At 36.7% G+C, this 69,283-nt stretch overlaps 9 protein-coding genes and 2 pseudogenes across 9 annotated transcripts in view; 9 read left to right on the forward strand and 2 right to left on the reverse strand.

Moving 5' to 3' along the window:
- Positions 1–6,875: 6,875 nt before the first annotated feature.
- Positions 6,876–10,440, forward strand: LOC126594277 (IQ domain-containing protein IQM6-like). Its single transcript, XM_050260517.1, has 9 exons — positions 6,876–7,189; positions 7,439–7,956; positions 8,075–8,189; positions 8,271–8,336; positions 8,411–8,499; positions 8,598–8,685; positions 8,834–9,070; positions 9,160–9,261; positions 9,387–10,440. The coding sequence occupies exons 2-9, from the start codon at positions 7,523–7,525 to the stop codon at positions 10,092–10,094; spliced, it is 1,839 nt and encodes a 612-aa protein (XP_050116474.1). The 5' UTR covers positions 6,876–7,189; positions 7,439–7,522; the 3' UTR covers positions 10,095–10,440.
- A 1,180-nt stretch (positions 10,441–11,620) lies between these two features.
- LOC126594287 (ubiquitin-NEDD8-like protein RUB2) lies at positions 11,621–14,004 on the reverse strand. The gene is made up of 3 exons (XM_050260533.1): positions 13,837–14,004; positions 12,783–13,042; positions 11,621–11,905 (listed from the first exon to the last, which is right to left on the reverse strand). Exons 1-3 carry the CDS (start codon positions 13,927–13,929, stop codon positions 11,794–11,796), a joined length of 465 nt encoding a protein of 154 aa, XP_050116490.1. The 5' UTR covers positions 13,930–14,004; the 3' UTR covers positions 11,621–11,793.
- A 2,814-nt stretch (positions 14,005–16,818) lies between these two features.
- LOC126594283 (uncharacterized) lies at positions 16,819–18,176 on the forward strand. The gene is made up of 2 exons (XM_050260526.1): positions 16,819–17,045; positions 17,423–18,176. The coding sequence occupies exons 1-2, from the start codon at positions 16,941–16,943 to the stop codon at positions 18,083–18,085; spliced, it is 768 nt and encodes a 255-aa protein (XP_050116483.1). The 5' UTR covers positions 16,819–16,940; the 3' UTR covers positions 18,086–18,176.
- Positions 18,177–20,958: 2,782 nt separating this feature from the next.
- Positions 20,959–24,705, forward strand: LOC126594276 (eukaryotic translation initiation factor 3 subunit C-like). Its single transcript, XM_050260516.1, has 4 exons — positions 20,959–21,005; positions 21,245–21,340; positions 21,464–23,245; positions 23,534–24,705. The coding sequence occupies exons 2-4, from the start codon at positions 21,317–21,319 to the stop codon at positions 24,509–24,511; spliced, it is 2,784 nt and encodes a 927-aa protein (XP_050116473.1). The 5' UTR covers positions 20,959–21,005; positions 21,245–21,316; the 3' UTR covers positions 24,512–24,705.
- Positions 24,706–30,993: 6,288 nt separating this feature from the next.
- LOC126594286 (mediator of RNA polymerase II transcription subunit 7b-like) lies at positions 30,994–34,344 on the forward strand. Its single transcript, XM_050260532.1, has 7 exons — positions 30,994–31,124; positions 31,244–31,310; positions 32,244–32,400; positions 32,578–32,647; positions 33,363–33,529; positions 33,624–33,697; positions 34,017–34,344. The coding sequence occupies exons 3-7, from the start codon at positions 32,266–32,268 to the stop codon at positions 34,096–34,098; spliced, it is 528 nt and encodes a 175-aa protein (XP_050116489.1). The 5' UTR covers positions 30,994–31,124; positions 31,244–31,310; positions 32,244–32,265; the 3' UTR covers positions 34,099–34,344.
- A 2,707-nt stretch (positions 34,345–37,051) lies between these two features.
- On the forward strand, positions 37,052–37,750 carry LOC126593650 (uncharacterized). Its single transcript, XM_050259741.1, has one exon. The coding sequence runs from the start codon at positions 37,052–37,054 to the stop codon at positions 37,748–37,750; it is 699 nt and encodes a 232-aa protein (XP_050115698.1).
- A 1,441-nt stretch (positions 37,751–39,191) lies between these two features.
- Positions 39,192–42,208, forward strand: LOC126594006 (probable apyrase 6). Its single transcript, XM_050260204.1, has 5 exons — positions 39,192–39,406; positions 39,575–39,659; positions 40,667–40,774; positions 40,893–40,947; positions 42,139–42,208. Exons 2-5 carry the CDS (start codon positions 39,615–39,617, stop codon positions 42,192–42,194), a joined length of 264 nt encoding a protein of 87 aa, XP_050116161.1. The 5' UTR covers positions 39,192–39,406; positions 39,575–39,614; the 3' UTR covers positions 42,195–42,208.
- A 43-nt stretch (positions 42,209–42,251) lies between these two features.
- On the forward strand, positions 42,252–45,841 carry LOC126593651 (uncharacterized). Its single transcript, XM_050259742.1, has 4 exons — positions 42,252–43,830; positions 43,939–44,488; positions 44,585–44,981; positions 45,086–45,841. The coding sequence occupies exons 1-4, from the start codon at positions 42,252–42,254 to the stop codon at positions 45,839–45,841; spliced, it is 3,282 nt and encodes a 1,093-aa protein (XP_050115699.1).
- Positions 45,842–49,904: 4,063 nt separating this feature from the next.
- Positions 49,905–53,987, forward strand: LOC126591741 (uncharacterized; annotated as a pseudogene).
- Positions 53,988–57,494: 3,507 nt separating this feature from the next.
- Positions 57,495–59,131, forward strand: LOC126593750 (strigolactone esterase D14-like; annotated as a pseudogene).
- A 1,350-nt stretch (positions 59,132–60,481) lies between these two features.
- LOC126593112 (rRNA biogenesis protein RRP5-like) overlaps positions 60,482–69,283 on the reverse strand; it is a 19,555-nt gene continuing 10,753 nt past the window's right edge. Inside the window, exons 19-40 of the mRNA XM_050258996.1 lie at positions 69,134–69,214; positions 68,967–69,041; positions 68,769–68,870; positions 68,365–68,533; positions 68,120–68,265; positions 67,844–67,927; positions 67,646–67,746; positions 67,349–67,499; positions 67,098–67,172; positions 66,809–66,956; positions 65,521–66,172; positions 64,835–64,895; positions 64,566–64,711; positions 64,286–64,469; positions 63,891–63,989; positions 63,202–63,569; positions 62,923–63,099; positions 61,834–61,936; positions 61,598–61,753; positions 61,257–61,487; positions 61,084–61,167; positions 60,482–60,992 (exon numbers count right to left, since the gene is read on the reverse strand). Of these exons, the coding sequence (XP_050114953.1) occupies positions 60,885–60,992; positions 61,084–61,167; positions 61,257–61,487; positions 61,598–61,753; positions 61,834–61,936; positions 62,923–63,099; positions 63,202–63,569; positions 63,891–63,989; positions 64,286–64,469; positions 64,566–64,711; positions 64,835–64,895; positions 65,521–66,172; positions 66,809–66,956; positions 67,098–67,172; positions 67,349–67,499; positions 67,646–67,746; positions 67,844–67,927; positions 68,120–68,265; positions 68,365–68,533; positions 68,769–68,870; positions 68,967–69,041; positions 69,134–69,214 (3,501 nt within the window). The 3' untranslated portion in view covers positions 60,482–60,884. The remainder of the gene's footprint in view (positions 60,993–61,083; positions 61,168–61,256; positions 61,488–61,597; positions 61,754–61,833; positions 61,937–62,922; positions 63,100–63,201; positions 63,570–63,890; positions 63,990–64,285; positions 64,470–64,565; positions 64,712–64,834; positions 64,896–65,520; positions 66,173–66,808; positions 66,957–67,097; positions 67,173–67,348; positions 67,500–67,645; positions 67,747–67,843; positions 67,928–68,119; positions 68,266–68,364; positions 68,534–68,768; positions 68,871–68,966; positions 69,042–69,133; positions 69,215–69,283) is intronic.

Below are 69,283 nucleotides of genomic sequence, written 5' to 3' on the forward strand. Positions count from 1 at the left end.
ATATTTTAATATTTGTAATCCCACAAATTATGTTTTTTATTTAAAATCTCATTACTATAAACAACTATAAATTTTAATTTTTAATTTAAAAAATATAGTAACGTACATAGAAATAAATTATCAATTAATTTTAGGGACTTGGATCAAAAATTGAAAACCAACAAAGTTTCAGTCAAAGATTATTCATAACTAGGGACCGCATCCAAAGTCTCCCTTAAAATAATTTCGTTAATTGGTTTATCAAATGCTACGCATATACGAGTGTGTGAGTTGTTACGTCGATGCTTTACAAAAGACAAGGATTGTCTGCCCTCCACTTCCGGTGCCCTCCTTGTGCCCTCTTGTTTGTGTGGTCACGGTTAAACCACGTCAACATTTTATATTACTATTTATTTTTGTCTTATTATATTTATAAAAAAATAATAGAAAATGTTGACGTGACTTAACCGTGACAACACAAAACAGGAGGGCACGGGAGGACACAGAAAGTGGAGGGCAGACAATCCTTGTCCCTTTACAAAAACAATCGCATTGGACAAAAAAAACACACGTTCGAGACACCTTGGTCATTCGCTTCGGTCAGAATAAAAAAAGTGCTTTTGCAGAAAGCTACAACTACAGCTAGTGTTGTTGGTCGTAGAGTCGAATCTAATCTTAATCCAAACAAGGACTTGGATTGTCTATCCCCCCATTTCATACTCTTCCCATGCTCTCCTATTTATGTAGTCACGATTAAGTCACGTTAACATATTATATTCTCATTCTTTTTTGTCTTATTATTTCTATACAAAAAAAATTAATATAAAATATTAACGTGACTTAACCGTGACCACAAATTATAGGAGGGCATGGGAAGGGTATGAGATGGGGAGGGTAGACAATCCAAGTCCCCATCTCATAGGACTTGGATTGTCTGCCATTCTCATTCCATACCCTCCTCATGCCCTCCTATTGTTGTGGTTACGGTTAAGTCACGTCAACATTTTATATTCCCATTACTTTTTGTCTTATTATTTCTATAAAAAATTAATATAAAATGTTGACGTGGCTTAACCGTGATCACAGAATATAAGAGGGCATGAGAACGGTATGAGACGGGGAGAGTAGACAATCCAAGTCCCCATCTCATATGACTTGGATTGTCTGCCCTCCCCATTCCATACCCTCCCCGTACCCTCCTATTTATGTGGTCACGTCAACATTTTATATTCCCATTACTTTTTGTCTTATTATTTCTATAAAAAAAAATTAATATAAAATATTGACGTGGCTTAACCGTGACCACAGAATATAGGAGGGCATGGGAAGGGTATGAGATGGGGAGGGTAGACAATCCAAGTCCCCATCTCATAGGACTTGGATTGTCTGCCTTCCCCATTCTATACCCTCTTCATGCCCTCCTATTTCTGTAGTCACGGTTAAGTCATGTCCACATTTTATATTCCTATTACTTTTCGTCTTATTATTTCTATAAAAAAATTAATATAAAATGTTGACGTGACTTAACCGTGACCACAGAATATAAGAGGGCATGAGAAAGGTATGAGACGGGGAGGGTAGACAATCCAAGTCTCCATCTCATATGACTTGGATTGTCTGCCCTCCCCATTTCATACCCTCCTATTTCTGTGGTCACGTCAACATTTTATATTCCTATTACTTTTTGTCTTATTATTTCTATAAAAAAATTAATATAAAATGTTGACGTGGTTTAACCGTAACCACAGAATATAGGAGGGCATGGGAAAGGTATGAGATGGGAAGGGTAGACAATCCAAGTCCTCATCTCATAAGACTTGGATTGTCTGTCTTCCCCATTCCATACCCTCCCCATGCCCTCCTATTTATGTGGTCATGGTTAAGTCATGTCAACATTTTATATTCCCATTACTTTTCGTCTTATTATTTCTATATAAAAAAAATTAATATAAAATGTTGACGTAGCTTAACCGTGATTACAAAATATAAGTGGGCATGGAAAAAGTATGAGATGGAGAGGTAGACAATCCAAGTCCCCATCTTATACCCTTCTCATGCCCTCCTATATTTTGTGGTCACGATTAAGCCACGTCAACATTTTATATTAATTTTTTTATAGAAATATTAAGACAAAAAGTAATGGGAATATAAAATGTTGACGTAACTTAACCGTGAGCACAAAAATAGGAGGGCATGGAGAGGGTATGGAATAGGGAGAGCAAAAAATCCAAGTCCATAAGATGGGGAGGGTAGACAATCCAAGTCCTCCAAACAAATCCTATTGGTCTGGTAGGCTGTACAGTGATGGTCCACAGCTGTACTCTTTGCTTGAAACCATGGTCTAAAATATCCATAATATCCTGATATTTCCATCGAAATTTCCGTGTTTTTGGACTACCGATATTTTTTTGGACTACCGATATTTCCAATATCATCGATATTTTAGACATTGCTAAGTCACTTATGTATCATGCAATGTATAAAGTGTAAAATATTGTACTAATTCATTATATATAAATGATTATGATGTGTTTAAACTTCTTTCATTAATTACTACATATTTTCTACACTCACAATGTTTGCCAGCTTGCTATATAATCAACTTAAATCAGTTATATCTATCATGCAATGCATTTCCTTCCAATTTTTTATGATAAACTAATAGATAATTGACTAAACAAACATCCTGCAAAGTTTCAATAAAAATTTCCAAGTTTTTCTTACAATTTCCGTGGTTTTTATTCAATTTTTATCAATATCAATAATATCCCGATATTTCCATCGAAATTTCCGTGTTTTTGATCTACCGATATTTCTTATATCATCGATATTTTATACCTTGCTTGAAACACATTCGAGAGTCTATTTCTTGTCGCAACGCAAACAAGCGAAAAATTATAAAACATTGACGGAAGAGATTAATTTATATGAAATATGTTTGCCGTCACGTTTCAGACTAGTAATACATTTATTAATGCAAGAAAATTAACACATAAAAATATATTATTAGTTAAAAATGTCACGTAACAGTAAACCTATTTTATATAAGTCTTTCTCTTAAAATAAAGTTTATATGGATTAGATTTAGATTATATTATATTTTTTTTTTAATTTTATAAATGTGAGATTAGATTATGTAGTTATAAGGGGCACAAAAGCAGTTAAGAGCCTAAATCATGGAAATAGTGGTGAGACTTCTCGGAGCTAGAATAGTGAACAAGAATAAACTTGCAAAGTGATGAGACAACTTAACTGACACAGCTACACACAAAAATTTAGCCATGTTTATTCGTATCATGTAAATCTTTTTCTACATTTAAGAAGTTAGGAAAAAAGAGTCGTATTTAATTGCTTAAACATAACTTTTGGTGGAAAATTCATTGCCTTGCACGTTAATGTGTTCTTCCGCAGCCCTCCTTTTAATGACAATGTGAGAAATATAAGAAAGTTTCACATGTTGGATCAACCACAACCAAATGTTGAATCAAATGACCTATATTTAGGTGCCCACGTTAAAGGAGTGAATGGTTTTTTTCTTTTGCCACTCTAATCATAATTATTAGCTAATGTCAATCATGTACGAATGAGTGGTATTCGCATGGTGGAAAATATTTCCTAAGTTATGATGACAGGAAATTGACTTTTTAACTCCTTCATTCTAACTTATTTTGTAATTGTATTCACTATGTACATAGATTTTCTCATATCACTATTTTACTGTGTTAGTTGTTCATACAACAACGCACTTTTGACACATGCAATAGGTGTCATTGTGCGCATAAGGACTCTAAAATATGATCTCATGTATACATATACAAGAACCTAATAAAACTAAAAATCTCAAAGCTGGCCCTAACAGAGTAGAGGTGATTTTTGTAGCTTATTATACTACCAAAGAAGTTTCCATGCAGCTTTACAAAAATAGAAAGAAGTTTCCATGCATGACGTACGTAGATAATAATTAAATTAATGAAATTCATTAATATGACAGAATATTTTCCCATGAACTATACCAAAAAAAAACAAAAAAAACAAAAAAAAAAACAAAAACAACAATGGTACATTTGAGAATTCAGAAATGGGCCACGTCAATAATCTCACCCACCCGAACTTTGTGAGAAGAGAAAAAGATGCGACAAAGGTTAACTTGGACGGCCAATATCAAACTCATCAATCCCAAACATCTATAAATTAACAACTCAAAAGGAATTGAATTTGCGTGATTGACAATATTTTTTAGATTACAGTGGTAGGGAATTGAATTCTTGATCTTTAATTCTAATTTATCTAATCATTCATACTTATTATTTGAAGAGATTATCTCATATCACTATTTCACTAAGTGTTAATTGTTCATAACAGCTCACTTTTATCACATATCAATCGTTTATAAGACAGCGCACATTTTAAACACTATTTATAATATCTATTATTTCTACAAAATTAAAGAAATTAAGTTAAAAAAGAATCTATTAGTCAATTCGACAGATCATTTTAGAAAGTGGGAGCTGCTTTGTATATCGATAGGATACTATTTGTTGAGTCAAACATCTCATATTCCAGGCTCAGATCCAGCAGAGACTTTTGTGGAATAACTAGGAAGTACCACAGAGAAGCTTCCCTCCAACAAAAAGTGACCCCCAATACTCAGACAAATAAACTTCGTTTTATATTTTTCAAAATCAAAAGTAGTTGTGACTAATGTTACGATTTATTGATATTTTTTTTAGCTTCAATCAAGATATAAAATCAAAGAAACCTAGATGAAAATCAAAGAAAAGATATGTGGAAAATTTTAACATCCACAACTAATAGTTAAAGTGAGATTAGTTAGCTTTTATGAAGCGTGTAGGTTTTGGTAAACGATAACTCATGTCATAACCGAATTTAGTTTGAATCATATGTTACAAACCCTAAACTCCAAGACAGGGTACTTAATAATTATCCTCTAAAAACTTGTGGTGTGTGCACCTTTTCGTTTTAGGAAAGAAACACAAGCTTATTTTCCGTCACAACAAAATAAAGTAAATTGTAGCTATGGTACATTAACTTTAACTCAATTGAAACAATGATCCCTTAACTAAAAATTCATTACCATTGGTCCCTCAACTCATCAAAACGTGCAGCTATGGTCCCTTAATTAAAAATCCTTTACCATTGGTCCCTCAACTTTAATTCAACTGGAGAAATAGTTCCTTAACTTTAATCTAATCGTAGCAATGGTCCTTCCAATATAACTCGTTTTGACAAAATTTTTGACGTGGTTAACAAAAATGACCATAATTACACACTTTGATGAGTTGAAGGACTCTAATTATATAATTGGTTATTCCAACATAACTTATTTTGACAAAATTGATGAAAATGACTATAGCTACACGTTTTGACAAGTTGAGGGATCAATGGTAATGGATTTTTAGTTGAGGGACCATTGCTCCAATTTCATTAAAGTTGAGAGACTATTGCTACAATTTACTCCAACAAAATAAGATATATTTGTTTGTGGTGTTTATATTAGAAAATTTTGAGTGGAAGGTCTTCCCGGAATATCTTTCATTTTACACAATATCCACATAGAAATCTATAATTAATAGTGGTGAAGTATATTCACTTAGCACTACGTCTAATAATATTTTCTCTATTTGTAAGATATCTTGAGCTCAACACCTGGGAATGGAGCATTTGACAGATAATTATTATGACTAACCAATTAGGTCGTCGAACCCAAGTCTCCGTGTTAGAACCCTACTCTACATCTTCCACAATTGCACAGAGAGAGAGTAACAGAAGAACAATACAAACAATACAATTTCATTAACTGCCTTTTTCTCTTACAAATCACTATCTTATAGCTAACTCCCAATCCCAAGTTCCCAACTAACTAATAACAGCCTCTTGTACACTTGTCACCACCATATTGTGCCATCTGGTATGGTATCCTAACACTCCGACCCTTTAGTGTAAATATATTGTTGTAATAAAAAAATATAGTCATTAAGGTGTATGAATCCCTTGTTGATAAATTGAAAATCAAATAATACTTATATTAAGCTATTCTACTTCTAGTTACAAGTTACAACAAGACCCGTACTGCCCGTCACTTGTGGGGACACTATTGATGTGAATAGTAACAGACCGTTGGTCGTCACTCTGAAATCTTGATACTAATCACATTAAAGTATGGAGAATAGGATTTGTACGTGCACCGAACCCATGGGGTGCACCACCTTGTTCAGTCCTTGCTATTAACGCTTCTTTTTTTTATATAGAATTTCATAATTGAAAATCATTCATTTTCTTAATCATCATTTAAAGGCCACTATAAAATTAATCAAATAAAAGATCGTTTAATCATCTATAAGCATTTAATAGATAGACAGTTCATCATGACTATGTTACTCGTATTAACATTGTCTATTTGTTTGACACATGTAAATGACTATGTTGGATTGCACTATTTTCCTCAAATATATTATAAGTAGGTGAACTTCCTTATGTGGTCAATACCACATGTGTGGAGAACATACTCCAATTATGACTGACTCCCTCTCTCTCTCTCTAACTCCAAGCTTTCTATATATAAATGTTGCATTGCAAGAATAGCATATAGCCAACGTATAGGTGCTGTGTTAAGCCAGAAACAGAAGGAAACGAAGGTATATTAAGCTCGAAGCTTAACAAAATAGAACCCCATTCAACTTTCAACTTTCAACTTCCCACATTTCCCGCTCTCTCTCTCATCATTACCTGCCATTTGCATGTCCATTTCTTCTCTCTCTCTCCCTCTCACTCTCCTCCATCTTTCTCTCTCTACCCTTCTTTTCTTCTCTCTCCTCAATCTTTGTCTTAAACCAGTGCCATCTCTCGTTTTGACTCTGTCTCTGATTAAGGTAAACGCTTATTGTTTACCCTTCATTATTGAGTACATAATTCTTAATTTGTTTTTTGAAAAATTGCAATGGGAGTTGCATAATATGGAATTGGTCGTTTGATGGATTTAAAGCCTCCTTTTGCTATTTGCACGGAGGTTGTAAAAATGGCTTTTGAGGTACCATGTTTGGATTTCTTGTAGAAAAGCAGGAATAAGGAGGAGATGGATGTCTCCATCAATGTATAGAACGGTAGAACTCCATTCCTGAATGTTTAAACACGGGCTCGTCTGGTGCTTAGGATTGGATGTTGAACGAAAAATAATTTATCCAACTTGAAGGTAGAGAATAAATTACTCAGTGAAGAAAACTTACGTCTTCTAATCGCTACAAAATAGCATGATCATAAGCGATATGTTTTGTTTATGTCTAATCCCCTCAAAATGGAAATCATTTGCCTCTGCCTTTACTATACCTTGAATTTTATGAGTTATCCAATCCAATCCTGGGAATGAAATGAGCCATAATATTACTACGTATGCCGTAACGTTTTCATAACTAATTCTGTACATTTAATTCATTTTTTGCAGGTATAGAGACCCCATAGATCTTGTTGATACAGGTCTTGGTTATTTGTAGCATAATTTATATATCTATAAACTCCTTGGTGGTCAATGGGGTTTCCAATATCCTGCCCACTTGCAGATTTTGATGATTTGGATAGTCATTGTGGAGCTGTTCATGTAAGTCCAGTTAGTCTTACGAAAGAAGAAAGGAAGCCGTTGCAGTCATTGAGCTCCAACACCTGCTGTGATTTGGAACCAACGACAACCATGAAATCACCTGGTTCAGTAAAGATGAACTTTGAAGAACCACTTAGCTTGAAAGATATGGAATTAGACACCATTTCAGCGAACTCACCTGCCGGGGATATGGAAAACAATGTGTCTGCTAGAGTAGAAAGCGGTATTGGAGAGAAACAGCAGACATCCGAGAACTCATTAAAGGAGCCCAAATACCAGGCTGCATTGAAGCTGCAGAAAGTTTATAAGAGTTTTCGCACCAGAAGACAGCTTGCGGATTGTGCAATTCTTGTGGAGCAGAGATGGTATGCTTTGATTCATGTCTACTTGCAACTTGAAGAGCTGTGACATCCATTTTTTCGGCATGAAAGGAAATGGAATTTTTTTATGCCTAGATTTATATTTTTGTGGTTCGATTTGTAGGTGGAAGGTGCTCGATTTTGCTGAACTAAGGCGGAGCTCTATATCATTTTTCGACATTCAGAAACCCGAGACAGCTGTTTCTCGCTGGTCTCGGGCAAGAACTAAAGCTGCCAAGGTAAGTATTAAAGCTATGTGACCTTGTATTGTGTACTGCTAAACTACGGTTCTAATTTTTGTTGCTGCAACTCTTTTGAAGGTGGGAAAAGGATTGTCGAAGGATAAAAGGGCGCGTAAACTTGCGTTGCAGCATTGGCTTGAGGCAGTAAGTTCCATAGCTTAGAATCACTACTAGATTTCATTACGGATATTCTCACTCCCATTCCTTCCTCCTAACAGATTGATCCAAGACATCGCTATGGCCATAATCTTCACTTTTACTACGCACGATGGCTCCATTGCGAAAGTAAACAGCCATTCTTCTATTGGTAAGTAAATAATCTGGGAAATCATATAATGATCACAACCAAGAACATTGTATAGCACCTATTTCGTAGTTATGAAAGTTTTTTTCTTAAAAATGCAGGCTTGATATAGGAGATGGAAGAGAATTAAACCATGAAACATGCCCTAGGTCGAAGCTTCAAGCGCAATGTATCAAGTATCTTGGCCCGGTGAGCATTATCATCAGTCAAGATTTTCCGTTTTAAGTTCTCTGTGTAGGAATTTGAAACAGTCCATACTTATTCACCAAGGTTTCAATCTAATAGTAAACCTTCAAAGAGAACCGAATTACTGACAAAGATTTCTTTCATTTTGCAGACCGAAAGGGAGGCTTATGAAGTTGTAGTGCAGGATGGGAAGTTCATGTACAAGCAGAGTGAAAACTTTCTTGATACATCAGAACCTAAGGATACAAAATGGATATTTGTGCTTAGCACATCCAAGACCTTGTATGTTGGACAGAAGAGCAAGGGGACGTTTCAACATTCGAGTTTCTTGGCAGGCGGAGCCACTCTTTCTGCCGGAAGATTAGTAGTGGAACAAGGAATCCTGAAGGTAACGATCGAATCCTTTATACTGCCAATGAGATTATGTTTAACACAATATTAATCATCTCGTTTTTCTTTCTCGGTTTATGTCAACAGTCAGTTTGGCCTCACAGTGGGCATTATCTCCCCACGGAAGAAAACTTCCAGGAATTTATAATGTTCCTTATGGAACACGACGTAGATCTCACAAATGTTAATGTATGTGTACACCCAGCAAACTTCGATTGTTTTAGTTCGAGAAATTATCTTCTACAATTTCAGAAGATGAGATTATGTAGTAGCATAGGGCATTCACTAAAGAAGTATTCTCCTTCAATTTGCAGAGAAGTCCAGCTGACGACGAAGAAGGAGGCTTTACAAAGAAGAGCAGCAACATCCGAAACAGCCCGCGAAAACCAAAAGAAACCACAACAACAAAAGACGAAGGCACAGAGCAAGATAACACTGACTCAAGAAATGAGGAGTCTAACTCAGCAGAAAATCCCAATCCTATTCTGTCAAGATTACCTGAAAGATTCTGCTCAAAGATAGCCAAACTCGAAATACCACAAAGGAACGATGCCTTCGACATTTTGAAGGACGGAATACCAATAACCTGTCGCGAATACTTTCCAGACTCTGCCTCGGATGATGGTTACGAAACAGCTAAAGAATCAGTCCTGACAGAGGAAGACTTCATGGTCCCTAAACTGAACTTGTTCGAAGAAGATCAATTCGAAGAAGATGAAAAGCCAGTGCCAAAGGAAACGATCATGCAGAGGATTGATTCACACAAGGGAATGAAGTCATACCAGTTGGCTCAGCATTTAACCAGCAGGTGGACAACGGGAGCTGGACCGCGAATAGGTTGCATGAGGGATTATCCTTCAGAGCTTCAGTTCCGGGTTCTAGAGCAAGCCAACTTGTCTCCGAGAAGGATAGGAAGAAGCCCCCGACTCTTGATTCCGTCTCCTTTGAGTAAAGAGGAAACCTCCGCAAAAAGTCTCCTTGGCCCCCGCTCGAGGAGCAAGCGACACAACACCATAGGCTGAAGTACGTACCTTGTAGATGAAAGGATCATCTTCAACGATTTACATGTTGAGATAGGGAAGATGCTAATATTATAGGAATTGTTTTGCATTCTTATTAGAACCTTTTTTTGTAGAGTTTGGACTCAACAGCTCTTCAGAAAGAGATCCTTCCCAACGCTAGAAGTGCTTCTACTTACACTGGTTGCTTTGCTTGGCTTACAGAACCCCCTACTAAATCTACGTACTTTTCAATACTAACTTGCTTCTTATAATTGTTAATACTTCCCACAATTCTGCAAATCTCAGCCTCTGATGTCCTGAAGGTAGAGTTGCTTGAGGTTTACTTTTCAAAGGTTTTAAAAGCTCCCTCATCCTAGCCACTGCGTATTACGGTCTAGTGGTATTTCTTTTTATTTATACTTGAGAGGTCTCAGGTTTGATTTTCGTTAAACGTAAATTTGAACCAAATTAATATGGTTAGCTCATTGTGAGGTTTAGCCTACTTCCCTAACATCAAATGTATTAAAAACTAAAGAATAAAACCCTCACCCTTCAAGCAACAAACAAAAGAATAAAGAAAAATGAAGAGTAATCAATAATACACATAGGGCGCTCTGTTATTGCCTCGTATTCTTGAGGGTGTGATCAGGGTTGTGGGGTGATACTTGCAATAAACTATTCGCGCTCTTTTGGGCGTCTTCTTTTTTTTTTTTGGGGGGGGGGGGGGGGGGGGGAAGTGGGGGAGGGGGGCTTCATACTCACGGGAGAAATATTGAGAGCACTGATCTAGTGTATGAGTTCAATACTCATGAAAAGCCAGGTTTGAAATGATCCTTGTTGCAAAACCAAGATAACTCATCTTACTAATTAAAGAAAAAAAAACGGTTAGGAGTCTCCAACCGTTAAGAATGAATCCCACCTTGATAAGAGAAGAGACATTGCATGTGCCTTCTTTCGCTCTTTCTTTGGCAAAAAGAACTTACTGGAGAGTATTGAAAGTAGCCGTTTTGCATTTCCTACATCAACATTATTCTCAACATTTTCTCGTGCGTTTATCATTTGGGCACAAGGTTCAAATCTGTGAATAAAATCTTAACCCTAAATCCTGAACTGAGAATCGTTAAGAATGGCCAGATAGTGCACCGTTGATTAAACCAATCTCTGAGACAGGCCAGATAGTGCACCGTTGATTAAACCAGCACCGTTGATTAAACCAATCTCTGAGACAGGCCAGATAGTGCACCATTGATTAAACCAATCTCTCGTCTCAGAAGCCACAATTTTACCAGTTCATTTCGCTTCCTAAAATTTTCCATGCAGACCCGCTTAAGAGCCTTTGAGAAGCCTCACATCACATCACATTCCTCACGAAATCTTTGGATATGTCTTTGTAGAACCATCAAACAGAAACAAGGACCCTTACAAACGAGCTGGCTTTCCATGGCACAGGTGCATCACCACCATGGCATCCCGTGCCAATGATACGATACCATGTGTGAGTTTTAGAGAGCGAGAGAGAGAGAGAGAGAGAGAGAGAGAGGCAAATGTATGCGAGTAACAGAAATACTTATGTCCACAATAACCAGCTTAGAACAGGCTTTCTGCCATGTATTTGAATTTATCAACAAATATTAAATAACATGCAACTCAAATTTTTAGTAAGGCATCAAGACTCGATAAGGCCTGAACAAAAGAGTTTGCCGGATCCAAAAACTACTATTTATTGACTACCACCTCGTAGTGCAAGCACAAGATGAAGGACAGAGCCCCCCTCAATGTTGTACTCTTTAGCTGTCTTGTCGTCCCCGAGCTGCTTGCCAGCATAGATAAGCCTACAAAAATTTATAAAATTAATTAGGTCTTTGAAGCAAATAAGTGGAACTACAACTGACAGACACTGGCCACTGAAAAAAATTGGCCAGTACTCAATGTGAAAGAAATTAAGAACTTGAAAATGACCAAAATATCAAAAAAACGTGTTAACATGAAAAACATTTCCTGAAATGTTTAGTAAGTACACCACTCAACCTGTGCTGAAACAATGTCAACGGGAGAGCAATGAACAGAACTGTTAACTAACTCAATAATGCGACGGATACTGCTTAAGAAGATTATTCCCATTAGCAAAGAGCGATACAAGACTTCATAATAGGAAAGCAATGCAATTTCAAATCCAAATTTTCTTTTGAAATTTTCAGACGTATATATACAGAATAATAATCATGGGGTATTATCTGTTGTCAAAACACAAATTGGCAGCAGCAGCAGCTAAAATATCCCAAACAGGAATAGAAACAAAAGTCAACTGTAACATGGGCATCCTGTCAATCTGAACAATCTCACCAGATGATCAAATGTAAGTGCTGTGGAACGCCAAAAACATGAATGAGAGCATTTCAAAGTAAACAGTGAACAAGCACAACTTCAAGCATTATTACAGGACAAAAAGGAGGCTCGCTGCCCAATATGAGAGCAAGAGCACATAGATAGAATAATTCAGTACATCAATTTTTTATCCATCATACAGTAGAAATTCGACAAGAATGAAAACCAAAATGTTATTATATTTATGAGAAACAAAGAATTCAAATGATTAACATATGATACTACTGAACTGATGCAGATATAAATAATCAATCAGAAGTGACTTGAATTAAAATAACATATTACTTTAATTACATTGAATTTTATAACAAAAATAAAATATACCTTTGTTGCACTGGAGGAATTCCCTCTTTCTCCTCAACCCTTTCCTTGATCCGGTCAATGGTATCAGTTGGTTCAATATCAATCTCAATTTCTTTCCCAGTAAGAGTCTTCACCTTAATCATGGTTCCTCCTCTCAGCCTCAAGACAAGGTGAAGCGTTGACTCCTTCTGGATGTTATAATCTGCAAGAGTTCGACCATCTTCCAATTGCTTACCGGCAAAAATCAATCTCTGTTGATCAGGAGGGATGCCTTCCTTATCCTGAAAACAAACATATACAAGTTACCATGCAATCCCATAACAACAAATGGAACTCTCTTTAATGCGCACAAAGGAAAAATATTAAGGACAGAAACATCATGACTCCAACATGTTATTCGCCTTCAAAATTGCCACTGATCTCTCTATGACACTAATGTTTTTTCCACAATTCCGTGAAAACAAATAATTAATAGTCTAAAAATTGCCAATGTTGTCATGATGAAAACTTGTTCTTTGGTAGATAAAAATATCGTCTTTTTCATAAACAAACTCACAAAGGCAACAATTCGGCTTAAATTTCTCTGAGAGACGAAATTAAAACAAAAGCAACAAAAAGAAGCCTCATGATGGAAAACTGAAAGGGGAAAGACGAAGCACAAATATATAAGAACTCCTCAACCCACTGGGTGGAATTGATTGCCAGTCTGCCGCACAAATTAGTTCACACAGTTATTTCTCAAAAGGGCCGGCATGGTGAAATTCGATTGTCCCTTTCCCTTCCAAGAAGGATAAAACTAGAAAAACAGAGGCAAGAGCAATAACTTTTAACCCCCAAAAACCGAGTGCATCAATAGCTGAAATCAGAAACACTAACCCTAGCTACAAATTGTTCCAACAGAGAATAACACACATATATATACGTATACAATCACAAATACTGATACAAAATACTAATTGAAGCAATTCACAAAATCGTAATAAATAAAAAACCCCAATCAACCAGAAATCGGAACCCTAAATTACGGAGCGAAAAAATAAACAAGAAGAAAACAGAAATTAGAGAGAGAAAGTACCTGGATCTTGGCCTTGACATTGTCGATGGTGTCGCTGCTCTCAACCTCGAGAGTGATGGTCTTCCCGGTTAGGGTTTTCACGAAAATCTGCATGTTTTCGATTTCGCTTCAGAGACAGAGAAGAGAGAGCTGACTTTTTATATCATAAACAGCAAAATAAGAGGTATTTATGTATTTTTATTCTTCTTTTTTGGTGGAAAATAAATCGGATCTATGAAAAGAAAAAGGAATATTAAAAGATTTCTCTTTTGGTGAATAATTCGGAAATTGATTTTTTTTTTTTTTTTTTTTTTTATTCTCCAGTTCCGAAATTTACTTTTCAACGGAAGAAGTGATTGGAAATATGAGAAAGTGTGGCCCCACGTTTGAGATTCCCCAACATGTATCGAATCTCTGTTAATTAATGAATTCCTTTTTGTTAATAAAAAAATAGTGAAAGTGTAACTTAATCTTCTATTATACAAAAGAAATAATAGGCAATAATATAATTTTACAGGTCTAAATTTTACTGTTTTTAATTGAAACTTCATCCACAGATGATATTAAAATATCTCTAATATTTAAAATTAAAACAAAAAAAAATAACAAAAAACAAAAGCCCCTCACTCTCCCCATGTTCTCTCTCTCTTTCTCATTTTCTAAAAAAATGTGTTCATACACACAAATGTATAGGCAAATGCTAGTATCAATTAAACAAAAAATATCACCATGGGATGGCCAGTGATCGAGGACGAATTTCAGGCCCGTTTCCACACAACATGTCTTAGATTCGATTCATGCTGCTAGTGAATTACACGATGGTGATCAGGAGGAGGCTGAAATGCTTCTGTGAGTCTTCTTGGTCCTCGAAAAGGTGGACTGCTATTGTGAAACCACTGGTTGATTCCTTTTTAAAAAAGAAAATAATTATAAATAAAAAAAGTTGGATATCAAATTCTTGTAAAAAAAAAAGTATTTTTACTGACCACCCTATTTATTACTTCTAAACCGATGAGTATTACCACCACTTGAAGATAGTGAGAAAAAAAAAACAACCCTAAAAAAGTTGGATATCAATACATTAGTTGCAATCCTAGGTTAGGCAAGTTGTTTGTGGATATTTCTAATTCACATTAACTACGAATCTCCAATGTTCTATTGTTCGGCGGATTGTCATGGACTAAGTATTATTAGATGGAGCTCATATATTATGTGTAAGTAAATATAAAAAAGAGTAATATCAGGGAGATCATCTATTTAAATTATAATTTGTAATCATATGATATGATTGTTAATGAAAAAGGGTAACGTTAAAAAGACTATCTATTTAAACTATATTTTATAAATCATATGATGTAGTTGTTAATGCTTGAATTATTACTTAATTGTTGATTAACGTGTTTATAAAAATTGATGACACATCGCATGAATACAAATTTAGTCTAAAAAGTTAGTTTACATAACATTACTTTGTAAAAAATCTAAAATGAAAAACTATAATATGAAAGAGAAGTTGGAGTAAAATGCGTGAGTAAAAACGTGGGGCTTTTTAGCTTTTGAAAATGAGGGACATACTTTGATGACATGCAAGCAAGGTTCTAAAAAACGCTAGGCGCTAGTCGGGCGGCAGGCTAACGCCTAGCGCCTAGGTGGCTAGGCAGGTTCTAGGCGGCCTAGGCGGATTTAGGTTAATTGCTTATATATTTTATGAATTAATTAAATTTACTATATCAAATGTAAATAATTATTGACTAATATGTTATTTCTTATAGAAGAACATACATATGTGAATGTTTTATGTACATATATGATATGCTTGCCTAGGAAAAAAAAAACAAAATATTATCTAAATAATTTATAATTTATATAAGATTTATATATATACACACACACACACAATATATATATCCCAAAATTTTAAAAATATAAAAAGCCCATAATGGGTGGCTTAAAACCATCAAACCGTCTGCCTTCTTTCACATCACCCGTCCACCTTCTTTCACATAGTAGGTGGTTTTCATGATTAAAACCATCACAGTCCATGGTTTTCAATTTTAAAACCATCAAAATGTCCACCTCACCTCTGTTCTTTCACGTTACCCAAGCTTTTGAGTCCTCAACTTGCACCACCACCACATATTGAAATGTTTAAGTCTCTTTCTCTTCGCACTCTCTCTTCTCTACTCTCATCTTCACACTTCAGAGCAAGTCCACCCATGGACATTGCTCGGGGGACAGGGGAGAGGAAAGGGCATGAGGCCCTGTGAACTTGCTCCAGCGTTGAAGGAGCTCGAGCGAAGGTGAGGCCCGAGCTTCGGGCCTGTGAAGAGCTGACAGCCCGAGAGCCTAAGTGGGTGTGACGCCAGCCCCGGCGTCTGACCCTTTTTTTTATTTTTTCTGTCAAGCGCGTGCACCCCACTCACATGTGGGGGCGCGTCACCCGACCATTTTTTAGAAAAGTCAGACGACTTTTCAGACAGAAAAGTTACCGTTGGACGCCACGTGGCTTCCCACGGTCCCTTCGATCTCAACGGCTCTTTAATTTGGACCGTTGGATCTCAACGGTAAAAAAAAATAAAAATAAATCTTATTTAATATCAACCGTTCGATCTGAGATCAACGGTCGATATTAATATACTTTATAAATAAAAAAATAGTTTTAAAATTAAGAAAAGTTACCGTTGTGACATGTGGCACAATCTGGAGTGTTGGAATTCAATTTTTTTAAAATCCAACGGCAGAGATTAATTATTTGAATAAAAAAAATTTAAAAATTGTAAAAAAATCCAAAAAAAATATCTGAAAATTTAAAAAAAAAAATGTTTCTACTTTTCTATAAATACCTTCTCATTATCATCTACTTTACTCCACAATTTCATATTTTCTCAACTACTTTCAATCACATTCCTATCTTTCTCTCAAAGTTTCAATCCAATTTTTTTTAACAAAATGACTATTGATGCAGGTACGAATTGAACGCTTCTTGAAGATGTTGCATTATGTACTAGCTGAGTTGAAGTTACTCATAGTTCGCGTACAGGTAATGAAATGCAGTTGCGAGAAATGTAGAGTCTTATTCATACCAATTATCTTGAAAAATGGGTGGGAGTAGAACCAAATAATCGATGTCTAATCGTTGGAAATTACTTAGCCAATCGTTTAGTATTTGGAGAGACGCCTTGGCACAAGCTAGTAGTAATCTTCGAAGTGGGGAAAATTACACGGATCAGGTAACAATATATTATTTATTTGTTTGTACTATACCCAAATTTACATTGTAATTATTTGTTTGTATTATTTATTTGTTACATACTTTAATTATAATTATTTGTTTGTATTATTTATTTGTTACATACTTTGATTATAATTTTTTGTTTGTATTATTTATTTGTTTCCTACTTTAATTATAATTATTTGTTTGTATTATTTATTTGTTACCTACTTTAATTATAATTATTTGTTTGTATTATTTATTTGTTACATGCTTTGATTATAATTTTTTGTTTGTATTATTTATTTGTTACCTACTTTAATTATATTTATTTGTTTGTATTATTTATTTGTTACCAACTTTGATTATAATTATTTCTTCTCCCCCATTGTGTAGCTAATTCAAGTACAAGCTTGGTATGGTGCCAAAACCAAAAGCAAAAATAAATCATTCAACCAGTGGGAATGTTGGAATATTGTCAAAGATTGTCCTAAATTCAGAGTTGTGCCTGTCGGTCCAGAAATTGTCATGAACAGCACCCCGCTATACTCTACACTTGATAATGGCTCGCATGAAGATGATGCAGAAGAAGTGCCTGAAACGCCCATCCCTGAACAAGCGTCGGGTTCGACCCGTTATCCAATTAGGCATCAAGGTAAGAAGGCTTCAAGGAGAAAAGGAAGTGCTTCCAAGCATGATTATGCAAAGTACATGGAAGAACTTACTCGCCATAGTGAATTGACTTTGGCGCGGGAAATGGCGAAATTTGAGGCTAATAAGGCTAGAGATGAGGTAAAAGTTGCAGGTGTGGAGAGAGAATTTCAAGCTAATCAGAGAGAAAGAGAGCTACTTAGGCATGAAAGGAAACTGGTTAGAGAAGAAAGAATGGCTCAACGAGATCGTGAGATTATGAACACCCCTTTAGAAAGGAAGTCTCCAAATTCTAAATATTTTTGGAAGTCAGAGAAAGAGGATGTGGTGCGTAGGAGGCGTGCAAGAGAAGCGAGAGCAAGAGGAGATGGTCCTAGCAGAACAAATTGGTTAAGTGATGATGAATAGAGTATTTTTTGTAATCGGAGCCCATTGTTTTCCAATCACCTTGGGTTGTAATTTATTATTTATTTAATTGAGTATTTTATGTTGTTTCCAATTTATTGAATTTAGTACTTTATTTAAAGTGAGAGTAAATTTATTTAATATGGTAATATATTTATACTATAAGAGAATCTTTATTCAAATGACATAAACACACCAAATAAAAAACTCACGAAATGAACACCAAATAAAACGTACCAAATAAAATTACATAAACACACCAAATAATAAAAACCTCACTAAATGAACTAAAATAAAACACACCAAATAAAATTACATAAACATACCAAATAATAAAAACCTCACTAAATGAACTAAAATAAAACACACCAAATAAAATTACATAAACATACCAAATAATAAAAACACACCAAATGAACTTAATTATCTTCAGCTTGTTTCAATGCCCACTGGTGCTCTATCAAGTCATTTTGCCTGGCATTGTGCATGTCTGGCCTTTGAAATGCAGTATATCGTTGAATGACCCTTTCATTGTAACGTTCATCCCTTTCTAATGGCTCATGTTGCATGGACTCATCGGTGGCGTCATGAGCACAATATATACGTGTTCTTGAATTGTTCATCGTGTCTGGCTCATATTCATCAATGGCTTCATAATCATACTCATCTTCCACAATCATGTTGTGAAGAATGATGCATGTCATTATGATGGATTGAAGCGACTCTACATCAAACAATCTGGCAGCACTCCTGATGATCACCCAGCAAGCTTGGAGGATACCGACACAACAATCCATATCCTTCCTGCACCCCTCTTGACATCTTGCAAAGTGTTTTTCCTTTGCACTTCGCGGATGTGGCACTGTTTTGACAAATGTTGACCACCTTGGATAAATGCCGTCAGCTAGGTAGTATGGCCCGTCGTATATACGTTCGTTGATTTCATACGTGACTTTTAGTGCCTTTCCTTGCAAGACATCATTGAACACTGGGGATTGGGCAAGGACGTTGAGGTCATTTTGAGCTCCCGGAACCCCGAAAAAGGCATGCCAAATCCATGTATCAAAAGATGCCACTGCCTCCAAAATGATACTTTTTGCTTATTTTCTGTCTCCATAAGCGCCTTGCCATGCACTTGGACAGTTTTCCACGTCTAATGCATACAATCAATGCTCCCAATCATCCCAGGAAAACCTCGCATCTCGGCCTTCTTCAAAAGCCTTTCCAAGTCCATGTGAGTAGGTTTCCGGAAGTACTCTGCAGTGTAGATAAATTCGATTGCTCTGCAAAACCTTATCAGGGACTCAAGAATGGTTGATTTTCCCATCCTCGCTATCTCATCCACTTGGTCTGCAGCTGCTCCATACGCAAGCATCCGCAACGCAGCAGTAATTTTTTGCTCGGGAAGGAGACCCATAGCACCACAAGCATCCTTCTTTTGCGCAAAGTAAGAATCATGGTTGCAAACAGCAATCATGATTTTGTTGAACAAATGTCGTTCCATTCTAAAACGATGTCTGAAGTACGTATCAGGAAATGCACTATTATGGACAAAATAATCGTCCAATAGCTCCTCACCTCGTTGTTGCCTGCTTCTATCAAGGTTTTTGGAACGGGTGGGCCTGCATATATGAGCCATAACTTGGATGACTCGACGAGAATGTGAGTCTCTAGCCATTCTTGCTTCGTCATCTCTCCTTCTTCGCTCCTCATCTTCTTCCTTCTCATTTTGGGCTATATGGAAATTGAACATTCCTTCAGATTGATTAAACAATTCTTCCTCTTCTTGATCGGAAATTAGTGAAAAATAGATAACAAAAAAAATTAAATAGAGAAAATTAAGAATGCTTTCGTGAGCACGACAAAGGCATATGAGAAGTCATAAATAAAAAGAGAACAAACTTGCAACCCAAGTAATAAACTTTCTTACCAATTCTTACCAAGGTGCAAAAAAAAAAGCTGTCAATTATTCGAAAAAAACAAAAGAAACAAAAAAAAAACACTCCGATCAAAGTGCGTTATATATAAAAAGCCAATTCAACCAAAAACTGCGAATCCTCTGCATCTTCCACATTCTACCGTTAATTTCAACCCTCCTCGCCACCATTTTCTCTCTCTAAGCGGTTAAAAAAATTAAAAAACAAAACCATTTCACTCTATCCAACTTGAGTATTTATCAAATATAGCCAAATATTAGCCCCTAATTTCAAAAATGTTAGTTTTTATAAAAACTTTCAAATATATCCAAAATATCACTTAAATAGACACAAATACCCTTAAACTTTAAAACCAAATAAATTAAAAAAACCAAAACCCTATTAGATTGATATTTTGGACGGCAAAACCTAAAAAATGGTGGAGATATAGTGAAGGCATCGGCTACTGTGGAGACTTTGTGCAACCCTAAACTACGAAGGTGAGTGTAGATGGTTAATTTTTTTCATTCTTCCTAGTCTATGTTTTCTCTTTGCTTTTGTAGTTTCTTCCTTCGGTTGAATTTTATTGAAGAACGAACTGTCAATTTTTGTAAAGTTTACGGAATAGAAATTCTTTAGCGCATATTAGAAAAATTAGGTTTCTTGTGTCAATGGAAGATTGACAAATCTAATAGCTTTTGCCAATCAATTAGAGGCAAAGCTAATAGCTTTTGCCAATCAATTTTTGCTCTTTGTTTGGAAAAGAAAAGAAAAAAAAAGGAGAAAGTTTTAGTTAGAGATTATAGCATAAGAAGTGTTAAGTCTAACAATTAGTTATTCATATAAATTAAGGGTAGTTATGTCTATTTAAGTGAGATTTTGAATATATATGAAAGTTTTTATAAAAAATGACATTTTTGAAATTAAGGATTAATTTTTTGTTATATTTGATAAATTCCCATCCAACTTCTCATCTGCTACCGAATCTCAATCTCTCTTCCTCCACTGTAAGACAGATTCCAATTCTCTCTCTCTGTTTATATGCATGTGATTTAATTTGTTCCTTGTTTTCGCGAATCATATATCGAAACCCTGCACTCTGTTTATTCTGTTCACGGGTTTTGTTAATGTTACGTATTTCGGATTCATGCATGCAACGTGTTATAAGGTTTCGAAAATTTTAGATTCATTACTCTTGTGATTCATTATTTTGGATTTTCATGAATTGGTTGCTTGTAATGAACAGGAGGGTGATTTTTCAACCCGTTTCGGCGTAAACCAAACAGATTCTTGTGTAGTGATCTTCTCCTGAGACAGAATGGCATCGAAATTCTGGAATCCGGTATTTTTTTTTGTTCATAATTCCTGGATTCTACATTTTGATGAAATCTTAGAAGCATATGATAATGTGCTAATTAGTTTCTTGTATTTTTTGTTTAAATTAATTTTTCATGTGTTGTTTTAGACTGGAAGCGATTCGGAGGATGATAGTGATTACGATTCGGAGGCTGAAGTTGCAGGCGGTGATCCTGCCACCAAGCAAACCGATAACAAATACCTTAAGGACATTAACGATAGTGATAGCGATGATTCTGATGGACATAAGCGTGTTGTTAGATCCGTGAGAGACAAACGCTTTGATGAGATGAATGCCACGGTTGACAAGATAAAGAATGCAAAGAACATAAATGATTGGGTGAGCTTGCAGGACTGTTTTGACAAGATCAATAAACAGCTTGAGAAGGTGATGCGCGTGACCGAGTCTGAAAAGGTGCCTTCTCCTTACATCAAAGCGCTTGTGTTGTTCGAGGATTTTTTGGCCCAAGCGCTGGCAAACAAGGATGCTAAGAAGAAGATGAGCAGTAGCAATGCCAAGGCGTTGAACGCGATGAAGCAGAGGCTGAAGAAGAACAATAAGCAGTACGAGGAGTCGATTAAAAAGTATAGGGAGAATCCCGAGCAGAGCGAGGAGGAAGGGGGAGAAGAATCGCCGGACGAAGAGGAGGAAGAAACAGATTCTGAAATTGATCCAACTGAAATTCCAATTTCGGGTAGTGAAGGGGAGGAAGATGGTAATAACGAGAATGGTTGGGAGAAGAAATTGAGCAAGAAGGATAAGCTCATGGACAAGCAATTCATGAGAGATCCTAGCGAAATCTCGTGGGATATGATCAACAAGAAATTCAAAGAGGTTGTGGCTGTGCGGGGAAGGAAGGGGACAGGGAGGTTTGAGCAGGTGGAGCAGCTGACGTTCTTGACAAAAGTTGCTAAGACGCCTGCGCAGAAGCTCGAGATTCTTTTCAGCCTTGTGTCCGCTCAGTTTGATGTCAACCCAGGACTCAGCGGGCACATGCCTATAAATGTGTGGAAGAAGTGTGTGCAAAACATGCTTGTTATACTTGATATTCTTGTGCAGTATCCAAACATTTCGGTGGATGACATGGTTGAGCCTGATGAGAATGAGTCCCAGAAAGGATCGGATTATGATGGCACGATCAGAGTGTGGGGAAACTTAGTGGCTTTCGTAGAAAGGATTGATACTGAGTTTTTCAAGAGCTTGCAATGCATTGACCCTCACACGCGTGAGTACATTGAAAGACTTAGAGACGAGCCTATGTTTTTTATTCTTGCTCAAAATGTTCAAGAGTACTTGGAAAAAGTTGGGAATTTTAAAGCTGCTGCAAAGGTAGCGCTAAGGCGGGTTGAACTTGTGTATTATAAACCGCAAGAAGTTTATGATGCCATGAGAAAATTGGCTGAGCAGACACAGGATGACGCTGATGCTGGCAGTGAAGGCCAGCAGGGGGCTAAAGCAGCAGAGGAAACTCACGGCCCACCTGCATTTGTTGAAACTCCTGAGCTCGTTCCTCGGAAACCAACTTTTACTGAGAGTAGTAGGGCCTTGATGGATCTTTTGGTTTCCTTGATATACAAGTATGGCGATGATCGGACTAAAGCCCGCGCAATGCTTTGTGACATTTACCATCATGCTCTCCTAGATGAGTTTTCTATTGCGCGGGACTTGCTGCTAATGAGTCACCTGCAAGAAAGTATTCAACAAATGGACATTTCAACACAGATTCTGTTTAATAGGGCCATGGCACAACTTGGTTTGTGTGCATTTCGGATTGGATTGATCCCCGAAGGACATAGCTGCCTTTCTGAACTGTATTCGGGTGGAAGAGTAAAAGAGTTGCTAGCCCAAGGTGTCTCCCAAAGTAGATATCATGAGAAAACTCCAGAGCAGGTACCAGTGCTTTTCTTTTTGTTATTGTTTATATAATCTATCATGTATCATATTACTTTGTGTATGATCTGAATCATTATGCGTGCTGATTGTTCGTATAGATGTGTAATCAAAACTCAACAAGCAGATTCTAAGCGGAATAGGCCACAACCAGATAATTTGGTTTTTGTAGAACTAACTGGAGATCATGTGTTGTCAAATTGCTTTTTTAACAACTGCATGAAATTTCCACGATATCTGACTTGTACCAAATAGAGGAATAACATGAATTATGTTACAAAATTTCAGGAAAGGCTGGAGAGGAGGAGGCAGATGCCTTACCATATGCACATAAACCCGGAGCTCCTGGAGGCGGTGCATTTGGTATGTGCCATGCTGCTGGAAGTGCCTAATATGGCAGCTAACGCCCATGATACAAAGCGCAGAGTGATAAGCAAGACATTCAGGAGGTTGCTCGAAATGAATGAGAAGCAAACGTTCACAGGACCCCCAGAAAATGTCAGGGATCATGTAGTGGCAGCTACAAGAGCCCTCAGCAAAGGCGACTTCCAAAAGGCCTTCAATGTTGTCAACTCCCTTCATGTCTGGAAGCTCCTCAGGAAACGTGAAAGCATTATCGAGATGCTCAAGGCTAAGATCAAGGAGGAGGCTCTGAGGACCTACCTTTTGACCTACTCGCGGTCATACAAGACTCTAAGCTTGGAACAGCTCGCGAAGATGTTCGATCTCTCAGAGGCACATGCGCATTGCATTGTCAGCAAGATGATGATCCATGATGATTTGCGCGCGAGTTGGGATCAGCCCACGCGCTGCATTGTGTTCAATGACATCGAGCACACTAGACTGCAAGCTCTGGCTTTCCAATTGACTGAGAAGTTGTCTATCCTTGCAGAAAGTAACGAAAGGGCAACAGAGTTGAAGATAGGCGGCGGTGCAGTAGACCTGCCTATGAGGCGTAGAGACAGCCAGGACTATGGTACCGGGACACCTGCTCTGAGTGGAAGGTGGCAAGAGAACTTTTCTTTCGCTCAAGGAAGGCAGGGTGGTGGCTCCTCCGGGCGTTCAGGATATAGAACATTGGGATATGGCCAAACTGGCGGAGGAAGTGGTTATTCCAGGGACCGAACGGGGACTGGGCAGTATCGAGGGACGGGTCAGAACACAAGGTATCAAGGATCAGGGAGGAGTTCATCTGCGAGGGGGTCTCAGATGGATACTTCGACTCGTTTGGTCAATCTAAACAGAGGACTTCGTGCTCAACACTGAAATTTTTTTGCTTACTAAGAAGCTATTGATTTTGATCGTTCGAATTTGTTTCTTGAGGCTTAAGTTTTGGACCTTTAGAAAATGTGGAAATTTGTGTTTTTTTATTGTGGCCATGTAAGTCTTGGATCTTAATAAGTGCTCATTTGCATACCTTCGTTAAGTTTGTTGGCTAGAATAATAAACTCGCTCTTTTTCCACCTAAGTTTGAATCTCATTCTCAATGGATGACATGAGAGTTTTATCTATCTTGCGAAAAAAAAGTTGCCTCTTTAGTTTTTTGACAGAGTTGCAACAATATTTGCCATATGAAGACGTATGGCAAATGTGGAGATGGCCACCACCGTTAAGCTGTCCGACAAGAACTTTAGGCTCGAGAGGATGGAAGTGGTGGCTATCGGAAAAAGTGGTAGCAAAACATTTCATTCAATTTAACTACTAACTATCTATCTGCTTTCTTAATTCTTCCACTCCCACTCCCACTTCACTTGGTATGTTCTAATTTTGTCTACGTACTCGATCGTTGCTTGTTTGTGTTGTGCTAGGATAGCACCAAACCTTATGGAACCAACTCAAGGTAACCCACAGGAAATTTATCAAATGAAAATGCAAGAACAAAATATAAAAGACACCAAGATTTAACGAGGTTCCTCAACAGTCAGTGTAACTGGAGTACATCCTCGGAGCAGTAGGAGCTCACCCAATAATCCACTATTAACCAAATGGGAGTTTACAAAGTGTTGGCAATCTCACAACCCAAATAACCCAATACACTCAATAGCTCTCACATACCAAAGAAACAAATAGAGTAGAAAATATAATGAATAATTTCCTCTCTATACATGTAGCTTAAAGCTATTACAACAACTACTTTGGTGGATAATTACTAACCAAAGAGATGAGCACTTTTTTTCTCTGAGGAGCTACGGCACCCTTTCTCTGTTGCTCTGCTGCTCTCTGCTCTCTTCTCTCTGCACTCAGAATGGGTTTTTCACTCTCTTTTCAAAACCGAACATCCATCCACACAAGAACCAACAACTATTCTTATCACCAAAGAATAATGCTCCATCCGAGGCTAGCCTTTTAAAATTCCACAAAACAATAAGAAACATAATTATAATGTCTCCCCACTTTTTATTTTTTTATTAGCCAAAAGATATATAATAATTTGGCCCTTTTTTCTTTTGCTTTGTTTAATAGCTAAAAGGTGATGTTGAGTTGGCCACTTGGCCACAATTCAACAATCTCCACCTTGGCCAAGTTCCGAAAACGCCATGATAAACCAACCAACACAATTGATTCAAAAAATCACTCCCAAACACTAGCAAGAGAACAACTCATGCCGAGTCAAATGCTCCAAAAAAAACTCCTACTGCTCAACGCCTTCTTTATATAAGCATAATGTGAGCCAAATTCAAACAGTGAACAAACTTGGCTACACCAACAACCTTAGTCAACATATCAGCGGGGTTGTCTTTAGTTGGAATCTTCTGGATAATGATTTCCCCTTCACCAACAATTTCATGAACAAAGTGATAACGCACATTTATGTGCTTGGTCTTCGCATGATGAACCTGATACTTAGCCAAATAAATGGCATTCTGACTATCACAATGTACCTCCACCTGCTTCTGATCAACCCCCAAATCTCTAATCAGCCCATGTATCCAAATGGCCTTCTTTATAGCTTCAGCAACTGCCATATATTCAACCTCTGTAGTAGACAAGGCAACAGACGACTGCAAAATGGACCTCCAACAAACTGATCCTTTAGCCATAGTAAACACATAGTCTGTAGTAGACTTCCTTCCATCCATATCACTTGCATAATCTGTATCAACATAACCAACTGCAAAATGACCAATACCAGAGTCATCCTTTTCAAAGCATAAACCAACATCTCGAGTACCATGGAGATATCTCAATATCCACTTAGCTACTTGCCAATGCTCTTTACCTGGATTATGCATATATCGACTCACCATGCCAACTGCATGAGCAATATCCGGTCTAGAGCATACCATTGCATACATCAAACTACCAACCAAATTTGCATATGGTATATTTTTCATTTGCAGCTTCTCTTTATCAGTTTTAGGACATTGTAGAGAACTCAATTTAAAATGAAGAGCCAAAGGGGTACTAACCGGTTTGGTTGAATCATGAACTCCAAACTTTTGGATCAACTTCTCAAGGTATTGTCTTTGATTCAAACTGACCAAACCCTTCTTTCTATCTCTAGTGATCTCCATGCCAAGGATCTTCTTCACTTCACCAAGATCCTTCATCTCGAACTCGTTCTTCATTTGTTTCTTCAATTTCTCAATCTCTTCAACATTCTTTGAGGCAATCAACATATCATCAACATATATCAACAAATAAATGAAAGACCCATTTGCAACTTCTTGAAGTACACACAATGATCATATTGACTTCTAGAATAATTTTGGCCTCTCATAAATTTATCAAACCTCAAATACCATTGCCTTGGAGATTGCTTCAAACCATAAAGTGATTTCTTCAATTTGCAAAACAAATTCTCCTTCCCTTTCACTATATACCCATCTGATTGACACATATAAATCTCTTCATTCAAAGCACCATGTAGGAAAGCTGTCTTCACATCAAGTTGCACAAGCTCAAGATCATACTGTTCAATAAGAGCTAACATAATGCGAATTGAGAAGTGCTTCACAACCGGAGAAAAGATTTCATTGTAGTCAATGCCCTCCTTTTGTGCATACCCTTTAGCAACTAATCTTGCTTTGAATCTCACATTACTTTTCTCATCAGCATCTTCCTTCTTGGCATACACCCATTTGCAACCGATAGCTTTCTTGCCCTTAGGCAATTTAGCTAACTCCCAAGTCTTGTTCTTCAAGAGAGAATTCATCTTTTCACCCATGGCATTGCACCACCTCTCATTTTCTTCACTCTCAATAGCTTCCTCAAAATTGGATGGAATCTCATCAGTGATAATAGGAAGAGCAAAAGAAACATAGTCACTATACCGAGCTGGCTTGGTAATTTGCCTCTTTCCTCTGTTCTTGGCAATAGACTCTTGATGTGAAACTTGTTCTTCAACTTGAATAGAATCTTCAAGTTCAAATTCTTCAACATCCTCATGGTCTCCAACTTCTTCACTTGTAGTGGCTTCGACATCAGCGGAAATAGGATTTGAAGTACCAGAGGCAACTTTCTCAAGCTCCACATGTTGGACATCTTTCACATTCTTCTCAGAGTCTTTGTACATACTTTCTTCATCAAATGTCACATCTCTGCTGATTACAAGTTTTTTCATCTCTGGGCACCACAATCTGTAACCTTTGACACCACTACTAAAACCAAGAAAGATAGGCTTTTTGGCTCTAGGATTAAGTTTATTTTCAGTCACATGAAAATAAACAGATGAACCAAAAATACGGATATAGTCATAATCAGAAGAAACTTTTCCAGTCCATACCTCCATTGGTGTCTTACCCTGAATAGCAGTTGAGGGTAATTAGTTAATGATGTGACATGCATAAGTAACTGCTTCTGCCCAAAACGACTTGCTCAAACCCGACTGAGACAACATGCATCTAACATTTTCAAGCAAGGTTCGATTCAATCTTTCTGCAACTCCATTTTGTTGTGGAGTTCCCTTGACACTGAAATGTCTTATAATCCCTTCTTCTTTGCAAACTTTTAAGAAAGGGTCGGATGTGTATTCACCACCATTATCCGATCTCAAAATCTTAATCTTTCTCCCAGTCTGGTTCTCAACCATTTTCTTCCAACCCAAGAAAATGCTTAATACCTCACTCTTGTGCTTCATAGTGTAGACCCAAGACCTTCTTGAATAATCATCAACAAAGATCACGAACCAATGTCTACCACTCAAAGAGGGAGTCTTTGTAGGACCCCAAACATCCGAATGCACATAATCAAGAATGCCATTCGTCTGATGTACAGCAGTACCAAACTTCACTCTAGTTTACTTCCCCAAGACACAATGCTCGTAGAAATCAAGCTTACAAGTCGTGGCACCTTTTAGAAGACCTTGTTTCACAAGCCCTTGTAAAGCTTTCTCACCGGCATGGCCTAATCTCATATGTCATAATCTAATAGTATCTGAATCAGATGTGCCCATATTTTCAGAGACTACAGATGCTTCACCTGTCACAGTGCTTCCCTGCAATAAATACAAATGGCCACATCGAGGAGCTTTCATCACAACAAGTGCACCATAAGTAACTTTCAATGTCTGCCCATCTGAATGAAACCTGAAACCCTTGGATTCTAAAGTGCCCAAAGAAATAAGATTTTTCTTCAAATTCGGTACATACCGAACACCTGTCAACTCTTTAACCATACCATCATGCAACTTCAAACAAACTGTACCAATCCCTTTTGTTGTGCAAGGATTGTCATCTCCCATGAACACAACGCCACCATCAAACTCTTTCAAGCTTGAAAACCAATCCTTGTGAGGAGTCATATGATGAGTACAACCCGTATCCAACACCCACTTAGTGGCACAATCAAATGATGAAGAAGTGGTTAAAGCAAAATCAGAAAAATCTGTTTCAACTTCAGCAAATTAGCTTCAGAACTTTCTTTGCCTTTGATCTTCAATTTAGGACAATCTTTCTTCCAATGGCCCTTATTACGACAAAAGGCACATTCATCCATTTCCAAAGGTTTTCTACCTTTAGAGTTTCCTCTAGGTCGAGACTGTGATTTTTTCTTACTAGAAGATGATCTTCTCTCCGATGATCTACCTCTAATAAATAAAGCTTCAGAGGTACTATCATGATTTTTATCTCTATGCCTCATTTCATAATTCATCAAGGCATTTGACACATCTTCAAATTTCACAGTTTCTTTACCATGCATAATAGTGGTAACAAAATGCTCATAAGAGTCCGGCAAGGAATTCAACAATATTAAGGCCTTATCTTCATCCTTAATATCATCATCTAAATTTAACAAGTCGGCAATCAACTTATTAAAAGCATCAAGGTGTCTAATCATTTTTGTACCTTCTTTGTATTGAAAACAGTAGAGCTTTTTCTTCAAATGTAGCATGTTCTCTGCACTCTTCGTCATATACTTGTCTTCCAATTTTTGCCACAACACACTTGCTACCGTCTCCCGCATCACAAAATACTTCTGAGTTTTTGCAAGGCACAACTGAATTGAAGAGCAAGCCCACAAATTTAATTTCTCCCATTCCGGCTTCGACATAGCTTACGGCTTCTCTCCCAAAGCGACAAGTAGATCTTGTTGAGCTAACACATCTTTGACCTTACATTGCCACATCCCGAAGTTGTTTGTACCATCAAACTTTTCCACTTCGAACTTTGCATTTTGCACCGTAGTTCTTGCAAACCCGGAGCTGCTTCCAAAAGGATTTTCATCTTGCTCGTCTGACATCTTTGGCAACTAGACAGTACCCAAGAGCAACCAGTGCTCTGATACCAATTGTTGTGCTAGGATAGCACCAAACCTTATGGAACCAACTCAAGCTAACCCACATGAAATTTATCAAATGAAAATGCAAGAACAAAATATAAAAGACGCCAAGATTTAACGAGGTTCCTCAACAGTCAGTGTAACTGGAGTACGTCCTCGGAGCAGTAGGAGCTCACCCAATAATCCACTATCAGCCAAATGGGAGTTTACAAAGTGTTGGCAATCTCACAACCCAAATAACCCAATACACTCAATAACTCTCACACACCAAAGAAACAAATAAAGTAGGAAATATAATGAATAATTTTCTCTCTATACATGTAGCTTAAAGCTATTACAACAACTACTTTGGTGGATAATTACTAACCAAAGAAATGAGCACTTTCTTTTCTCTGAGGAGCTACGGCACCCTTTCTCTGTTGCTCTGCTGCTCTCTGCTCTCTTCTCTCTGCACTCAGAATGGGTTTTTCACTCTCTTTTCAAAACCGAACATCCATCCACACAAGAACCAACAACTATTCTTATCACCAAAGAATAATACTCCATCCGAGGCTAGCCTTTTAAAATTCCACAAAACAATAAGAAACATAATTATAATGTCTCCCCACTTTTTATTTTTTTATTAGCCAAAAGATATATAATAATTTGGCCCTTTTTTCTTTTGCTTTGTTTAATAGCTAAAAGGTGATGTTGAGTTGGCCACTTGGCCACAATTCAACAGTTTGTTGTTCATTGTTTTAGTCATTGCTAACGTATTTGACATCGTGATCCATTCTGACCGAACAAACGTTCCAATTGAGTTTATCCCACAACAAATTTTTGACAACTTTTGTAATTGTCATCACTGTTGTTCTCATTTAACACCAATTTAAAGTTTAGAAACCAACTTCGTTTAGATCGGAATATGAATTCGAGGACCAAAGTGAAACAACCACTACAAGAGAGACCAACTTAGTTTAGATTGAAAAAGTTTGAGGACTAAAGTGGAACAATCACTACAAGTAAAGGGTCATTTTATAATTAACTTAAAAAAAAAGAAGAAGAACCAAACCCCGCCCCCCCCTTCCTCCCCTTCCTCCCTTTCTGCTTCGCACTCTCACCTCGTCGACTTCCACATTTCATCTTTCTCAGAGCTCCACTGCAAATCCACGAGTGAAGGGTAATCTCACTCCCCGACTGTTTGAGTTTTGTAGTTGTTTTCTCAGTTAAATGTTTATTTTCCAAATGTTACAATTATCTTCTTCTTCTTTTCTTTTTTTTTTTTTTTTTCTCTTTCAGCTCCTTCTTCTATCTATCAATTCCCAAATTCAATTCGGCTTGCCCAATTTAGGGTTTTTGAGTTCAGGTAATTTCAACGCTCTCTCACTTTACATTTGAATTGTTATGAATTTCTGATTTTATTTTTATGAATTTCTGATTTTATTTTGGGAACCGATTTACAATGGCTTATGTCAATGTCACTGTATATAATCAGAAGTTGCAAATTTTCACATTCAACCAACAAAATCTTTGAGGTGGGTTTTGATTTTTGGTTTGGTAGAGTGCATTTGATTGTGGTTTGGGATTTGTTTGAGTGGTGGGAATGCAGATGGTGTGGGAATTTGGGTTCTGTCAAAACGAAGCTGCGGGTTTGTGGTTCAGTGTTTGTTGTCATAAGAACGAATTGCGAGGCTGCGTGTTCGTTGTAGGTGTAGGTGTCGTGATGTGGGGGAGACTGGGTTTCTATGTGCATACTTGGGTGATTTATTAATGATTTGATTTAAGCCATTTGGGTTATTTGGGTTTGAATTTATGAGCTTCTCTTGAGGTTGTTGGTTTGGTTTTGTGTGTATTTTGTGTTCTTTGACATGGGGGTGGTCAGAGAGCGGACAAGGGAGACTGTGAGAGAGAAGAGGAGGAGGAGGAGAAGGAGGGGGTGGTTGCGGGCAGGGATCAGTGTAGGTTATGGAGTAAGACACAACAGGGAGGGAGGGAAAGAAAAGAGGAGTTCAACAGAGAATAAGTTTGTTTATCTCTCATTTCAGTCCTATTTCTTTTCATCCTTGTTCCTTTTTCATTTTATTTTCAATGGACGACAAGACGGTCTAACAGACGGGGAAAATTTTATATTGCCGAAACATTAGGTTGCAATGTGAAAAAAATTTAAATGAAATGGCCCATTTTTGAAAAACACCACAAATCTCAGGATAGTATTTAATTTAATTTTAATTTCCTATAAAAAGAAAATTCTTGTTTCCAACGTGAACTTATTGTTTTCTTTTCAACTTGGTTGACTTAGGTTTGGCCAGAAGGTTCTTGCTATGGCTACATCGACGTATCCACCACCACCCCCATATTATAGGCTCTACAAAGATTACTTGCAAGACCCCAAATCAGCCCCGGAGCCTCCCCCTCCAATTGAAGGGCCATTCCTTTGCTACGGTGCTAATCACACTGTGAGCTTTTCTCATCCCTTGGTTTCTTCCTGTCAAAATATATGTATGTATGTATGTATGTATGTATGTATGTATGCGAGAATCTTGGTGTAAGTTAAATCTTTTTGAATTTATTTTTGAAGAATGCAATCTCATGTTTATAGCAGTCGCTTAAGCCGGGAATGTAATATTATATAGATTGATGAGATACTTCCAAGCTTGGAAGAACAGGGAGTGCGTCAACTCTACCCAAAAGGCCCAAATATTGGTATGTCTAACTCAGTTCTAATTTTAGGATTTAGGAATTAATGTGAACATTTTCTTGCGCAAGCATTGTCCAATCATCAATTTCACAGTTTCTTCTTCGCATTGGTTGAATTAAGAATTTTGTTTTTCGTTAACTAGTTAATGATTTGGGAGCAGCCTCTCCATAAATGGGGGTAAGGCTAGCCGACATTCACCTCTCCCAGACCCTGCGTAAAGCGAGCCGACCCCACTTAGTGGGAAAAGGCTTTGTTGTTGTTGTTGTTAACTAGTTAATGATGATTTTCTTTGGTAAGTTAGAACACAGTTACGAGGCTGATAAATATTCTCTTGATTACAGTTGTCCACAACTTTCTTGTGCAAGAACTAATTTACGCAATGCATTCAGAAGCAAAAGAAGTAGCAAATGTTGAGAAATGTTACTCCACATTTCTGATTGATTGCATAGTTTTCTAGGCTTTGGCATATATCCTTACTGGGAAAAAATTGCATGCCCTATTTAGGGCAATACATATGTCCTCTCCAGATTGGAGAGGAATTTTACGTTCAAGCTTTTGTATGGTTTGGTTTGCAGAGTATTATTTGATATAATTCTCAACAAGACATATGTGCGAACTGCCTGTTCATGCTTCTTCTGCATGTGCACACATTTGTTTGTTTGTTTGTTTTCCTTGTAAAGTGTTTTATGCTTCTCTGACATAAACGTCGGTCCTTTTTAGACTTTAAAAAGGAATTAAGGTCACTTAACAGAGAATTGCAGCTGCACATTTTGGAGCTGGCTGATATTCTTGTAGAGAGACCATCACAATACGCAAGGAGAGTGGAAGAGATATCTCTCATCTTCAAGAACTTACATCATCTTCTCAACTCATTGCGGCCCCATCAGGTGAGTTTTTTTTTTTTTTTTGTGTGTTAGAATGTGATTTGTTGTTTTGTCTTTTGAAGAACTACTTTGTTTTGTAATGTCCTTTATCATACAGGCTAGAGCAACGCTAATTCACATTCTAGAACTTCAGATACAACGTCGTAAACAAGCTGTGGAGGATATAAAGAGGTATGCTTTGAACAATTACTGAAAAGCTACAGACATTTGATGCTTTCTTCTTGTTTTTCTTTTTTATTTTACTTGCTGTGGGTTTTGTGATCAACACCTTTCGTCATCGTTCTTTTTTATGCTTTCCGCTATCAATCCCCTACTCACCCTGACTTCCCTTGAGCCAAGTGTCGAAGATAAAGGAACGCTGATTTATTTTATTCCCAACCCTTAGTTTTATAATTTGCATGGTGTCATTAGTAGTGTGAATAACCAACTGCCCCACGGGATTGGATGCTACGTAATTGCTTGTGATAATTTGCTCAACTTTCTTGTTTAGGAGGAGAGAAGAAGCACAGGGACTTCTCAAGGAGTCTATTGGAACGTTGGAGGACAACGGTGCATCTTTTGCTCTAAAGTAAGGATTGTGCTGGTACTCGTTATTCTACCACCAATTAAAGCCTCTTCGACAGTTGCATCTAATCCCGTCATGCTTTTATTTATTAGAAAATTCACCTTGTACTATGCTTAATTCCGGTCTCGAGCGTGTTCTAGAACGAAGGCGTGATTCAGTTCTCTTCTCGTCAAAAGAAAATGAGAAAAGAACGATTCAGTTATCGTTGTAAACAGAGTAAAAACTATTGAATGGTGGTGGTGCATGAATAGTATTCTCGCTGGCTCTACTGCTCTGCAATCTATATCTGTATATTACCAAACATGGAAACATAATTTTGACAAATTCAAGAGCTCATCTACAAGAGCAAAGTCTGATTATTGCGTACGGATATGTTTAAGAAGTGGATATGTGGACTGGGTAGTAATCATGAAGACGAAAATGATGCACCGCCAGTCCGCCACCACTAACTTGTTCTCCGGCTATGGAACGCTGCCACTAGTTGTCCGGCTATGGAACAGAACTATCGACATGTGATCAATAGTAGAACGCTAGTTGTCCAATACAAAGAAAGAAAATTGGATAACACTTGTTTGGCATGAAATGTCACAATTTTTCCAAACACTACAAAATGGGTAGTGCGATCCATACAACTATTTTTACTTCTCACACAATTTTTTCAATTTCTCGCTGTCAGATCAAATGAATTGAAAATCAATGAATAAACATAATGGAATGGTTTCCATAGTTTTTCTTTTCTATTACCAAACACAATGACAGATAGAGACTTCCAAGAAAAATTATCAATTTCTTTTATTTTTAAGGCAAAAAACTACATTAAACAACAAAATCTTGAGAGCAACTGATACAAATAAAGCCTAAAAGAATGGCATCACGAGCATTAGTGATTTTAAAATTGTACCGCTAATAATAAGAAGTAGTGATTCGGGCACACATTTTTTACCTATCTAACTCTGCATTCAATACTGAATATTTTGTGAACTCTTATGCACTCATCATGCGAAGCACGCAATTACATATCAAGCGACAATAATTAGGTATCAAACTATATATTTACCTCTAGCTAACAAATGAATTATCTTCTAAAAACCAAATGAATTATAAAATCATTTGAAAAAGAATTAGTTGATTAATTAATTAATTAACTCTCTCCTTCAGTCTCCGGAGACACCCGGGGCGTTTGCATACCATGACATACTCCTGACTTCAAGTTGTGGGACAACCAGAGAGGGTTGAGTTTTCCCGAGAAGCAAACAGAAACCCTAGCTTTTGAAAATTCCTCATAGCCTTCGCCATCATTCATCAATGGCTGTCTCAGAGGAAGAGTGTTCCTTATGCCCTCTTTGAAATCACGGTTTTTACCAGTCCCTATTAATCAGCTTGTTCAACTCCTCGAGCGGGTTCATTATGCCCTAAATTGTTCATTTTCTTTTGATTGCGAGGTGGAAGTTGGCTTTCAAGCCTCCACCTGAGGAAGCTAACGGGCGGGTGGCGACCGTGCACATTCGAATGACCTTGTTGCAAGATCTCAATGCGCAACTGCTGATACCACAGAGCTAACGATATGAAGCGTAAAATCTTGGATTCACATTTTTTCAGGTAACTCAGTGAGCAGGGAAACAGCTGCCCTTGAAATGCAAGTGTGGAACATGGATGAAACTGCCTTTTGCCCTATGTAACAGATTCTGCAATTTTCTTTGTGCAGTACACGTATTTATACTACGTTATCATTTGGTATGCAGACGGGACGGGACGGGACAGGATGGGACGGAACGGAGAGGGAGCAAAGATGCCCTCGGATGGAAACAAGGAGGAAGAAGGAGACAGAGAGGTTATAATTTTGTGTTCTACGGATGTGGAACAAGTTGTTCCAGGGGGTGAGGCAAAACGAAAATTCACCTAAAATTCGTTCCGTGGAACAGCCCGTTCCACCTGTTTTAGGCACATCAAACGTGGGACGGAACGCCTCGTCCTACTCTGTTCCGTCCCGTCCCACATACCAAACGGTACCGTAGAGAACAAGAAGTGAGAATTCATTCTGTATATGGGTAGATGTGCCTGTTCGTTTGGGCTGCAGGGTAAATAAAATCTTGGGTAAATTTCATTCTTTTCCGGAAGCACTGCCTTATGAAATTCTTTGCTTTCCTTTGAAGGTACCAAAAGTTATTGAGCTTCATGCAATTTCTTTCTGTGCATTATGCATCGGCTTCAAAAAAGACGACGGCGTTAACTCACAGTCACAGGTTTGCTACAATGAACACAAAAATGACAAGGTTTGTTATAGTGACTTTCATGAGGTTTTAATATATAAGACAACCCTAATTAGGGTTTCACAAGTATTGTAATTAATTGTAAGTAATCCTAATCCTTGGACTTAAGAGTTTTGTTGGATGTATGAAGTTAACATATATCAACGAATTCAATTTAATTTAATTATTTGAATTTCCAAAGCCACCCTTTAAAATCCCTCTTTTAACCTTCTACAGATTTGCAGTAAGTAATCGCTACCAGCTTTCTCTTTGCATTCCATCGTCAAAATCTTGTATATCAGGTACGCTTTAATTGTTGGATATCTAATTAACTAGTTTTTTTTTTCAGTATGTTTAATCACAATATACCCGAAGAAATCTTGTTTGATATCCTTGCAAGATTGCCAGTGAGATCTCTTTTGCGGTTTAGATGCGTTTGTAAATCTTGGAAAAGTTTAATTAGCAGCTCTAGTTTCAAAAGTGCCCATCTCGAAAGGAACGTCGTGCAAAGTTCTTGTGATTTTCTCCTTATCCAAACAGATGACAAGAAAAATTGTTTGTCACTGTTTGATGCTGAAACATCGTCCAAGTGTTTGGATGTAGAGCCTCCTGCGGATAAATTAGTCTCAGATTCTTTGTTCATGGTTCGTCCAAAGGATTGGTTTGTATCTCTTTTTATAATTTCTTTAGTTTGAATAATCCTATATATCTATGGAATCCATCAATCAGAAAGCTCAAGAGGCTTCCTATAATGGCCTCGCTCAGCACACAAGCCATTTTGTTAATGGTTTCCGGTTTCATAGTGGGGAAAACGACTATAAGGTTGTGAGGCTTATTAGGGTTTTGCTTCCACACGAGAATGTCGTCCTTGAAGTTGAGGTTTACAGCCTTAGATCAGATGCTTGGAGAAGAATAACTGCGATGCCTTATTTTTCAAATACTGTCATTTCTTGGCAATCAAGATGTACCTTCTTTGATGGAGTTGTGTATTGGATTATAACGGAGCATTCTCACACTTCCATCCTTGCTTTCGATTTGGGCAGTGAGGTTTTTCGAAAGATTGTGCTACCACCCGAATTTATAGGTCATATTTTTATTCGAGTGTTTGAGAAATCACTCTCTTTGTTCCATACAAGACCTGGTCATGCATATGGGTTCTGGAAGCGGATGCTTAATTGGAAAGTTATCCGGACGATTTGTCTTCCTGATGGTACTAGATTTGTAGCCTGGCCATTGGGAATTAGAAAAAATCTTGGCAAAGTTCACATGATTCAGGATGGAAGAAAACCAAAGCTTGTTTTGTATGATCCCGAGTCACACCAAGTTAAAGATACTGGAATCAGAACGGAGTCCAGTTACTTTCACGATGTTGATGCTTATTGTCAGAGCCTATTTTTACTCGACTGGTAATCGATCGAAGTCTAAGTTCTGAGTCGTGTTTTGTGTGATAATCGATCGAATTCTAATTAAAGAATTTCATGTTGCTGATACACTGATATATGATTTTATGTTCAATCACTTCAAAAACAAGAGGCGTGCTGGTGTGGAAAGATGGAGTGCCAAAATGATCACCTCCCTTTCTTGTAAGAAAACTTAAAGATCACCTACCACGTTTTTTGTAAATTCTCAATTTTGTTTATCTGGAAGCGCTTTCGGCCAAACCAAATAAGTCCAATGGACCATGAACGTTCTCAAACTGATCATAACTTAAGCTTTACCACATCAGGATCTGAAACCCTAATGCATTGTTTTGGGGGCTGTTGATCCTAATTATGACCCATTTTAGAACTCCGAATGCTTAATTAACTTTGGGGCACGCAACATCATCATACGCCCTGAACTCTGTGTTGGCCTACCTGTTACCGTGCGCAACAAAGTTATTAGTGGGATGTGATTTTCAATTTTTTTAGCTTCTCACACACCATGGTTGTCGGATAAAATAAATCAACTGGAAACATAAGACAAGATCAAACAAGAGTGTGTGAGAAGCTAAAAAGACTGTTTATCATTTCCCTTAGGGAAATTTTATTTGAGCCCGTATAACATCTTTCTACACCCAACTTAAACTTTAATTTTAATTGTCTTTTTTACTTTATTGCATAATTACCTTCAAGTACAAAATGAAATTAACAATAAAACTAAAACTTATCAATAAACCCACTCTATAATTAAACTCTACCATCACCCCTTATTTCATCCAAATAATCCATGTAATGGTTTCGTCCAGCCTTCTAGTGCATGCATGGTTCTTTCGTTTGATTAAATCACTACAGTACCAAGGGTGAGACATGATTCATTCAAGCCATGAAACTAGCTACCACTGAAACTTCATGCACTTCTGGTATGGATAGATCAAGCCATTTCAGATGTGAAAGAGTAACAATATACCTAATTAACTAGTACAAAAACATGCTTGCGCGACGAAAACTTGCGCGACGCATAAAATTACGTCGCGCAAAATGGCTTTGCGCGACGTTAGTTTGCGCGACGAAGGACTACGTCGCTCAAAGCCGTTTTGAGCGACGTACGTACACCTACGTCGCGCAAAACGGCTTTGCGCGACGTAGTCCTTCGTCGCGCAAACTTTTGGCGCCAAACCCTAAGAAATTACCGCTTTTTCCCACCATTGCGCGACGTAGGTTTACGTACGTCGCGCAAAACGGCTTTGCGCGACGTAGTCGTTCGTCGCGCAAACTTTTGGCGCCAAACTCTAAGAATTTACCGCTTTTTCCCACCTTTACGCGACGTAGGTTTACGTACGTCGCGCAAAACCGTTTTGCGCGACGTAGGTGGGCATGCGTCGCGCAAAGTCACCAACTTTTTTTTATAAGATTGTTCCTACCAAGCTCTTCATTTTGCCCTTCACCCTCACTAGTTTTAAATGCAGGCACCCCGTCATTGCCAAAAGTGTCATCCCTTGAAGGATCAACCTGACTGGTCTGAAAGAATAAATCCAAGCTAATGCTTGGAAATTGATCAGTACCTCTCCAGAAAGATCTTTTGGGAGATAAATTTTCGTTCTGGGTGGCACAGAACATTGCAGCTAAACAACCTCATCACGAAAAGGTACTTTTTCCTGAAAATGATCTTTTTGCCTTCCGATTTAAATTATGTTTAATTTTACTCATGTTCGTGATTAAACTTAGTTAGTTTTATGTTAACTTCAAGTTCGTAGATTTTTACTTTCGGAGTTAGTCTTCAAATTCGTATTGCTGAAAATTCTTGTTGATGTAGGATCTGATGAAGGATTATATGCTTGGGTTGTTGCAAACCAATGCAGACAACTGGGATAATTGAACTTGGTGGAGCTTCTGCTCAGGTATGAGGCTATGAGCTGCAGAGTGCAGAGGTAGCACTATAGTTTTATTAACATGTTATTTTTACATGAATTTCATCTACTTTTTTTCATAAATTAACATTGTCATATCGTTTTCACATTAATTGAGTATCTAAAATTTGGGATTCGTTTTAGCGCTTGTAGTACTGTTGCTTCTATTTATGCTGCATGAGATATGAACTCAATAAAATCTTGAATTATATTAAATTAAAAACTAATTAAGATGATAAAAGCTAAGTATTAAATAAATGTAAACCAAAGTTTGCATATCTTAACATGCTGTAGTGCTGCAAATTTGATTAGAAACTAAGAACGTAACGTTCTAGAATAATAACAAACAAACACTCTGAAGTCTCTCTTAAGTAGTCTTAGATATAAGTAATTAAACAACTCATAAAGATTAACTTTGAACTTAAATTAAATGAAAGCAAAGTTCCCCACCAGCCCAACAGACCCCATATTAGTGTGGGGTGGCTCCCCCAGTAGCTGCAAAACGAGGCAATTTATGAATTAGAGATGAAATTTAAGTTATGAATATGTACCATTTTTGTACGTGCTCATTTTACCATCTACAACATCTGGTACATAGTCGATATGTGGTCAAATACAACCAAATAATGGAAATATGATTAGGTATCTCTTCATCCACAAGCACTAAAAAGTTTAGGTCTTTTCACTTAATAGTCCTTGATAATAGTACATTTTAGAGAAAAACGCTTCAAGTACAATGCTTTTAGAGGAAAATTCGGCTGACGAGAATGGGTGAATAACAACAAAGGAATTTTGCAAGTAAGAATTAGTTAGAAAATGAAAAGTGGCTAGCTGAGTTATTTTTTAACTCTAGTTAAACTCTTGAGGTGTTTTTTCTAACTTACTGAAAAAAATAACAGAGAAAAGAGTTGGGAGAGTTGTGCATGGTTCAAGCAGTTAGCAATTTGAAGTTTTTAATTTTTGGTTGTCTGATAATGTTCAGTGCAATTTTATTTTAGGTGACATTTGTTTCAAGTGAGCCGGTGCCTCCCGAGTTCTCTCGTGCTGTTAAATTTGGAAATGTCACTTACAATCTCTACAGTCACAGCTTTCTTCATTTCAGCCAGGTATTTATTTAGTTCTATTAACTCTGTTTAAAGTTGCCAGCCAAATGGAAGCTTGAAACTTTAATTTTCCTTAAGGCATTACTTTGGTTTGAAGTATAGAAGTAATTTGGTTTTGCAGAATGTTGCGCATGATTCATTGAAAGAGGGTATTGTTTCAGGAGACTTCGACTCAGGTAAAGATACAAGCTTTGCTTTCTTCACTGATTATATGATGCCTTGAACCTAGGAAACGATTTGATTAGGACTTTGTAATTTGTTCTGTTTGTTCTTATGGTATTAGTTTGTTTCTTTTCACTTGTTACTGCCTTTTGTAATCAACTTTTTCACTGTCATTATTTACTCTGATTGGTGATGACAGAGGCATGGCTATTGTATCTCATATAAGAGGAGAACTTATAAAGGAGAACTAAGGAGAACTAAGGAGAACTAAGGACTAAATTAAGAGATAGATGCGTAAAGTGAAATAAATGGTGCATAAATCACTTTATATTAAAATGAAGTCTAAGAGAAATTTAACTACATTTGAGATGTCACAGTGTACATAAATCACTTTATTTTCTTCGCTAAATTAATTTTTATTAATTTTATCTATTTTATTTAGTTTTAGTAATTATTGTGATTTAGTTTATTTGTATGCACATATTTTTGTACATCACCTACAAAATTGTTTTGTGTTGTACGAAGTTAATACTACTTAACTTCGTACCCTTTTCTCAGGAAAAGCTTAGTTTCCCGTTTGAGAATTAGTTGGATTTCGTGCATGGATGCGAAAGCATGACTACGGTCCAATTAATTCTTGAATTGTCCCATTTTTTGGACAGTTTGGGAATGCCCTAGTTATGTGTTGTAGTTTGCGGTCCACGGATTAGGTTTCGATAGTGGAAATTTTGGTAACATTTCCTAATGTTCTTTGAGTACACGGTGGATATTATGTATCTACGATGTGCACTTGAAGAACTGTAAGGAGATGCTGCCGAAATTAGCCCACGTTGAAATTTAATCCATTGGAATCGTAAATTACGGCACATAACTGTGCATTCTTGAATGGGATAGGGCCCTGACCGGAGGAATAAGGTGACAAGACGATAGTTTTCATGTCCTAATCTGTCTCATAATTTGCTTAAATTGTACTTAATTCCAATTTTTGAATAAAATGAATGAATGCCAGCAACGGTGTAGATTTTCAATGGCATCCAATTCCATATAGTTTAATTAGTTATATCTCCATTTACCTATATACCTATTCATTCCAATTTTATATGATCGCTGGATGCAAAACTTTTCTAGATATTATTAGTTGCAGCAGTTGCATCTTTTAAAGATCTATACAACTTTTTCTCACTGGTTCACAGTGGATTTTGCAGTTACTTCTCGAGCGTGGGGAAGCACGAAGGGTTATTCCTTGGTAACACATTTATAAGGATTCCGTTGTAGACGTTGGTGTAATTCTTGTACTTTTATTCGGATTGCAGACAAAATGGACAAACAATGGATACATAATCATAATAGATGTGCTGTTGAGTACTTGGATGGAATACATGCGTTCATTGAATTCGCAACTAGACACAACCTAGGTTCAACTCATATCCGATGTCCATGCAGGAGGTGTAACAACTCAACGTGGGAGACATTCGAGAATGTTCGATTTCATTTAGTAAGAAATGGGATGTTGGAGACCTATACTACTTGGTATCATCATGGAGAACGATTAGACCAAGCTTCGTCTTCATACGTGACACGAGTGGAAACTGTTGAATCTAATGTAGATCCTAATGAACAAGTTATGAATATTCTAAATGACGTTTATCCATACGCCTCGAGCAACACCAATCAGGAATGGGGAGAAGGGGGAGATGACGGCCGTCCAACCATGGACAGTGAGGCATTCAAAAACTACGAAAAACTATTGAAAAATGCCAAGCAAGAATTATATCCGGGTTGCGAGAACTTTTCAGTGCTCACATCAATTGTGGAGTTGATGCATGGCAAGATCAAGTTTCGTTTATCAAACAAGTGTTTTGATTACTTTTTGGGAGTTATCAAGAGGATGCTTCCAAAGGAGAATTGTTTACCTGAAGATCATAAAAGTGCCCAAAAAGTGTTGAAGGGTCTGGGATTGGGGTATGAAAAAATTCACGCATGTGTAAATAATTGTATATTGTTCTATAAGGAGAACAAAGCGTTGGATAAATGCCCTGTCTGCAATGAGCCGAGGTTTAAAATGACATCACAGAATAGAAACACCAAGATTCCACAAAAAGTAATGCGCTATCTTCCATTGAAGCCTAGATTGCAGCGATTGTACATGTCGATGCATACCGCAACCGACATGAGATGGCATAAAGAAGGACGGGTAAATGACGATGTTATGAGGCATCCTGCAGATGGAGAGGCATGGAAAGAATTCGATCGGATGTACCCTGATTTTGCAGCTGACCCGCGCAACGTCAGATTGGGACTTGCCACTGATGGATTTAATCCGTTCGGGGTGTTAAACCAAAAGCACAGCACTTGGCCGGTCGTCGTGTTTCCTTATAATTTGCCACCTTGGAAGTGCATGAAAAAAGAATACATGATGTTGACTCTATTAATTAACGAAGATCCAGGAAAGTCCATTGATGTTTATTTGCGGCCGTTGGTTGATGAGCTAAAAGATTTATGGGAAAACGGTGTTCGTACATACGATAAATATACTGGGCAGATGTTCACCATGCGAGCGGCAGTGATGTGGACAATAAACGATTTTCCTGCATATGCAATGGTTTCTGGGTGGATGACTAAGGGTTATTTGGCATGTCCAATATGCAAGGAGAACGTAACATCATCTTGGCATGCAAGAAAAGTTTGTTATCTTGGTCATCGTAGATGGCTCCCTTGGGACAACGAGTGGCGTCAGAACGATAAAGCCTTCGACGGCACAAAAGAGACTCGGCTAAGACCAAGAGAATGGTCCGGAGATGAGATTTTGGATCAGTTAAACCGTTTGGAATTTGGTCATTTCGGCAAAGGGGTCAGTAACCCCAGACCAACTACACATCTGAACTGGACGCACAAGAGTATGTTATTTGAGCTTCCATACTGGTCAAAGTTAAAATTGAGACACAACCTCGATGTTATGCATATTGAGAAAAATGTGTTTGACACTTTGGTCGGGATAATTCTAGACATTGAAAGAAAAACAAAAGACACGATCGAAGCTCGCCTCGATTTGGAACAAATGGGCGTTAGGTCATCTTTGTGGATGAAGAATGTCGGTGGTACGTTGAAGAAATGCCATCCTTTTTTTACAGTTAAGCCGAATGGGAAGAAAGAGTTTTTCAACTTTATTTCTTCTGTAAAGTTTCCAGATGGTTATGCTTCCAATATCTCGCGTTGTGTGAACGTGAATGGGTGTAAATTTCAAAACATGAAGAGTCATGACTGTCATGTGATACTCCAACGCCTTCTTCCAGTTGGTATTCGACACTTATTGCCTCTTGATGTGGTGAAACCAATCGTGTTGTTGTCGAGATTTTTTTCGCAGTTGACTGCAAGGTGTTTGCGGAAGTCAGATGTTAAACAATTGCAGGACGACATTGTGAACGTCTTATGCAAGTTCGAACAGATATTTCCCCCAGCTTTTTTTACAAGTATGATTCACGTGATGATTCACTTGCCAGATGAGGCATTGCTTGCCGGACCAGTGAACTGTCGATGGATGTATCCAATAGAAAGGTACTTAATTAAGCGTCTATATATATATATATATATAACATATTCATGATCAACGAATGCTTTGAATAATTTGTAGCATACCTTTTATTTGTGCAGATATCTTAGTGAGTTGAAAAAGTCTGTTCGAAACAAGGCAAAGCCCGAAGGATCACTTGTGGAGGCATGGGTCGCATATGAGTCACTTACTTTTTGTGCAATGTATCTTGAAGATGTTGAGACAGCTTTCAATCGTTCTCAACGCAATAATGACGGTGGTGTCAGAAAAGAGAAACTGTCTGTTTTTGCCCAAATTGCGCGACCATTCGGCGATCCTGTAAAAGACGAATCATTTACCAAAAAGGACATGGAGGTAGCGCATTGGTTCATACTCAACAATTGTGACGAGGCTTTGCCATACCTTGAAGAGCATGAACAATTGATGAAGCGGGAACATCCTTCACATTTATATGCCAAGAAGCACCGTGACTTGTTTCCTTCGTGGTTTCACGCACATGTAAGTTGTATGTGGTTTGAATTGAGCATATTTTCCAACTTGTTCATGCCCGTCTTTAAATTTGGTTATACTAACAAGTTAACTTTTTGTATATGTTATATTAGATGAACAAATTGAAGGAATTGAATTCACCCTCTTACGATGGAGAATTATATAACTTGGCGAGAGGACCGCTTCACGTTGAATTGTTCTCAGGTTGTCATGTCAACGGGATCAAGTTCTTGGGGGCAACACGTGATGACAAGTTGTCTACTCAAAATAGTGGTGTCCATGTCCCGGGTGCGGGTGACAGTGAAGACATTGATTTTTATGGCAAACTAACTTGTGTAGTACAATTGCTTTACAAAGACAGGTGTCAAGTGATACTGTTTAAGTGTCTTTGGTTTGATACAAACCCACATAACCGAACGAGTGTCAAGCGAGACCATGGTTTACTATCAGTAAACACTATGAGACATTGGTACGATGAAGACCCATACATTTTGGCAACAATGGTGAAACAAATATTCTATCTAGACGACCCTAAAGCTGGCAATGGTTGGAAAGTTGTTCAAAAGATTGATCGAAAAGGGCTATATGATATTCCAGAACAAGATCATGATGACAATTACGATAACGTCGCTGACCAACAGTTATCATCTTCGATAGAAATTGGTGAAGAAACACTCCGGGATACTAATATTGTCCAAGAACCATTTGACGTAGTTGGATTTCCTGAATTCGAAATATCAATTGACCTTGGTGATCTACCTCAATACAATGCACCAGAAGAGGCAAACGAAGATGAAGACGAATGGGAATCCGGAAATGATAGTAGTGAGGATAGCGAGAGTTATTATTGTAGTTCGGATGATGATTAATATAAACTTGTAAAGAAAAATCGTGCTTTTTCGTTTATAACCGTCAAAAAGTTTTGTCCCGTTACATAATCTCTGAATGTTTGTTTTTTGCAATTTTTGGCGTTTGCGATCTCGAAGCATATACAAACAAGTTTGACGGTTGGATAGTTGAAATTAGTTTCGTACAATGCGTTTCCCATCAAGTTCAATGGTATATATATTTACTAAGTTGATTTTAATTTATTTATTTTGTACTTATAACACTTAAGAAATTTAATGATATATATGTAAAAAAAAAATTATATATTTACTAAGTTGATTTTAATTTATTTATTTTGTACTTATAACACTTAAAAAATTATTGTGAGTTTTTGTTAGAAAAATATATTATTGTGGGGTTTATGTAAAATAAATTTGAATTTGAAAGAAGTAAAGTCACATTTTTAGTAATTTTTATAATATTAAAAAAAAAAAACCTTGCGCGACGTTTTAATGTACTCGACGCGCAAAACTACTTTGCGCGACCTCAATTTGTATACCTACGTCGTGCCTGATGTGATAATTTTGGCGCTCCAATAGTGAAAAATAGGCGTATCTCAATAAAACGTTTCGTACAATGCGTATCTCAATAAAACGTTAGATTCCCTAACACTTCGATTTTATTTATACTTTCATCAAGTATAACATAAGATTTTGTGGTATCCACTTGTGTAAATATTTTAAATTGACAATCGAATTAGTTCCTTGCATTCATATAGGATCCAGGAGTGTAGCTGTAAAAAATCATCAAAATCGGAGTTAAAATAACCGTTAAATTGTGATTTTTTCGTTTATAACCGTCGAAAAGTTTTGTCCCGTTACATGATCTCTGAAGGTTTGTTTTTTGCGATTTTTTGCGTATGCGATCTCGATGCATATACAAACAAGTTTGACGGTTGGATCGGTGAAACTAGTTTCGTACAATGCGTATCTCAATAAAACGTTAGATTCCCTAACACTTCGATTTTATTTATACTTTCATCAAGTATAACATAAGATTTTGTGGTATCCACTTGTGTAAATATTTTAAATTGACAATCGAATTAGTTCCTTGTATTCATATAGGATCCAGGAGTGTAGCTGTAAAAAATCATCAAAATCGGAGTTAAAATAACCATTAAATTGTGATTTTTTCGTTTATAACCGTCGAAAAGTTTTGTCCTGTTACATGATCTCTGAAGGTTTGTTTTTTGCGATTTTTTTCGTATGCGATCTCGATGCATATACAAACAAGTTTGACGGTTGGATCGGTGAAACTAGTTTCGTACAATGCGTATCTCAATAAAACGTTAGATTCCCTAACACTTCGATTTTATTTATACTTTCATCAAGTATAACATAAGATTTTGTGGTATCCACTTGTGTAAATATTTTAAATTGACAATCGAATTAGTTCCTTGTATTCATATAGGATCCAGGAGTGTAGCTGTAAAAAAATCATCAAAATCGGAGTTAAAATAACCGTTAAATTGTGATTTTTTCGTTTATAACCGTCGAAAAGTTTTGTCCCATTACATTATCTCTGAAGGTTTGTTTTTTGCGATTTTTTTGCGTATGCAATCTCGATGCATATACAAACAAGTTTGACGGTTGGATCGTTGAAACTAGTTTCGTACAATGCGTATCTCAATAAAACGTTAGATTCCATAACACTTCGATTTTATTTGTACTTTCATCAAGTATAACATAAGATTTTGTGGTATCCACTTGTGTAAATATTTTAAATTGACAATCGAATTAGTTCCTTGTATTCATATAGGATCCAGGAGTGTAGCTGTAAAAAATCATCAAAATCGGAGTTAAAATAACCGTTAAATTGTGATTTTTTCGTTTATAACCGTCGAAAAGTTTTGTCCCATTACATTATCTCTGAAGGTTTGTTTTTTGCGATTTTTTGCGTATGCGATCTCGATGCATATACAAACAAGATTGACGGTTGGATCGTTGAAACTAGTTTCGTACAATGCGTATCTCAATAAAACATTAGATTCCATAACACTTCGATTTTATTTATACTTTCATCAAGTATAACATAAGATTTTGTGGTATCCACTTGTGTAAATATTTTAAATTGACAATCGAATTAGTTCCTTGTATTCATATAGGATCCAGGAGTGTAGCTGTAAAAAATCATCAAAATCGGAGTTAAAATAACCGTTAAATTGTGATTTTTTCGTTTATAACCGTCGAAAAGTTTTGTCCTGTTACATGATCTCTGAAGGTTTATTTTTTGCGATTTTTTTCGTATGCGATCTCGATGCATATACAAACAAGTTTGACGGTTGGATCGGTGAAACTAGTTTCGTACAATGCGTATCTCAATAAAACGTTAGATTCCCTAACACTTCGATTTTATTTATACTTTCATCAAGTATAACATAAGATTTTGTGGTATCCACTTGTGTAAATATTTTAAATTGACAATCGAATTAGTTCCTTGTATTCATATAGGATCCAGGAGTGTAGCTGTAAAAAAATCATCAAAATCGGAGTTAAAATAACCGTTAAATTGTGATTTTTTAGTTTATAACCGTCGAAAAGTTTTGTCCCGTTACATGATCTCTGAAGGTTTGTTTTTTGCGATTTTTTGCGTATGCGATCTCGATGCATATACAAACAAGTTTGACGGTTGGATCGTTGAAACTAGTTTCGTACAATGTGTATCTCAATAAAACGTTAGATTCCCTAACACTTCGATTTTATTTATACTTTCATCAAGTATAACATAAGATTTTGTGGTATCCACTTGTGTAAATATTTTAAATTGACAATCGAATTAGTTCCTTGTATTCATATAGGACCCAGGAGTGTAGCTGTAAAAAATCATCAAAATCGGAGTTAAAATAACCGTTAAATTGTGATTTTTTCGTTTATAACCGTCGAAAAGTTTTGTCCCGTTACATGATCTCTAAAGGTTTGTTTTTTGCGATTTTTTGCGTATGCGATCTCGATGCATATACAAACAAGTTTGACGGTTGGATCGTTGATACTAGTTTCGTACAATGCGTATCTCAATAAAACGTTAGATTCCCTAACACTTCGATTTTATTTATACTTTCATCAAGTATAACATAAGATTTTGTGATATCCACTTGTGTAAAATATTTTAAATTGACGATCGAATCAATTCGTTGTATTCATGTAGGATCAAGGGGTGTAACTGTAAAAAATCATCAAAATCGGAGTTTAAACTACCGTTAAATCGTGATTTTTCGTTTATAACCGTCGAAAAGTTTTGTCCCATTACTTGATCTCTGAACCTTTTTTTTTCGATTTTTTGTATATGTGATCTCGAAGCATATACAAACAAGTTTGACGGTTGGATCGTTGAAATTAGTTTCGTACAATGTGTATCGCATCAAGTTAAATGGTATATATATTTATTAAGTAAATTTAAATTTAATTTTTTTTTACGTATAACACTTAAGAAATTAAATTATATGTATATTTATTAAGTAGCTACCAATTTATTAGTCAGGTTTTTATTAGAAAAATATATTATTGTGAGTTTTATGTAAAAAAAAATAAATTTAAAATGAGTAAAGCCACATTTTCAGTAATTTTTATAATTATTTTTTTAAATTAAAAATACCTTGCGCGACGTGAATTGTATACCTTCGTCGCGCAAGTTTTGATAATTTTGGCGCAAGTATTAAAAATAAGCGCCAGTTTTGATAAATTTGGACTAAATATTCCCACGCCCTCCTCTTCCCATACCCCTTCTCTCTCTCTCTCTCTCACTCGGTCTCTCTCTTCCGTAGCCTTCCTCCCCTTCCCAGACCCCTTTTCTCACTCTATAATTTCCCTCAAATCTGCTTTCTTTGCTGAAAAGGTAGCTAATCTGCTTTCTTTGCTGAAAGGGTAGCTATCGTATTGTTCTGCACTGAAAATTTTGCATAAAGGATTCAAAATTTTGTATCCGAAGTTTGTTTAGTTTTTGTTAGTCTTATTATTGCAGGCACTATTATGGTCTTGCCTAACTATTGAATTTTAGTATTCAAAGTGGAGCAGTTGGTTCATTATGCCTCTTCCATGTCATTCTTGGATCCTAAATCTTCCAATTTGTTGCAGCGTCCTTCTACCAGAATAGTTTTCCCGGTGTTCTCAATTACTGACCTTTTTTTTGGCTTTGCAGGATCATATCATATGGACGCCTGGCTTTTGGTTGGTCTTGATCCTAACTTTCTTTGGCAAGCTAGGAGTAACTTTTTCCTTTTTTTTTTCCTATTCCGTTTTCAATGACCCTAATTTTTGCCTACTTTGCTTAAAGAAGACTATACAATTGTTTGTCCTAAATCCTGAAAGGTCGCTAAAATTTAAATACCCGTCTACATTTCTTAAAACATGATTTAATGGATGGAAGGTTAGAGGTGGTAAAAGGTGCAAAATAGTAGTTTTAATTCATTCTTGTGTTTCCAGATTGCAGCAGTCTCCTAATCTATTGGCTTTCGGTTCGCTGGTAATGTGATGTTGTCTCTGTCTTGGCTTGAAGTATCTCACTCATATGTATTCAATCTGAAAAGGTAATCCTAACTCTTGTTATTGTTTTCAACAACCCAACTTTTGCCAATTTTTGCTTTAGAGTGCTGTTTCTGTATTGTATTGGTATTAAGCTGTTAAAGTTTATTTATTTGAACTGAGGTATTCTATTTTGTTCTTTGAACCTCCATTATTTACTGAAGGATTATGCATCTTTTTTTGCTTTCTTGTTTAGTACATACACTTGCTCATAAGTTGTTTTTTCTCTGTTCTGAATTTATCTCCTCCATGCATCTCTTCTCTCATTGCATTTGCATGGGTGGTGACCTTTAAGTACCTTTTCATATGCATTTAGTAATAAAAAGGAATTGGGTTTTTTTAGTTTATGGGATTGTGTAGGTAAATTCTTGGACTTTAGAATTGGTTTTAGTGAATTGGGTTTTATTTGGTTTTGTGCAGGGAGAGCTTGTGCGTGCTTTAGGAGGAGCTGTGGCATCCACATCTCTTCTTGGAGTTCCTCTTGGACATAACTCCTCGTTTCTTCAAGGGTCGACCTTTGCACCTCCAAGGATTAGAGAGGCTATCTGGTGTGGGAGCACCAACTCAACAACTGAAGAAGGTATCTAATTATCTCAATTAGTAGCAAACTTTTGCTTCTCAAAACATTCAGTTTCGAGAAGATTGGCTGCCCTGCTCGTGTTCTCATTAGAATAACTTTTATGTTATAGTTATATATAGATGTTGAATGTTTTGCTCTTTTTTATCAATTTCGAGAAGATTGGCTGCCCTGCTCGTGTTCTAATTAGAATAACCCACATATCCCATGTAAAGTTTATTCTAAACCTTTCATGAGGTGGAACAAATCAGTGAAAAAATCTATCATTTTTGCTCACAAAATACACATACTGCCACGATTTAACTAATTTGATCCTTCTATAGTGATTCTCTTTTAGGGTTTGTTCAGATGCAAGAAAGGATTAGTTTAAATATTCTTGTATTGATATTATTGCTCTAATTACTTATATTACTTTGGTTGCTATTTTATTAGTTTCAAATGCAAGAAAGGGTTAGTTTCTAATGTTATATTTTTATGGTTCATAAAGTGTATAGATGTCGCAGTTGATCACTCGTCGTCGGAGTGTGTCCAATGCAGCTCCTGCATTATCAGCATCTAGTGCTCCAGGCGTGAGTGCTCCATTGATTGGGGAGCCTACACCCCTTACGGAGGCTACTCCTACGACGTCCCAGGTGCCCGTATCATCAACGTCATCAGTGTTAGTTGAGCCCCTCAGTGCACGGCGGCCTCACCGGCGCCGCCGCGAGCCGGAGCCTTCTGATCACACTTCCTCGTCCTCCAGAGTCGAGGATGGGGCCTCCCAACCAGGTAGTTTTTTTTCTAATTCTCACTACGTTGCATTTTCTTTTCATTTCAAAACTATTACTTTTATGATTGTGAAAATGTGTTGCGGGTTGTGAATTACTGTTTTAAGGTACTTTTATGATTAGGGGAGGTTTTGCCGAATTTTCTGTACAAATTTAAGCTTAGGGTTTTTACCATTTAAGTTTTTTTGGGCAGCTAAAAAAAACACCAGGGGGCCCAATCGAATGTTGAAGGAGCTACAGCTTGTACGTATGTCTGCCTCCTTGATCAAGATTGCGTATGATGAGCGACATTGTGGAGCGGTTACCTCACAGCAGCATAACAGCGTCGTTAATTGCTGTGGTTTTATTATTAGGAATTTTTGTCCTATGCGGTGGGAGAGTTGGGCAAAAATTCCCGAGGAGACAAGGACCCTGGTGCGAGACAATTTGGAGGTTAGTATATTAATTTTTAGCAAAGTCAACATCTTTCTCTGCTTAAACTAGTGCAGGGCCATCATCTTGATTAGTTAAGTCAAGATCTTTCTCTCAATTTCTGTTTGGTTGCTAAGAAAATGTAGGGGGGAAAAAGAAAATGTAGAGCATGTCCTTAGTAACAGTTATTTGGAAGCCAACGTGATTAACTGACTGTTAAAGTGGGATATGAAATGCTTGTATGCAATAGGTTACCTTTATGGAATTGCATTAAATTGTACATGCATGACTCTTTTTTTCTTTTTAGGTAAAGTGTATATAATAGTAGTTGGCTTACATCCTAACAAATCATTTAACATGCTACTGGAATAGTTGATCTTGAGTTACAGTCAGTGCAGTTACAACCTTTCTATAAAATGTTGAATTTCCACCTTTGGTCTCTGTACCGGTGGAAAGAGGCTCGCATGGGAGATCAGAACCCCACTCTTGAGATCTTTCAGAATATAAACATTATGTTTGCTTCCTAACAAATTAAGATTCTAGTTATTATTGTAAACCGACAAACTTTATCAATATCTTATAAACTAGTTGTCAATTATTCTGATACATGATCATTTTGTTTGTCATTTTGTTTTTCATATTTGTAGGTCGTTTTTGAAATGGAGGACATGTCCCCTGAGGTCAGTGCCTACTTAGAGGAGACCTTAGCAAGCCGGTACAAAGATTGGAAGAGCGCTCTTCACAAGCATTATCAGCTATGGGAATCTCCGGAGATTGCTCGCCTACAGGGTTGCCCACTCGAGTATAAGGAACGGCGAGAGGATTGGGAGTGGCTCTGCACACATTTTACGGATCCAAAATTTTTGGTATGTACATAATACTTTAATAATAATTTATTGTTTTTGTTATTTTATTTAAGCTTTTTTTAATAATTTCTTTCAAATAGTCGCACTAACATATATATTGTATGTTTAACAGAAGAAATCTGCTGCTGGCAAGAAAGCTCGGGACTCAAAGACACTTCTCCACCATTCCGGTTCGAAGCCCTTTTCGTATAGGGTTGAGGCATGACGTGAGGTAAAAGTATATTAATTTTGAAATTTTATACAATTTATTTTTTATTATTGATTAATAAATTTTTCTTAATGTTTTTTTTTTCTTTAGGAGGGTTCTAAGTTCCCACAGATTGACCTGTTCGAGCAGGTTTACGTTCATCCCAACAATGATAACAGTGACCAGCTTTATGTAAGTATATGTAATTGTTATTTTTCTTATTTTTATGAATCGTTCAAATATTATTTATATTTTGTTATTAAACATTATATGTTTTTTCTTTATTATTACAGGGTGATATGGTGGAAAAGAGCACTGCTATTCTCCAAGAAGCAACATCGCAGCTTCCCCCGGAGACCCCGATTGAGGACATCATTGTACCCAAGGATGCAGATGTTCAGATCGTGACTGAGGTCCTGGATCAGAAGTTCGGTCGTCGTCATGGTAAGGTTGTTCGGTGTACAGGGAAGGCGGGGGTTCGTGAAACGGGTGCCTCTTCTTCCAGATTGTCCACAGGAGAGGTCAATTCCTTGAAGGAGGAAGTGACAACCCTAAGAGGTCAGGTTGCGGCCCAGGGCGAGAGGATGAATATGATTCTTCAGGCCTTAGCGATGTCCGGCCTCCAAATCCCGACGATGCCAGCACCTAATGTTGCTCCACCTTCGACTTCCCAGCCATTTCGCCCAGACGATACCGAGTAGCATGATGTATTAAACTTAGAAGACTTGTAGTTTTTTATTTTTTTGTTCGGACAAACGTACATTTTCATATATTCTATAATTAATTACTTTTTCTTGGTTTATTAATTATTGTTTAGCATTTAATTATAATATTCAATAATTTAATTATAATATTTATTAAAAATTAAATAAAAAAATATAAATGACACAAAAAAAAAAAAAAAACTTTGCGCGACGTAGGGAGGTCCTGCGTCGCGCAAACCCTTCCTTCACTGCCTTCGCGCAACGGTTCTTGCACGACGAAGGTTCGTTTCGCTAATTTTTGGGCGACGTATTTTTGACTTTGCGCGACGAAGGTCCTACGTCGCGCAAAGTCTTTTTTGTACTAGTGATTGACTGATAATAAACGAATGGGAGAGAGAGAGAGAGAGAGAGAGAGCCGCGACGAAGGTCCTACGTCGCGCAAAGTCTTTTTTGTACTAGTGTAATTGACTGATAATAAACGAATGGGAGAGAGAGAGAGAGAGAGAGAGAGAGAGAGAGAGAGAGAGAGAGAGAGAGAGAGAGAGAGAGAGAGAGAGAGAGAGAGAGAGAGAGAGAGAGAGAGAGAGCTAGAGAATGAGAGAGATTTTAAACCATGGAGAAAAGGGCCATGCTTCAGTAGGTGGTTTGATTTCAACTTTGATGAGCTCTCTCCAAAAAAAAACTCAGTGCATGGTTTCTATAGTTTCACAATTTAGTTTAGTGAAACAAAAAAAGAAATATTATTGATTGGTAACCCTATTATAAAATAATTGCAAGGACAATTATATTGCGTAGATTATGAATTTGTCAATTTTTTCGTAGTCCTAACTTGAAATGAACTTTTGTTTGCAAATTTAGGATTTGTATTTTCTAAATGGGTGTAGAGAAAAATTAATAAATTGAATTAAGTTTGTGAGGATAGTTTAGGTAGTTAATTTGGGTTTAAAAAGATATTGGTAGTTTAATTAAAAGTAATATGGGTGAAAAAAGTAAATTGGATGTAAAAAGAGGTTACATAGGTTCAAATAAAACTTGGGCATTCATTTGGGCATTCCCTTTTTGTTACAATACCATTAATACAAGTGTTTTTTTCTTCTCTCATATTACTTTGATATAGCTGATGCTAAGAACAAAAGGTTATACCCCAAAAGAGCAACATATGTATTTCAAAGTCGATTAACCATTGGATCCCAAAAATTTCAGCTATTTGATGATCTTTTCACTTGGATGGTTTAAATAAATTTTGGTTTTGACTATGTAAACTAAGGAGGTAAAGTTGTACTGTTCGCACTTAGGTGTTATAACTTTAGGATCCAATCACTTATACTTTTTTTGGTTTTTTTGACAAACTATAAGTTTATTAGGTTAAATTGTTAGTTATTAGAAGGGAGGGAGATCGGTGGGATCGAACTAGCACTGTGGTGCATAGCACCCTCTGCAATCCAACGAGATTTTGATTATAAGAAGAATGTGAGGATCAATATACCTATCAACTTTAAAGTAGGTCAAGATCTCATATTTGGGTCAGCGGCCTGCAACTGATCACGCTGATATTGTTCCAACTTAATCGCATGCATAGTAGTAATTTACCATATTCAAAATAGTAATATGTTTTGTCAAGTTTTTGATGTAGGATTGCATTTTTTGCAACATTCTCCCTCACGTCGAACCATGTCTTTAATGGGTCACACGTGTAACCAATTTCATATAGGTAACTTTTTTTGCAGAAGATTTGTCGTCAAGGTCAAGGTCTTGTTCACAATCAGAATGGTTGAGGTCATGGGAATACTCTCTGATACTATGTCAAGACCTCATAGTTGAGTCAGATGTCCACAACTAATCAAATCGATATAATCTCATTTCCAAAAGTAATCACACCAACACTATCTCAACTTAACCAAATGCAAAACCTAACAAATTTTAAATTTTATCATAAAATGCCTCGCTATTATTAATTTTGAAACCATTCATCTATAAGTAGTAATATATCATGTCACGTTTTTAATTGTAGAATTACATTATTCAACAAAAAATGTATAATTTACCTACTCCTATACTTATGCCGTTACTCATCAAACAATGTCAAATATATCATATATGGGTATGAAAGATGAAGATGGTAGATGTTTCTTTCTTGCACCTAAGCTATTAAATGGGGACATATATAAATTGTAGAACAGCCTCTTGCATGATTGCATCTTATCCAATCGACACAAACGAAACTAAATTATATTCATCATTTAATTCAAAAAGCGGAGAAATTTTTGGGGTGTCAGGAATACGATACGGTACACTAAATGTAATAATACAATTAATTGAAAACTTTAAAAAAAAAAATTCCAATCAACAATCAATTGTATCATTACACTTAATGTACCGAAACGTGTACTCGGCACACTACAAAATCTCTCCAAAAAGCGTATACAAACACAACAACCACAACAACTTTATGGACGGCAAATTTGTTGAAATGCATTTAAGCAAGCTTTTATTTTGTCCATAAGAATTGAGATATCCAACTGCATCGATGTCGTGCCCTGCAACAACTCACACCTTATAATTTACAAATTTAATATATTATATTATCATTACGCATGAAATCCAAATCCAAACTCGAGCAGAAAGCTTATATTCAGTTTAATTGTAAATTTTCTATACATTTACGTACGTAGATATATATTTTTTCACACATGCATGCAGCTTGAGCATCATGAGAAGAAGATGGACGAACGTAAGCACAAAACATTTCAGCAGTTTTTTCATACAAGTTGAAGGGAACTTTCAATATATATTACGTACACATCTTTTTCCCATAACTGCAAATATATGCTAATAAGTCCACGAGCTCTCTCTCTCTCTAAGAATTACCACATCGCATATAAAATCTATTGATAAGCATGCATAAATTTGAATATATAAGCATTTATGTTTTCATATTGGTTGCAGTTGCACCACAAAATCTTATATTAAAAATTAATATAAGGCGTCAAAAAAGTTGGAAGGGAGGTAATATTGCTAATATTGAAACATATACTTACGGAATTAAAATGTGACACATATCTTGATTATCTTATTAAGTACACTAATTTGAAGAGAAATAACTTTTGCACATTTTTTCTTTCTTCATTTGTAATCTTGTTTATTTTTGGCATTTTTTTGGTTTTATTTTCGATTCAAAGACTAGAAATACACATATATTTGCATGAGAAAAAAAAAACATGTGATATCATTTCCGTACCTATATAGAGCTCGTTTGGATGTGCTTTTAAAATGATTGAAAGCGCTTTTGGTGAAAATATTTTTTGAAACAATCCTTAATAAAAATGCTAGTAAATCCTTGAAAAGCACTTAAAGTGCTTATTGGAAGAAGCACATAACTAGTGCTTCTTGTAGAAAGCACTTAAAGTGCTTTTGGAACCCAAAAATATTTTATCTAAAAGCGCTTTCAGTCATTTTAAAAGCACATCCAAACGAACCAATATTTATGCAAACAATATCCAAAACCCAAATAAATCAAAGTTATAGAAATGTCATCATAATATCTTATAGTTTGTAAACATATATATACAATCCCTTCACTCACTATTGCATTTCTAGTTATAAAGATGGAAGCCCTGTGCCATGGAGGAGGCATTGTCCAAGCCCTAAACACTCGTGTACGGAAATGAAACTCAGACGTTGGTTCTTGCTCATGGGTTTCGTGCAGACCAGACAATTTGGCACTTCCTCATCCCATTTCTTGCATGCTACTTCAAGGTTGTGGTTTTTGACTGGGTTTAATCTCCAAATGTTGATCCCAAACTCTATGATCCCAAAACGTACTCGAACTTCAGTGCTTACGCAGAAGACCTGGTGTGCCTTCTTGATCATCTCAATGTTAAAAAAGGACTGTATATTTGGGTCACTCCATGACTGCCATGGTTGGATGCATCGCTTCTGTTCAAAGACCACAACTCTTCCAGCACCTTATCCTACTAAGTGGCTCTCCCAGGTCATCTCTCTCTCTCTCTCTCTCTCTCTCTCTCTCTCTCTCTCTCTCTCTCTCTCTCTCTCTCTCTCCACACATAAAAAGGATCAGTTACTAGTACGGATTCCGTTTTACTGTAGCAAAAATGATAGGAATAGGACCATGTATTCACCATATAGACCTCTTATATGTTTTATTGTTCCTCCTTTTTTGCTCCCGAGTACATTAAATTCACATCGTCCCATTTCTATTACAATGAAATGAAATCCCTGCTAAGAAGGGGCTCGCACATGTACACAATGATTATAAACTACCGATGATTAAGTTTATTCTTACATGAATATAAATGCACAGTTCATATTCACAATTTCACAATCATAAGTATACAATAATGCAGTAAGTAGACAAAAAAAAAAACATTATACCATTACTTATACATATACGATCATCATTATTTTCTTGCCATTGTCTTTTGGACAGTTGAGTTCCTTTTGTACGCCGGACTGTACCAACCATGTACTAATCTCTCATAGTATATTGTCCCCGTCATATGTTACTCTAGTTACTTCAACATATATCTTTTTCCTTTTTTCAGTTAAATTCCTTGTATTAACCATATTATACACAAATAAGTCTCGCGTAATATGTGACTAGTAAACATGTTACAGGTAAACAATACCACATTGTGTCGACACCGGACACTTAGTTTTACGTTTATTTTGCTTGTAGGTACCTCAACACCACAGCATACACCGGAGGCTTCACCAGACCACAACTGGATGCGCTCTTCAACGAAATAGGGAACAACTTCACAAGTTGGGTTCCAAGTTTTGCCCCAACACCAATAGGTGTAAACGACACACGTGCGATCACCGAGTTCGAAAACAGTTTGGGAAGAATGAGCCCTAGGATTGCTGTAAGGGTAGCTAGAGTTGTGTTTCTGAGCGACCTCAGAAGAATTCTGCCACAAATTATTGTTCCTAGTAGCATAATCCAGTCCAGAAAAGATTTTATCGTTCCGAAATCGGTTGCATTTTACATGAAGAAGAAGCTTGGTGGTCCTGCAAAAGTCAAGATCATAAACACAGAAGGCCATTTTCCTCAGTTGACAGCTTACCTTCTGCTCTTAAAAGTTCTCAAAAAACTTGTTCACATCAAATAGATATGCATATATATTATGTATTTGGTTAAAAGCTTTGGCACTGCCTTAAAGCAAATTATTTTTTGGTTTTATGCGGGAGTACATTTTTTGTTGTAATTTGTTGCTTCACTAGAAATATACCATATTGTTTTTCTCTTTTACTACTAAAGTTGTAGGATAATGTTATTCATATACTCATTTTTACCTCTCACATACCTTTATTAATTTTGGTCATTGATCTTCTTCAATCCATTTGATGCGACGGTTGTAAATTAAAAGGAATGTGTGAGAAGTAAAAATGAGTGTGTAGATTGTAAATAGCCCATAAATCATAAAACCTAGTGCTAAAACATTGTTCATGCAGTGGAATAATGATTTTGCCCCCGATTTACTTTTCTTTTTTTCCTTTTTTTTTCAGCTCGCACAGTAAAATAACGGATTTGCCTATGTGGAACACGTGTGGTCATATGGTATAGCTAAAATAGGAGAAGATTGTGGTCCCATGTAGGTATACATATCATCACCACTACCAAATAATTCCTACTAATTATTTCCCTAACATGTAGGGAGGAGGAATTCAAACTCTAGTGCAAAAAGAGAAGAAGTACACTGCCCTGATCGATTAGCCCAACCCGTATCTGCCAAACCTACTTTTGATGAGTGAAGATACACAAAGCTACTTCGACTTTATTCTCTCAAGAATTAAGGGCTCATTTGGAACCGCTTTTAATGACTGAAGCATTTTTGCATAAATTGTTTTTGAATTCTAAAAGTACTAGAAGTGCTTCTTGTAAGCTGCAAGCAGCACTTTTGCATAAATTATTTTCACCAAAAGCGATTTCAGTCATTTTAAAAGCACATCCAAACGAGCTCATGTGCTTCTTGTAGGAAGCACTCAAGTGCTTCACTTGCATTTTAGTGAAAATGGCTTAGGGATCAAGCGCTTCACTTGCATTTTTACTATGAATTGACCCCCAAGACATTTTCACTAAAAGCACTTTCAGCCATTTTAAAGACACCTTCCAAACGAGACTTAAAACTCTCTATTATCCATTATTTTAGAAAAATTCCTCTCCGTTATTATAAAATAGCACTTCTACAGTCTACTTGTAAGCGTTTGCGAGAAACAGTTCTTACAAATTGCTACTGGATATTAGTTTCCGTGAACTTTCGAAAACCTCATCAGTTTTGTGAAGATTCAACAAGGGAAATTTATTGCCTATTTAGTTTTCTCATTGAACCAAGGTTTTGAAAAAGATATGCATTTTATTATTAGAGTTACATCATCAACTTAGCAATTATCAATACAACAATAACAACAAAACCTTCTCTCACTAAATGAGTCAGTTATATGAAATCTCGAAAACTACTTAACCGAAGAATTCTATTAGTATTAACTTGGTAGTTAGCATTGCAAAAGATAATTGTCGGATATTGAATCTTCTCACCAAAAACAAAGGGGTGAAAACAAAAACACGGAAAAATTCACTAGAAAACTACTCAACCGAAGAATTCTATTAACTTGCAATTCTCGAAGGGTTACAATTGAGATCAAAACTCCGCCGCCCGTAGAAAAAATGATAAGTTTCAGTTTCAACAAAAAAAAAAGAGCGCCAATATCTTTCCGACGGAAATCTTACGTAGTTGTCAGTTATTTCTTACAACCTTGGGACAATTGGTCTTCAAATTTCTAAATGCTTCATCCATGGTAGCCTTCTACATCCTGCCATGTAGCCTCCTCATTGAGCTGAAACGACATTGCAACAATGACGATAAATTGGCCATCCCCCATCTCTCGTGTAAGCGGCCAACAGCAAATTTGGTTGACAATCTGAAGATTATGAACCAGGAAACTTTTTTCCTTCGTAGTAAGAGGAACAATTGATATCAAGCTACTGTATTCTCCACATACTCCATTGCCTTCCGTTTCACATACTCGATCTTTTCTTCATCGCCGCGTGACTTCTCGTACGCCAGATACTTTTTAAATAAGAACTGCAAATCCAGAAATGAAGCACCCGTATAAGCTCTAACAGGAGACAAAGGCAAAACATTCTCAGTTAAAGGGGCATATAATTGTACACACCTTCATCTTTTTTGCTGGGAGGCTCAAACTAGTTGCCCTCTCAAATAGTGCATGAATCAGATCGCTATTTCCAAGTCGAATTTCCTGCCACAGTGGTACAAAAGAGCGTAAATTACTGCCTTGAATTTGACACAACAAATGAAATACTGAAATGCTAGAAAACGGGCATTTACTTGATCAAGGTAGACGCTCCACAAGTCTGTTCTCTTAGGGTTATTCCGCAAAATATTCTCAAACATGGATCGTCCTCTCTCGGGTTCTCCACATTTAAACTCTAGGATAGCTGTCTGGGAATTGAATTTGATAAGCTTATGCTTAGGAAGGACTTTCTCAGCACGACTGAGAACATCCTGAATCCCATCCTGCTGTCGCGTTAAGAGCAGCTTTACCCGCCTTAGCCAAACCTACAAGTCCATTCAGAATCAATATACTGTTTATACATCAAAAGAGCCTTCGAACCTTTACACACACGCGTATACCCAGATAGGAGAACAAAAATGTAGGAAATCACTACCTTGCAGGAAGTCTTGAACTTCTTTGTCATTTTATCAAGTAGCTCATCAGCCAACCTGTGTTGCTCAGTCCTTTCATACAGTCCTAAAAGTGCTAAATGAACCGTTTTGGAATCATTACACTGTACTGCTCTTTGAAAGACTTTCTTTACAGCTTCCTGAAGAAGAAAAAAAAAGCAGGTTAAAGGGCTTCATGTCCACATAAGAAAAACGAGGATTGCTTTTACTATTTTATTACCTCTGGAGGACTTCCGTATTTGTTTTCCAAATTGAAATAAGCCACCCAAACATTGAGCTTCTCCTTCTCAGTCTCTTTGTCCAACTTTATTGTTGCCAGAGCCCTTCACAGAGAAAAGAGAATCATTCAAGCTTAATTATGTAAACACGGATTATTATAAGCAGCACACATATATACACGCAGAGTGTCGCAGACACACACATTAAAGAACTAAGAGCAAAAGTTATAAGCACCAAATATACCAGGAGCTTTTGGTTCAGTTATAAGCAATGTATTAAAAGCGTGAGGCGTGGGCGAGGCGTCCGAGGGATAGCCCAGCCTAGGCATGAGGCATGAGGCAAAGCCTCACGGGACCTAAATTTTTTAATATATACACTAAGCATACACATATATTATATTTTAAAAATATAAAAATATAAAAAAAGATTATTAATCAATAATCACCCTAAGCGCACACATAAATATATATACACACATATATTATATTATATATATATATATATATTAAATAGAGGATGAAAAGCACAATGAGCACACATATAACAACGCACGCAGACAGCACACACATCCATTATATAAAATAAAAAAAATCAGAAAAAAAAAGGCAGAGAGATGATAGTGCAAGGAAGCGGTATGAGGCAGTTAAAACCCTAGCCAAATTTTGGGTTTGGGAGTAAAATATAAAAAATATAAAAATAAAAAAAAGCAGCCAAACAGAGATGCCTGGACGCCTTCCGCCCACTCCCTCAAAACAGAGGCGGCAACCCTCACGCCCAACCCTCACGCCCAGCCTCAGAGGCTGCCTAGGCGCTCCTAGAGGCGAGCATTTTAAAACATTGTGCCTACAATAGTTCGTTCAAACAAGTTTAGCATCTATGACAATCTTATTTTACATAACTTCTTTTAAGCATACCAGAAACCTCTTGTTCCGTACCCGAAACACAGGTTTTCAAACCCTATAGCAAACTACATAACTAGATTAATTAACCAAATATCAGGTCAAGGAGCATGCAATATTTATATGATTATTCCAGAAGCATGACTGTCCCATTTGCATATAAGCAATGCGTGTTTTTTGCTAAAGAGTACCTTTCAGCAATTGAGCGTGCCTTCTCAACATTAGATGCAGAGAGCACAAATTCCATATATTTTATCCAGACAAAACTGCTATTTGGAGAAGTTCTAACTAGTTTCTCATATTCCTCATCGGTTCTGGGTATATCATTTGCCAATAGTCTTTCCTCGGCAGACCTTATCTCGCGCTCCCTGAAAAAAATTGTTTCCAATTAGAACCAGAAGGGTAAGTGAGGAGTGTGTTGACAGCCTTAGAAAATAAGGAAAAGGGAAACACACAAATAAAAACCCAACCTCTCTTCCTTAGCTTTTTTCTTTGTCGGCTGCATTTTCTTTTCGTTGACAGTGTCTACATCAAGATGCTCTTTATCTTCACCGTCGAATTGGTCTATGTCATCAAGAGTGACGTCAAGCGGAGGAACAAAAGCTCTAGATTCTGCTTGTGCAAGAAACTGGGATTCTGCATTTTTACTATCGACGTCCATGTCCTGGGTAAAAAATGAATTGCTTTCGGGACATATGTCTGACATAGTAACATCCGTAAGAACATTCTCCACAATGGTTTCATCAGGATCTTGTTCTGAAGGCGTCTCAAGGTCATCATTGTCCATAATATAAACATCCTTCATCCCGAGAGAAACTCGGTGCCTTTCCTTGTCCACCTGATCAAAGAAGTTGAATAATTAACACTACAGTTGTCATGAATGCATAACACAGCCATAACATTATAGTTATTGAAATGTGTAAACAGAACAATTATTTATGACAACACACTTTTCTTCTGGGGAGCAAAACAATTTTTTATTTAAGGTAATGTGTAAACAGAAACACTGAACCAAAAACACAATGTGAAATTACCTCAGATAGAGGTAAAAGTATTTTCATATAAATGTTCTCAAAAGTTCAGTGTTATGCAGTTAATAAGATAAAAAAACAACTGTCCAAGAGTAGGAATTTTCACAACCATAATAGATAAACAATACCTTCAATACTTTTGCTGTCACCCTCTCTCCTGTTTTGTATTTAGTTTCAATATTGTCAAGTTTATCTTCTGAAAGCTCCGACACATGGCATAGTCCAACCTAAGCACAAAAGAAAAAAAACATGAAATCCTTTCAATGAAAAGAGGTACATGAATTATAAATGCATTCCCACATGTATAACAAAAGAGAGGAATTTATTACAAAGAACTTTGCTTTCTATTTTTAAATTTTCCAGTGTACATTGCTCATCAAAGGATGCTTAAACAGAAAATGGAATGATATCAAAATTCATATATGTAGTCATCAAGGAAAAACATTGGGCAAATGTTGCCAAACATAGAGACATATAAATAGATATAAAAAGTGAACTTTGCTTGATGTGACTCATCCATTACCAAGTTTGTGTTGTCAATCGTGATGAATAAACCATATGACTCCATCCTTTTTACCCTGCCAGAGATTATATCTCCAACACGCAAGCTATCCAAATTATCACTTCCAAATTGTGGCACACTGCTTGTGTTCAATGACTTCAAGGTGACTTCAACTCGCTTTGATAATGGCTCCACAGATGAAACCCTGCACCATAGCTTCTTAGTAACCAGTGCACCACTGCATTGAATTCTACCAATAAGTGTTACTCTTTTTCAACATGGGAAAAAAAAAATTACTTGCCTGCCAGTTACAAGTTTTCCAACTGGGAATTCCTTTTCGAGATCTTGAACATATCCATCGGATAAATTGGAGACGAGAATTTTCGCATCAAGCTTCCGCGAAAGTAAAATAAAACATCCCTTTGGTATTACATTTTTAACATAACCCTATCATTCAAGAATAATCATGAGCCACATAAGACACTACGATATCCTAATTAAATCAGAGTACATAAAATAAAAATAAAAAACTTGCAAGTAAAGCTTTGAAAGAGAGAAAATCTCGAACACCTGAACCACCATGTTAGGATTAAGATCTTCGATCGTTTCCACACGTTTGGTTTGAGAATGCCTGAACAGAAAAAATATTACTGTTCAGTAGCAAAACAAAGCAAGAGCCAAAGCAAGCAACAAACAGTGAAAACCGAAGAAAGCCAATCTTAATTGCAAAATTTTTAACAGTGACAATGCAAAAGTAAAAGTATGTTAAGCATATCAAAGTAAAATGTTATTCACATTCCCAGTTTGTCATTCTGAACTCATCTGTGTATGTGTTGAAATAATTAAATATAGATTTTGTAGTGCAAGATGACAAACTAGAAGTGTGAACAGCAGCTGTCAAACAAAAACTAATAGAACATGTCGCGATTTTGTAGTACATGATAACTCATCGTGACTGAAATAATTTCCAAGATGCTTCAAAGAACGCCATCAGCGTGGCACATGTAAACTCACACTGTACCCTATTCATTATGTGCATTACATTGTTTACATGCATATCCTTCATCAAGAGAACGTACAGCAATAAAATTCTAGACTGCAAGCATACGAGAACATAAGGTTAAAAATAAGTATTTTGGACAATTCATGCTCCTGAGATGAATTAAATATGCAACTTATTAACACAATGAGCAACAACAGTTTTAATAAAAGTCCATTGCTTCTATGTTACTTTGGCGATGAAGGCCATGACTTACGTGTCATCCTGGGGTTCCACAAAATCTGGACGGAGCCCGCCAACTAAAGAAGCGCGCAAAGACAAATCAATGTGGAAAGTTCCCTTCACAGAGCGGATAAGTTCAAGGACCTTGCATTTGACAAATTGCCCTTCATGATATCCAGACAATGGGTCAGACTCCCATGAGTCGTAAAGTTCAGTATAATGGACCCTGCCATAAAGATGGGGTCCAATTTGCACAGTCATTCCACTAACACCTGGAAGTTTTTTAATTATTCTCCCACCTATAACACGTCCCTCGCGAATATGAGCAGTAACATTCTCATTCATAATGTTAATGTGTGAATCATCCATCTTTGGAACCCCATGATCAACAGTTTTATTAGAGATGGGAGAAAAAGGATGCAGAACCAGGCGCAATAGCTTTTTCTCCCTGTTAACACTTAAGACATAACCAGATACAGCATTTCCCAGGTGAAAGCGTTTCTGAAATTCTTTAAGTTCACTAGGCTCACAAGCACTGTCGAGAATAAAAAGCTGAGCCCTAACACTTCGAGATATTGTCAACCAGACCCATTCACCATCCACTTTATAAACATAACCAGAGACACATTGCCCAGTTGAGAAATCAAGATCTTCAGTTATAATCTTTTCCCCTATTTCACAGGAACCTGAAATGAAATTGCAAATTCAAAATAAGACAAATAACGATTGAGGAAGAAGTAGGTAAGATAAATGAAACAAGACTTAGCCAGAACACCATTAATTAAATAATTAAGAGTAGTCAAGCAATCTAAATGGACATAGAATTTCCAGAAGATAAAATGTCATGACCTAGAAGCTTCAACCAGATAAAAAGAACAAACCTATATAAAAAATTTAACCATTTCTTTTCAATTGATTGAATCTAACAAGTTTTGACATCACAGTTGCATTATGCTATCAAGTAATATCCATGAGATGATGACTACTAAACTTCAGCACAGCCAATTATGCTCATGGTGCTGTACATCACATAATGAAGGTATCCCAGGAATAAGTACAGCTAGAGCAGCTGAATATAATTGACAGTATCATAGAAGCTGAGGAAATTCCTCAAAACAAGAGTTGCTTAGGCTATGACCCAAGATTTTATACTCCACATTTAAGATACACATTTTCTTGTTTACTAAGAAGAGAATATAAACGTCCGTTAAAGAGGATGCTTGGAGTAGCATTGGTAAATTTAACAAACAATCAGATAGTGCAAGAAATCACAATCTAAAGAAACAGACCAGTGTAACAAAAAATTATTAGATGCAAGTTACCCGTTAGCATTGTAGATTTCAAGGAAAGATCCCACTGGTAGCTCTTTTTGTTGTTATCTGAATAATTAGTCTTGGCAACGATCTTTGCAGCCACTGTTTGCCCAATTCTGAAGTTATTAAATGGGTCTTCCAGAAACTCATCATTTAGCTGCACAAATGGGGATCAGGGAAGTAGTTGTATCAGACAACAATTAGGAACACTGAAATAACATGCATATGATGGGTGAATGCATACAAAATTACAAATTAAAATTAAAAAGGCTTAAATCAAAGAATTCATAAGATGTACCTCTGTAATGTGAACCCGCCCATGAAAGCCAATTCCAAATTTCAATCTTAGTTCAAGAGGCTTTATTTCTGTAATCTGGATGGTGACAGCAGGTGATGAGAGCAATAAATGAGTACACAATAGTCAAAAAGATATTGTGTGTTTATTTATAAATATGTAACAAATAAAAAAAACACCAGAGCTCATGATAACTCAATACAATTGAAGAACAGCAGCAAGTTGTAAACAAAATCATCAGAAACGGATATTACCTCTGCCTCAACCATAGATCCCACTTTATAGCTGGACTTCTTCTTTGCCCGTTTTGAACTGGATGTCTCGGACTCACTTATAGATTTAAGTAGTAAAAGCAACCTACCTGTTGTTGTAGGGCTTGGAAGAGCCATAACAGTGGCATCAACACTGCATTAAGAGAAACTATTATACATATTGCTGGCCTATTTCTTTAAGACAACAAGACCACAATCTTTCAAAGCCGTATGCGACAACAAACAGATTGAATATAGAACCGGAAAAAAAAAATGTCAGATAATCAAGACCATGATCACCTTTGTCCATTCAAAAACTGTTTCTGAGGAACTTTTTGAGTATTGTAGTCGGAGATTGATGCATATCCTACAGCATAATTATACTTGGGGATTGAAAGAACCTGTGATAAAGAATATAAAAATCATATAAATAAGAGGTTGAGAACATGTGTGCCAATCAAAATATAAGGTACAACTTATATTAACTACAAAACTTACCAGGTAATTCTCTTTCACAATCTCAACAATTGCATTTACTGTCTGATGTACCTCCAGGTCATCCAATGCTTCACTTTTTCGTTTCTGAAATCAATATTTACAAAAAGTAGAGCATAACAAGAAAGCTAGAAGTTACAACAACGTAAAACGCAACAGAGAATGATGAAAATCTTCACTAGTGAGAAATAAGTTTTTTAAGAAAGACTACTCTCAGATTCACTACTAAGTCGCACATCAAAATAGAAAATTCAAAGATATACAAGGAATGCATTTAACCTTCTTATGACTTTTCTTGTCAGAACTTTCTTTGAATTTATTAGTGAACTCTTGTTTCATCGATAAATCAACAAGGTGCTCCGCCTTGGCAACGTCAAGTACAACTGCATGAACGCTGGAGCCTGTTTCTACAACGGTCCCACCTACTGCAGAGATTACAATGGAAAAAAAAAAGGAATTTTATTACTGTCTGAAAGAAATTAAGAAAACAAATAATTGACCAAACCATCAGTGAAATAACTTACATTGGTAGTGTGTGATGAAACCAAAGACGTCATTATATTTCTCAAAGTTGACAACAACTCCAACATCCTTTACCTCCTGTACTTTACCCTCAACAACACTGCCAATTGTAAATCCTTCTGACCAATTTGACTTGGATTCTTTTGAGTTTAACAGTTGCAGCGTAGCAATCTGCACCAAAAGGAGCACTTTCAAGGGTTAGAACTATAGTAAAACAATATAGACAGAAAATCTTAATAGAGCACTCTGCAATGTAATTTAACAATTACGTACTATGGAATACATATAAAACAACATATAAAAATTAACATAGGAATATAATCAATTAAAGAAGATAACTCGAGAACAAACAGCAATTAAACCAACTCAAGACAACTCAATTTAGAACGGTGCCGATGTTCATTACCTTCTCCTCCAACATAAAGTACTCCTGAATAAAGGACACATCTGTTGAAGAGCAAGATGACTGCTTCAACGACAGTGTTATTCGACCTGATTCGCTACTGACCTGGGGAGGAAATAAGTAGTTAAAGGATCTAATTGCCACTTACTAGTCTCATAGCAAATATAAATTTAAAAAATTTGTCTTAAACAGTTCACCAACATTTAGTATATTACTGCGAACAGATTGTCCAATGAAATAGGTTTCTGAAAGATCAGCTTTAGGGTCATCCATTGCCTACAAAATGAAGAGAAAAAAAATTATTGGATTCAGATGTAACAGAGGTAGAGGGGGAAGAATATGGAAAACTTGAAGGGGAAGAAATGAACCTTATGCCTGGGGGAGAAACCAGTCAAACGCCCAAGAAAGCGAACAAAACACCCAGTTTCAATTAAGTTACAAATGTAGCCCTAGTTCAATCAAACAGCAAAAATTGTCACTTGTAAGTACTAAGCAATCATTTTAACTAATAAACAACC

The sequence above is a fragment of the Malus sylvestris genome, chromosome 12, assembly GCF_916048215.2.
Source record: "Malus sylvestris chromosome 12, drMalSylv7.2, whole genome shotgun sequence".
NCBI classification, from domain to species: domain Eukaryota; kingdom Viridiplantae; phylum Streptophyta; class Magnoliopsida; order Rosales; family Rosaceae; genus Malus; species Malus sylvestris.

What these genes read in the sequence shown, in the direction of transcription:
- LOC126594277 (XM_050260517.1), top strand. Translation starts at nt 7,523, where the DNA reads ATGGGGTTTCCAATATCCTGCCCACTTGCAGATTTTGATGATTTGGAT. An exon ending in TGCAGCATTGGCTTGAGGCA is followed by an intron (nt 8,337 to 8,410) that starts GTAAGTTCCATA and finishes TCCTCCTAACAG; the next exon opens with ATTGATCCAAGACATCGCTA. An exon ending in GTATCAAGTATCTTGGCCCG is followed by an intron (nt 8,686 to 8,833) that starts GTGAGCATTATC and finishes TTCATTTTGCAG; the next exon opens with ACCGAAAGGGAGGCTTATGA.
- LOC126594287 (XM_050260533.1), bottom strand. Translation starts at nt 13,929, where the DNA reads ATGCAGATTTTCGTGAAAACCCTAACCGGGAAGACCATCACTCTCGAG. An exon ending in ATGTCAAGGCCAAGATCCAG is followed by an intron (nt 13,043 to 13,836) that starts GTACTTTCTCTC and finishes GTTTGTTTTCAG; the next exon opens with GATAAGGAAGGCATCCCTCC. An exon ending in ATTCCTCCAGTGCAACAAAG is followed by an intron (nt 11,906 to 12,782) that starts GTATATTTTATT and finishes AAATTTTTGTAG; the next exon opens with GCTTATCTATGCTGGCAAGC.
- LOC126594283 (XM_050260526.1), top strand. Translation starts at nt 16,941, where the DNA reads ATGTCTAATCGTTGGAAATTACTTAGCCAATCGTTTAGTATTTGGAGA. An exon ending in GGGAAAATTACACGGATCAG is followed by an intron (nt 17,046 to 17,422) that starts GTAACAATATAT and finishes CCCATTGTGTAG; the next exon opens with CTAATTCAAGTACAAGCTTG.
- LOC126594276 (XM_050260516.1), top strand. Translation starts at nt 21,317, where the DNA reads ATGGCATCGAAATTCTGGAATCCG. An exon ending in CATCGAAATTCTGGAATCCG is followed by an intron (nt 21,341 to 21,463) that starts GTATTTTTTTTT and finishes GTGTTGTTTTAG; the next exon opens with ACTGGAAGCGATTCGGAGGA. An exon ending in ATGAGAAAACTCCAGAGCAG is followed by an intron (nt 23,246 to 23,533) that starts GTACCAGTGCTT and finishes ACAAAATTTCAG; the next exon opens with GAAAGGCTGGAGAGGAGGAG.
- LOC126594286 (XM_050260532.1), top strand. Translation starts at nt 32,266, where the DNA reads ATGGCTACATCGACGTATCCACCACCACCCCCATATTATAGGCTCTAC. An exon ending in GCTACGGTGCTAATCACACT is followed by an intron (nt 32,401 to 32,577) that starts GTGAGCTTTTCT and finishes AATATTATATAG; the next exon opens with ATTGATGAGATACTTCCAAG. An exon ending in ACTCATTGCGGCCCCATCAG is followed by an intron (nt 33,530 to 33,623) that starts GTGAGTTTTTTT and finishes TTTATCATACAG; the next exon opens with GCTAGAGCAACGCTAATTCA.
- LOC126593650 (XM_050259741.1), top strand. Translation starts at nt 37,052, where the DNA reads ATGGAATCCATCAATCAGAAAGCTCAAGAGGCTTCCTATAATGGCCTC.
- LOC126594006 (XM_050260204.1), top strand. Translation starts at nt 39,615, where the DNA reads ATGCAGACAACTGGGATAATTGAACTTGGTGGAGCTTCTGCTCAG. An exon ending in TTGGTGGAGCTTCTGCTCAG is followed by an intron (nt 39,660 to 40,666) that starts GTATGAGGCTAT and finishes ATTTTATTTTAG; the next exon opens with GTGACATTTGTTTCAAGTGA. An exon ending in TTCAGGAGACTTCGACTCAG is followed by an intron (nt 40,948 to 42,138) that starts GTAAAGATACAA and finishes TGGATTTTGCAG; the next exon opens with TTACTTCTCGAGCGTGGGGA.
- LOC126593651 (XM_050259742.1), top strand. Translation starts at nt 42,252, where the DNA reads ATGGACAAACAATGGATACATAATCATAATAGATGTGCTGTTGAGTAC. An exon ending in TGGATGTATCCAATAGAAAG is followed by an intron (nt 44,489 to 44,584) that starts GTACTTAATTAA and finishes TTATTTGTGCAG; the next exon opens with ATATCTTAGTGAGTTGAAAA. An exon ending in CTTCGTGGTTTCACGCACAT is followed by an intron (nt 44,982 to 45,085) that starts GTAAGTTGTATG and finishes ATGTTATATTAG; the next exon opens with ATGAACAAATTGAAGGAATT.